The 72,089-nt window shown below is 43.5% G+C and overlaps 1 protein-coding gene across 1 annotated transcript; it reads left to right on the forward strand.

Moving 5' to 3' along the window:
• The first annotated feature begins 5,731 nt into the window (after window positions 1-5,731).
• Window positions 5,732-35,695, forward strand: uhmk1 (U2AF homology motif (UHM) kinase 1). Its single transcript, XM_085982278.1, has 8 exons — window positions 5,732-6,195; window positions 12,524-12,816; window positions 13,968-14,159; window positions 16,560-16,654; window positions 19,895-19,971; window positions 21,221-21,319; window positions 21,491-21,579; window positions 26,881-35,695. The coding sequence occupies exons 1-8, from the start codon at window positions 5,898-5,900 to the stop codon at window positions 27,034-27,036; spliced, it is 1,299 nt and encodes a 432-aa protein (XP_085838404.1). The 5' UTR covers window positions 5,732-5,897; the 3' UTR covers window positions 27,037-35,695.
• The last annotated feature ends 36,394 nt before the right edge of the window (window positions 35,696-72,089 follow it).

Raw genomic sequence — 72,089 nt, forward strand, 5'->3', positions numbered from 1 at the left:
CGAAGGCTGTGCTGCCTACCCGGTGCCAGGGTTAAGGACATCTCCTCTGGGCTGGAAAGAAACTTGCAGTGGGAGGGGGTGGATCCAGTTGTCATGGTCCATGTTGGTACAAACGACGTAGATAGGACTAGGAAGCCGGTTCTGTTAAAGGAGTATGAGCAGCTAGGGGTCAAATTAAAAAACAGAACCTCAAGGGTAATAATCTCTTACCTGAGCCACGAGCGAATTTGGCTAGGACAAATAAAATTAGAGAGTTAAATGCGTGGCTCAAAGACTGGTGTGGGAGAAATGGGTTTTGCTTCCTGGGACACTGGCACCAGTACTGGGGCAGGAGGGAGCTGTTCCGTTGGGACGGGCTTCACTTGGCCAGTGCTGGGACTAGAGTCCTGGCGGATCATATAACTAGGGCTGTAGAGAGGGCTTTAAACTAACTAGTGAGGGGGAGGTTCCTAGAGAGCAAATAATAAAAATGACAACAGAGAAGGTCACAGACTTAGGTAGCATTGGGGAAATTAAAAACCAGAGCGTGTCAGGAAGGGGCAGAAGGTATGGAGTAAAAGGTAAAGTAATAAAAAGGGCAAAAGCGGAACTAAGTGTCACAAAACATATTTGAAAGTTCTCTATCTGAATGCACGTAGCATTCGCAACAAAATAGACGAGTTAATGGCACAAATAACTACATATGGGTATGATCCTGTGGCCATTACAGAAACATGGCTGCAGGGTGACAATGCCTGGGAATTAAACATACCAGGTTATTTAACGATCAGGAAGGACAGGCAGGAAGGAAGGGGAGGTGGGGTGGCTATGTTAATAAAGGAAGGAATCACTGTAATGCAGAGAAATGATATTGGGTCAAAAGATCAGGATAATGAAACAGTTTGGGTGGAGGTAAGGAATAATAAGGGGAAAAAAACACTAGTGGGCGTAGTCTATAGGCCTCCGAACAGTTGCAACTCTGTTGGACGGAGTATCAATCAGGAAATAGTTGAGGCTTGTAATAAGGGAACATCTATAATTATGGGGGATTTTAACTATCATATTAATTGGACAAATCAAGTTGGGCAGGGCTGCCTTGAGGATGAGTTCATTGAGTGTATTAGGGATGGGTTTCTTGAGCAGTATGTAACTGAACCGACCAGGGGGCAAGCAACCTTAGATCTGGTCCTGTGTAACGAGACAGGATTAATTAAAAATGTCCTAGTAAAGGATCCCCTTGGAATGAGTGACCATAACATGGTTGAATTCCATATTCAATTAGAGGGTTAGAAGGTTGGATCTCAAACAAGCGTGCTAAGCTTGGATAAAGGAGACTATGAAGGTATGAGAGCGGAATTGAGTAGAGTGGATTGGGAAAATAGACTAAAGGGTAAGACGATACATGATCAGTGGTGTACATTTAAGGAGTTATTTTACAACTTCCCAAAAAAATATATTCCACTGAGAAGAAAAGGGTGTAAAGGAAAAGACAGCCATCCGTGGCTAAGTAAAGAAATTAAGGATAGTATTCGACTAAAAACAAGGGCATATAAGGTAGCCAAATCTAGTGGGAGGATAGAGGATTGGGAAAACTTTAAAAGACAGCAAAAAATAACAAAAAGATTGATTAAGAAAGGGAAGATAGATTATGAAAGTAAATTAGCAAAAAATATAAAAACAGATAGTAAGAGTTTTTATAGTTATATAAAAAGAAAAAGGGTGGCTAAAGTAAATGTTGGTCCCTTAGAGGATGAGACCGGGAAATTAATGGTGGGAAATATGGAGATGGCAAAAACACTGAATGAATATTTTGTATCAGTCTTTACAGTAGAGGACACTAAGAATATCCCAACACTGGACAAACAGGGGGCTATGGGGGGGAGGAGCTAAACACGATCAAAATCACTAAGGAAGTGGTACTCGGTAAAATAATGGGACTCAAGGCGGATAAATCACCTGGACCTGATGGCTTACATCCTAGGGTCTTGAGGGAAGTGGCGGTAGGGATTGTGGATGCATTGGTAATAATTTTCCAAAACTCCCTGGACTCAGCAAAGGTCCCGGCAGACTGGAAAACTGCTAATGTAACACCCTTATTTAAAAAGGGCAGTAGACAGAAGGCTAACCTAACCGGTTAGCCTAACATCTGTGGTAGGTAAAATTTTGGAGTCCATTATTAAGGAGACAGTAACAGGACATTTGGATAATCATAATTTAATAGGACAAAGTCAGCATGGTTTTATGAAGGGGAAGTCATGTTTGACAAATTTGCTGGAGTTCTTTGAAGAAGTAACATATAGGGTGGATAAAGGGGAACCAGTGGACGTAGTGTATTTAGACTTCCAAAAGGCATTTGACAAGGTGCCACACAAAAGATTATTGCTTAAGATAAAAAATCACGGGATTGGGGGTAATATTCTGGCATGGATAGAGGATTGGCTATCTAACAGAAGGCAGAGAGTTGGGATAAATGGTTCGTTCTCAGACTGGCAATCAATAACTAGTGGTGTTCCACAGCGGTCAGTGCTGGGTCCCCAACTCTTTACAATCTATATTAATGATTTGGAGGAGGGGACCGAGTGTAACATATCAAAGTTTGCAGATGATACTAAGATGGGAGGGAAAGTAGTGAGTGAGGAGGATATAAAAAACCTGCAAGGGGACATAGACAGGCTAAGTAAGTGGGCAGAGATTTGGCAGATGGAATACAATACTGGAAAGTGTGAGGTTATGCACTTTGGCAGGAAAAATCGTAGAGCAAGTTATTATCTTAATGGCAAGAAACTGGAAAGTACTGAAGTACAAAGGGATCTGGGGGTCCTGGTGCACGAAACTCAAAAGGTTAGTATGCAGGTGCAGCAAGTGATTAAGAAGGCCAATGGAATGTTGGCTTTCATTGCTAGGGGGATAGAATATAAAAATAGGGAGGTATTGCTTCAGTTGTACAAGGTATTGGTGAGACCGCACCTGGAATACTGCATACAGTTTTGGTGTCCATACTTAAAAGACATGCTTGCTCTCGAGTCAGTACAAAGAAGGTTCACTCGGTTAATCCCGGGGATGAGGGGATGGACATATGAGGAGAGGTTGAGTAGATTGGGACTCTACTCATTGGAGTTCAGAAGAATGAGAGGCGATCTTATTGAAACATATAAGATTGTGAAGGGGTTGGATCGGGTGGATGCGGGGAGGATGTTCCCGATGATGGGCGAAACTAGAACTAGGGGGCATAGTCTTAGAATAAGGGGCTGCTCTTTCAAAACTGAGATGAGGAGGAACTACTTCACTCAGAGGGTGGTAGGTCCATGGAATATGCTGCCCCAAAAAGCTGTAGAAGCTACATCATTACATAAATTTAAAACAGAAATAGACAGTTTCCTAGAAGTAAAGGGAATTAAGGGTTACGGGGAGCGGGCAGGAATTTGGACATGAGTCTAGGTTCGGATCGGACATGGCCCTGTGGGTTACGGAGTGGGCCCAGGGGCCGTGTAGCCTGATCCTGCTCCTATTTCGTGTGTCTAATTGTTAGATTCAGGAGATGGTTCTGTGATAGCAGATTGGCGGTTAGGATCAGATCAGCCATGATCTTATTGAATGGCGGAGCAGGCTCGAGGGGCCGATTGGCCTACTCCTGCTCCTATTTCTTATGTTCTTATGTTCTTAAGTACCCTAGGATGTAGATTATCAGGCCCTGGGGATTTATCGGCCTTCAATCCCGTCAATTTCCCCAACACCATTTCCCTACAAATACTGATTTCATTCAATTCCTCCCTCTCATTAGACCCTATGTTCCCCGACATCTCTGAGAGGTTATTTGTGTCCTCCTTTGTGAAGACAGAACCAAAGTATGTATTTAATTGGTCTGCCATTTCTTTGTTCCCCATTATAAATTCCCCTGATTCTGACTGCAAGGGACCTACACTTGACTTCACCAATCTTTTTCTCTTCACATATCTATAGAAGCTTTTACAACAGTTTTTATGTTACCTGTAAGCTTACTCTCATACTCTATTTTCCCCCTCTTAATTAATCCCTTTGTCCACTTCTACCGATCAGGCCTGCACTAATGTCAAGTTGTTGGCTACCATGACGAGCTTATCAATCAGCCTACTCTAAATCTATGAAGGATGGAGTACTAATCTCGCACCAGCCTTTCTGCCCCCAAAACAATCTCTTCAGTTTAAAGTTTATTCATTATGGAAGGTGTTGTCAACAGTGCTATCAAGCGGCACTTACTCACCAATAACCTGCTCACTGATGCTCAGTTTCAGTTCCGCCAAGACCACTCGGCTCCAGACCTCATTACAGCCTTGGTCCAAACATGGACAAAAGAGATGAATTCCAGAGGTGAGGGGAGAGTGACTGCCCTTGACATCATGGCAGCATTTGACCAAGTGTGTCATCAAGTCGCCCTAGTAAAATTGAAGTCAATGGGAATCAGGGGGAAAACTCACTGGCTGGAGTCACACCTAGCACAAAGGAAGATGGTTGTGGTTGTTGCAGGTCAATCATCTCAGCCTCAGGACATCACTGCAGGAGTTCCTCAGGGCAGTGTCCTAGGCCCAACCATCTTCAGCTGCTTCATCAATGACCTTCCCTCCACCAGAAGATCAGAAGTGGGGTTGTTCACTGAAGATTGCACAGTGTTCAGTTCCATTCACAACTTCTCAGATAATGAAGCAGTCCATGCCAGCATGCAGCAAGACCTGGATGACATTCAGGCTTGGGCTAATAAGTGGCAAGTAACATTTGTGCCACATAATTGCCAGGCAATGACTATCTCCATCAAGCGAGAGTCTAACTGCCCCTTGACATTCAACGGCATTACCATCGCCAAACCCCCCCCGCCAATCAACATCCTGAGGGTCACCATTGACCAGCCACATAAATACTGTAGCTACAAGAGCAGGTCAGAGGCTGGGTATTCTGCGGAAAGTGTCTCACCTCCTGACTCCCCAAAGCCTTTCCACCATCTACAAGGCACAAGTCAGGAATGTGAGGGAATAATCTCCACTTGCCTGGATGAGTGCAGCTCCAACAGCACTCAAGAAGCACGACACCATCCAGGACAAAGCAGCCCGCTTGATTGGCACCCCATCCACCACCTAGATCTCTCCACCACCAACGCACCGTGGCTGCAGTGTGTACCATCTGCAAGATGCACTGCGGCAACTCGCCAAAGCTTCTTCGGCAGCACCTCCCAAACCCGCTACCTCTTCCACCTAGAAGGACAAGGGCAGCAGACGCATGGGAACACCACCACCTCCAAGTTCCCCTCCAAGTCACACACCATCCTAACTTAGAAATATATCGCCGATCCTTCATTGTCGCTGAGTCAAAATCCTGGAACTCCCTCCCTAACAGCACTGTGGGAGGACCTTCACCACACAGACTGCAGCAGTTCAAGGCAGCTTACCCCCACCTTCTCAAGGGCAATAAATGTTGGCCTTGCCAGCGACGCCCACATCCCAGGAACAAATAACAAAAATATATGTGCAGCACTTTTCAGATGTTTGTGGGGGAGATGAGGTGCTGTATGAATGGGAATCTGTGGAAGGGCAGGCCGCTGCATTCACCCCAAGCAGTTGGCGCGCACACACGCGCTCTGCCCACTTTCTTCTCATTGTGACGCCAGATGTCTGGGCGGGGACCTCCTAGTTGACAGGCAGTGCATTACCCAATCAGAACCCTTGGATCGGGGTCGCGTCATGCGTTTGTTTCTCGGACGTCAAAAGGGGGCGTGATTGGATGGCGACGCGCATGCGTTTGTCCCGGTCCGTCCATTAAACGGCTGCAGCGGGCCCGTGCCCAGCTCAGGGCCTTGTTTACAGTCGGGCTGCCGCGCTGAGGCGGGAGTCGCTGATCACTGACTTACTCGCCTCCCGCCCGCCCGCCCGCCACCACGATTTGCTCCTGTCATGGCGACGTACGTCGGAGCGAGGCCGAGGCCCAGATACCGTGCGGGCGGTAGCGGTTGGTACTCGGAGCCGGAGCGGATCTGCAACAACTTTCCCCCCTCGGGCGTCTTCCAGGCCAACGGGCGGCTATGGCGGGCGCAGCGCTGCCTCGGCAAAGGCTCGTCGGCCGCTGTCTATCGGGTAACGTCGGGGGCGGCCCGGGCCGCCGTCAAACAGTTCATCCACGACACCAAGTCGGACTACGGCTTCCTGACCGAGAGCGGGGTCCTGGAGGACTTGCAGGGCCACAGGAATATCGGTAAATGCAGCGCGCTGTCGGGTGGGCGTGTGTACCCGGCCCCCGGTTACCTGCAGGGCGGGCGGGGGTAGGGAGAATAGCATTTGGCCCACTTACTCGGCCGGGTGTAGGGACATTTGCGCACCCCATTCCTCCTGCCCACCAGTCTGCATTACAGAAAGACATCACTTCCCGTGTGCTGCCAGATTTAGAAACCCCTCCACAGCTGCTTCAACTCCCCCTCCCCCCCCCCCCCCCCGGAAATGCATAGAATGTAAGAGAGTCAATACCAGTCTCCCCAAAGTTAACCTGTGTTTTTCCCTTTCAGATGCTGACTTGCTTTGCATTTCCATCGCCCCCCATTTATCATTGGCACCTAAGTGATGGCTGGCAGACCCTCGTGATTGAGCCATGAGACATTGAGTGGCATTGCACAGGCACCATACATTTAAGATAGGGGCGATGTGTAGGTTGTAGTGTGCTGCAAAGCAGTAACACGGAAGCCACACGACTGATGTAATGGTAAAACTGCTTTAAGCGTAGTCATCTCAAGGCCTTTATGATCTAAAATTGTGCTCCAATTAGCAACAGTTAGTGGTGTTCATGGTTCTGTTTAGGTCCATCTACTCTCATGAAAATCTATGCTGGGATTACTTTGTCTGATTTAAATCTCAGTGCCATTATCCGATAGAACGGCAGAACAGACTCAAGGGGCTGAATGGCCTATTCCTATATTGCACCATTTAATTTTCATATTGGATTTTATGGAATCTAATACCCTGTTGCTGGCAGTAATCTGAGAGGTTCAGATGGCATGTGGGCCTTGGAACAGAATTGCTCCCCCCACTGCTTAGCTTTATTCCATTTTTGCCCCTGTTACATTTGGCATGTATTTGAGGTAGAATATTGTCTATCCTTTATGTAAATTCTGTGATTGCAGTTTTCATTTCACTATTCTGCTGTTAGAACAAATTGGAAAGGAGGAAAGGGTTTGATAATTAGGCTGGAATTTCCTCGATCCAACGTTGCCAAAATTTACACTTTCTACAGTGATGTTGCCAACTGCAATTTATACCAAAATATCCTAAGTATGTAATAAGCATACACTCAAATGCAAAAACAAGCGGAAATCAGTGTAAACAATCATGTCCCTAGTAAAGCATGAAACATACACATGTACTTTCTTTAATTTTCACTATCAATAAGAGATTTAAAGTTAGAAACCGTCATGCCATCATTTATACACTGAGCACAGCATTTTTAAGAAAATGCAGTGTGCAAGTTTTTTTTAAAGAACAATACTGTACAGAACTTAATGAGAAATAAATATATAAAATACCAGAAATGGTGACATCAGGTCCGGTTGCACCTAACATTTTGGGCATAAATTTACGTCCATTCAAAACTGACGTAAATGGAAGAAACGTGTGTTTGCCTTTTGGAATCGGCATGGAGTTAAGTGGGGTTTTGGCAGACGTAACCCAGGATCATGGAAGTGATTGAGGAAATTCATGCGTAGCGGTGTTTCGGTGTAAATTGGTTACGTGTGAATTTCCCCAAGGGAAGGCACATCTCTGCATTTACACTGTTACTCCAAAACTTTACAGGAAATTCTGTGCCATTCTTTTAGGTAGGGTTTGTAGCCAGTTTCTTTAAGCAAAAGAACTTGCATTTATATAGCAACTTTCTCGTCCTCAAAATTCTTTACAGCCAATGAAGTACTTTTTCAAGCATAGTCACTGTTGTAGGTAACCAGTAACCAACTTGAACGCACAATAGTAATGAGAAATGAGCCAATATAAAAAAAATAAAAAAATTGTTGGTTGAGAGATAAATATTGACCAGGACACCCGGGAGAACTGCCTTGCTCTTCGAATAGTGCCGTGAGATCTTTTGCGTTCGCCCGAGGGGGCAGACGGGGCCTCAGTTTAACGCCTCATCCGAAAGATGGATGTAGGTCAAGAGAAGATTTCAACCTCTGATCATTCTTGTGCACTACCATTCTAATGTATATAGTTTCAATAAAAAAGAGGCAATTGTGATCAGTGCAACAGTGTTGCATGCTTCACTGGAGTGTATAACACAATGAAAATAAATTGTAATTCAATCAAATGGTCTGATGATTAACACTCACCCCAGTCTGTCCCAGCAATTATTTTGCCCAATAACATTCCTGGTTTCCAGTGTCACAATTTTTGTGCGATCATGATTTTTCCTCTTCCCAATAGTATACAAGCCAAAATGCAACTAGTTTATCCTTACCCGACTCCTAAAGCACTGTAAAAATATACATGCGATCTAGCATGAAAGACCCCATGTAACACTTAATTTATTTTACAGCTGTACCATCTATTCTAATCTTACATGCATCTTGTAACATTGTGCAGTGATGACACATAGTAGCTTGTCTATGTAAGGCCAGGAAAAAGCTTTTTTTTGGTAAATGTGCTTTGAATACCTAACTAGAATATCCTTTGCCTCAGTTGGAGAACCTACATTTGTACCTACACTGGTAGTTAAAGGCGGTGTCCAAAAAGGCTTGCTTCAAAGGAATTCTTACGAAGCTACATAAAACAACAGTTACTGAATTAAGTCAGCAGCTATTATGGTGCAAAGGGAGGATGAAAACTAGGTATTCCTGGTACCTAAATAATGGTAAGCATGATGGGACTCGTACCTGAATTTACCACAGGCACTTGACAGCATTTCTGTAAAAGCTCAACTATCCATACTTGTACAAGGACCAGATTGGATAAAATATGTACACTGGTCCTTGTAATTGCACTCACATCTTGGAAGCTTTTCTGTGTCACGTTTTTACAGAATCTGTGGGTATACTATACATGCAATTTTTTAGGATCTGCAGTCATTTTACTTGTTATAAAGGGCCAGCTACTCATCCTCCAGCCTTCATTACAAGACTGAGTTGTAAGTGTATTACACACGCCATGTTCCTTTACAGACTAATCTAAAGTTAATTACAGCAGAATTTGTCCAAGTATAGCAAGACAGAGTCTGAGAAATGCTGCCAATTGTACACGATAAACTGCTTGGTCATAATGATCATGGTGCAATAACTTTCACTGTAACTTAGCAAACTGCAATGTAGAACTACAAGATGGCAAACTGCAGGGATTGAGTGTTGAGCTTAGTAACAGACTATAGAACATTGCTCAAAACTAATGAGGATAAATGGGCATCCTTCATAATACACAAGGGATGGCTATGCTGGGCAAGTAAATATCCAAATGCAGTCGGGACAAATATGGATTAATGGAAATGAAAGGGATCAAGAAAAAGATCCACCAGATTCACAAAGCTTGAAGAGAAGATAGCCACTGAACCAAATTTAAAATTATACATGAGGTTTAAAAAAAGTGTAAAAAAAAGAGAACGGAGAAAGACTAGCAGCAGGTTAAAAAATGCTAGCAGGTTAAAAAATGCTAGCAATGTGGGAGGGGTTCAAAACCCCAAGGGCTCCATGTGGAGTTGACATTGAGAATGGTAGGAGATAGTAAACATGCTAAATGAACACTACAAGTTTTTAAAACAGGAGCACACTAAAAGTATAACATCCATCATCAAGCATGTTGTGTGCTCTGGGCCTTTGGCAGTGAAACAGGTTCTAGTTAAATTTAAAAAACAATAAATCCCCAGCAGGGATGAACTATACCTAAGAGAAGAGATTTCTGATGTCATTGAGAGTCAAAACACCAGAAAGAGTCTGACAGATGGCAAACTGGCAAATGTGGTTTATATTGAAAAAGGTTGACCTGCATCTACAGAGCTATTAGCCCGATCTCAAGAATTGAAAAATGAATGGCATCAACTATCAAAAAGTAAAGTGGAAGAGCCCCAGTATTATGAAAATAACTTAATGAACTGCTTCAGAAGGAGTAGATTTTAGCTGACTGATGGGATTTGTTTCTGAGAAATAATTTAAAAAACTTAACTAGTCAACCTTTTTTCAATATGGAAACCACGTTTGCCATCTGTCAGAATCTTTCTGGTGTTTTGACTTAAATAAAGTTCCAAATTAGACAATCCTTTGCAAACTAAAAGTAAGTGGATATTAAATACACAGACTGGTAACTCCCTAAAGGGAACGATGCTGGGGTTAGAAGTAAAAGAAGCTAGGTTGAAATGGTGGTGGTAAAGAGTTTGCTGGGATCCTATCTATTGCTGGAACATACATGTGATCTGGATTTGCGGGGTTTGTACAAGGTAGTTAAAATTGGAGGTGGCATCTGGATAGTACTGTGGACCCAAAGAAGGCACCCAAAATCTTATAAAGAGCTCAAAAGAGTTTAAACCCTGGTGGTAAATAAAATGGGTATATATACTCTATGGATAGGATAAAACTGGTCAAGGAAGAAGGTAAAAGAAGCTTAGTGGTGTTAGCTGACTTGGTGTCAAGTTCTAAACAGTATGAAGTGGCAATAAAGAGAGTGACTAGGATGCCAGGCTATAGTCAAATCAGTTAAGCTCAAATATTTGAGAAATTATTGCTGAAATTTGAAGTGCACAGGACCAGGTGCATTTAAAGGACTGCATTTAAAGGACTGCATATACTGTGACTAAGGCAGCTTTCCGCTCTTCCTTTTTTTGGTAAAGAATTTGCTTCAATAAAGTGAATATTTTTTAGTGTAACTTTTAAGGATACGGTATAGATGGATTGCTTATTTAACTTCTAGTATTGCGTAAAGCATTTACCCAGCGATCCTACCCATCAGTCCCACCAGCACAGTTCTCTAACTATTTCATATAAAAGGGCATTCTATTCTTGGAGACTCATCATTCTAACCATAGAAGGAAAATTTCAACAACATCTAATGCATGTATTCTTAAAAATATTTCTAAACAAAATGAAAATAGGAAATAAGTTGATAGGTCTTTGAATATATAAAATCTAGTTTGGGGACCGGATTTGTTCCCTTTTTCAAAGAGCACTTCTTAAAGAAAGAACGTGCATGCATTTATAGCATTACCATGTGTTCAGAATGCCCCAAGAAGGTTTCACATCTAAAATTACTTTTTGAAGTGTGGTCACTGAAGGCAAACGTGGCAGCCAGTCTGCACACAGCAAGATTCTGCAAACAGCAAAATTAAATAACTGACTGGTTAATTTGTTTGAAGGGGTGGGTGTTGGTTGAGGGAGGAATATCAGGAGAATTCCTCGCTTCCCTTCAGATAGTGCCACAGGATCTGTTACATCCACCTGAATAGGCTTCAGTTTAACATCACATCTGAAAGATGGCATTTCCAGCAATACAGCATTCCTTGGATACTGCAGAACTGCAAGTTTTAGCAACTGAGCCAATCTGATAGCTAAATGTAGGAAAATAAAAGTTCTGAAAAGGGAGCAGGCCTGTCGAAGGCATATGGGGATCTATTAGTTGAAAAATGATGAATATTCTTAAAGTTAAGTAATGACTTTTATTTAGATTCTTCATATAATTGATAAACTTCCCAAAAAGAATTGAGTGTCAGCTCAGTAGCAGTACTCTTCTCAGAGTCAGAAGGTTGCGAGTTCACGCCTCTAAACTACAGAAGTAGTTTTGCAGATAAATTCAACAGCTGTTTCGTAAAAATTTAAAGTGTCATCTCCAAATGTCAACTTAGCTATGGATTTGGAGCAACTACGGTGATGACTATTTCTCTGGTGGGGGAGTTGATCTTTGTTAGAGAGGTTCTAGCTGCCTTTCTCCATTGTTTGCATCACTTCAAATGGGGCCAAAGCTTTTGAGAGAGACAATTGGAATAACCAGGATTGCTGAAGTAACCTGAATCAATCATGGTCTTTTCTGATTAGTTTACTTTCCCCACGCAGTTAGCTCAGTATTTTCTTCAAGCGATTCCTCATTGGATACATAGGCCAGCATTCACTGTTACATTTTCAAAAACAAGTATTAAGGGCAACACTCACTCTAAGCAATACTACTATAGAAAGGTTTGCAACTTAACTGTTGTGTACCTTTTTAAAAACTCATTTTGGAAGATTACTGTGAAATATTTGTACTTGTAAGATTGACCATGACTTCCAAAACAAAATATTCACTAGGTAGCCAGTTTATACAAATGGCAGCAGATGTTCGCAAACATGGGCAAAGTAACAGTCCTTCCTCTAGGTACATCAGACACAAAAGGTTTGTACTTCAACTGGTCTCCAAATAGTGCGCAGAATAAGTAGCAGTAAGTCACTGGAGTTTGTTTCACATTTCCTGCACTCCAGGTTGTGTTACTATTGAGTAGGAAGTATGTAGCAAAAGTTGTAGAACAACAATAGCAGTAATTGTATATCCTATTGTTCCATGTGGTTTTATATATAATTTCCTCTTTATACTTCCAGTGACTTTATACGGGAGATTTTCTAACTTATCCTACACGAACCAACGTTGTAACTGCATTTTGCTGGAATTGTTGGATGCCAGTGTCTCTGAGCTGCTGCTACACTCCATTAATCGAGGCCATTCAATGTGGATGATCCAGCACTGTGCACGAGATGTTCTGAATGCGCTAGCTTTTATTCACCGCGAGGGTTACGTACATGCAGACCTCAAACCATGTAATATCCTCTGGAGTGCGGAGGATGAATGCTTTAAACTCATTGACTTTGGGCTTAGCTTCCAAGAAGGAAATCAGGTAAATTGTGAAGCGAGAGTTCATTAATGTAGGAGTGGAGCATAAATGTTTGAGCGTCAGCTAAAAACAGTGATAATAAAACCCTTGCTCAATGTTCTTAACACCAAACACATGTAACCAGACTGATTAAATACAATAGTGTTCATTTCAATCTAGGTCTTAATTTTTCTGTAATAAAGGGTAATTGCAGAGAAGTTCACCTGATCTGTCATTTCCTTTTCTGCAGCAAGGGAGAGGTACAGAAACTGACAATGACAAGATGCCAGGGAAGCTGTTACTCCAACTGCAGAAATATTGGTAGTTTGAAAGCGATTATAAGCAATGATGCATAATTCAAGATTTCCAGAATTGCACTTAAATACTCAACTTTATATTTTCTATAACGGCTTAAGCCATATAGAATTCAGCAATCACATTGCAGCTCAAAGTATTTAAAGCTATGATTTTAGCACTTTTTAGTGGGGTAAATGACAGGTTAGAAAACTTTTCATCATTGGAAAGGGGGGGTTGGGGCTGAAATTTCTAGAACTTGGCAACTCTCGTGGGGACAGGGTGTGTGCTGAATAAGGTGCAGCAACAAGATTCAGTGTTCATGTTAGTACATGAGGTTCAACGGTTTCAGTTGTTTGCCGCATTAGACATTTTAAGGAATCACTTCAGTTCTGAATCACTTGACATCACTATGAATGAAATGCTGAGTATGAACTTGTTGGATTCTGCTAACCAGATATTTTAAGTAATTACAAATCAACGATGCAGAAAATGCAACCTAATATATCCCCCAAGTAAAATTGTAACACATCTTATACAAATGCAGCTTAAACTTTAAGTGGTAGATAGTCAAAAAGTTAGCAAGTGTTGCATGATTCATTGTGTAAGCAGTTTGGCACATGGACAGTTGATTTCTTGGACAAAACCTCCAATTAAACCTCCCAGCAACAACTTCCATTTATTTAGCACCTTTAATGTAGTAAAATGTCCCAAGACGCTTCACAGGAGCGTTATCAAAACAAAATAACAGGTGCAGAAATACAGTAACTGTTGCTTAATAGGAGTACTGGAAATTGCCTACTTGACCCACTTGAGGGTTCAGTGACTGAATTTACTTAATCATAATTCTAAGATATTCTATCTTTGCATATTCTATACAGGATGTAAAATATATTCAGACAGATGGTTACAGAGCTCCCGAAGCAGAGTTACATAATATCCTAGCACAGATGGGGTTGGAAAGCAATACAGAATGCACAACCGCAGTTGATGTTTGGAGTCTTGGAATAATTTTGCTGGAAATGTTCTCAGGAATGAAACTGAAGGAGACCATCAAATCTCCACAATGGAAGGTAAGAATCAAAACATTTCTTGGGCAACTAATTAGGCCATGAGTTTTAAAATGAGCTGTACAACATGAATTGGCAAGCTAACGAAAATTTTAAATGGAAGTGTTTTTCATGCATTCAGAAATATAAATTGAAACTTAAAATAAATCGGCATAGACCATTTGGACTGAATGGCCTGTAAATTACAAGTAAAATAAACAGACCCCCTCCCACTACCATATGTTTCAGTTTACAAAGCAGGAGACAAATTGAGAATTTAGGGGTTGGGTGGGAGAAAGAAGAAAGTACTTCACTTTCCTTCAGGAGCTTCATATTATCACCAATTTTGTGAATCTGTCCACAAGTTAACATATGGGATGTAACTGGGCGAGCGGTGGTGGGCAGCAGCTCACAGTTTTAATCTGAGCCAGTAGGAGCACTCCCATTCCCTTTGGCTCCATATTCTGGCAAGTAAAAAAAAAATGTTTTACTTACCTTCTAGGTGGCACCCTCCAGCGGTCCCTTTAAAAATGGCTGCAGTCTTCCTGAGAAAACTGACCACAGCATGCGGAGCTCAGTCATGGTCCAATATTGAAAGGGGGCCTGAAATGGGCGTTATGTCCCCGATTTTCACAAGTAACCTGTGGGGCGTGAGGAGAGAAAATAGCCTTCCACGGTGGCATAGTGGTTAGCACTGTTGCCTCACAGCGCCAGGGACCCGGGTTCGAATCCGGCCTCGGGCGACTGTCTGTGTGGAGTTTGCACATTCTCCCCGTGTTTGCGTGGGTTTCCTCCGGGTGCTCCGGTTTCCTCCCACAGTCCAAAGATGTGCGGGTTAGGTTGATTGGCTATGATAAATTGACCCTTAGTGTTAGGGGGATTAAATACGTGGGGTTACGGGGATAGGGTGGGATATGTGTCGGTGCAGGCTCGATGGGCCGAAATGGCCTCTATCTGCACTGTGGGGTTCCTGTGATTTCCTGTGATTATGCAAGTGCTTTAAGCAATCCAGGTTCCCACCAACATTACTTGACGACCCAGGGCTCGCATCCATCTATTTAGCCTGGGAAGAGCAAGTTAGTTCACAAACATCAATACAACCTGGTGTGCCTGACTTTCTTCATTGGGTAACTGGTTGAATCCAGAAAAAAGTGTTTTATACACACGAGTGTCAATTTTAAAGATGCAAGATGTCTACCATGTTTCATTGCTGCCTTATTTACAAAGTGACTAAGTTCAGCAATACATCCAGAAAATTGTAGCAAGAAATACACATTTCAATCTCGATCAAAGTTGCAGAATTAATGAGATCCACCAGGCTGAGGTGGAATAGAATGTCCAAGAGTGTGCAGACACAGACCACTGACTGCAGTTACTTTGTGTTTGTTCAAATCATGACATTTTAATCCTCAAGGCTAGATGTATATAAAAATAAATACAAAAAAAGTGACAAATTAGTCCCTTCTTAAAATGAGATCTCTACAAAAATATAGCAGAGATGGAGATATGGGTCTCATTCTGCCATCTTTGCACCACAGGCCAATGCACCCACTTTTCCTTCTCTCTCTCTCTCAAGATATAGTACTTGTGTAACCTTAGCAAAAGTTTTGCTTTGTTAATGCTGAATAAACATTACAAACTTTGTATCATGCCTCATATACTGTTTGATAAAGTTGTAGGGCAAGGAGTTTGCATCCTGAATTTACCCCAGTTCTTGAGCTCAGCCTCACCATTGTGGAGAATTGAACTATTTCTACCAGAAGGACAGAAAGCACTGTTGCTGTGCACCTCCTGGCAGCTTGTTACGTTGACACAAGTGTCGGAGCAAGTAAACCACCTGCCCCTTCACGTTAGAAAATAGTACTGGACGTTAATTCTTTTTATACAAGAGTGTATTTTGCTCATCACTTTCTCAGAACTATCTGCAGATTCTTTCATAAGGCATATCCAGTTATCCCTCCTGTTGGATCGCCAAGGATTTGATTGTCCCTCATCAAAATTCTATGGATTTGAATGTGGGACTCATGGAGGGGAGAATTGGAATAGAGGAGAGAGAATCTATCCACAAGTTAGCAGATGGGATGTAGTTGGAGTAAGTTGAAGAACGCATGTCCAAGCATTAATGTGGCAATTTCTCACTTGCAGTTTTGGAATGTAAAGTTAAGGTTCACTGCTTTGGATTGACATTTCATGTCGTAAGGGGATTGCCCCAATTTTGTCGGCCATGGGGTTCTGCATTTCCTGCAAATGTGCCCACGTTTGCCTTTTTTTAACAGATATATTTGTAAATACAGAGCTTTCATAGCTCAAAATGTGGGTACATAATACCAGAAAAATGCTTCCTCAATTTTGAAAAATATTCATTATGATTACACGTGGGACTTTTGTTCTCGAATCTGAATGTTTCCATTTTGATCTGTCTAGGCAAACAGTCGTGCCATCATCGATTCCATTTTTGCAAGTAAAGATCTGGTATACTCGGCTATCCCAGTTTATCACCTCAGAGATGTTATCAAAAGGTAAATTATACTTATCAAGCATCTTGAAACACTACTAACAAGTGCCTTTTTCTGAAAACTGATTATATTTCTTATAAGGGTTTTTAACTCTCCACAAAGTCTAAATAAAAAAGTGTGTGCATGTGTGTATCTAAGTGGAGACAGGAATTAAATCTTTCTTATACATGACAGTGGAAAGAAAATGAGTAAGAGTGTTAAAACCTAATGGGATGACTACTACTGATGTTAGTTCAGCCAGAGTCTTAATGCTCACAAGCATTCACTGTTGGGCAAAAAGTGCCACAAAATAGGAAATATAAAAGTTAATTTTTTTTTAAAGTATCCGTTTCATGTCCTCAAAACATCCCAAAAATGCTTCACAACCAATAAAGTATTTTGAAGTGTAGTCATTGTTGATATGTAGGCAAAAGTGGCAGCCAATTTACATACAGCAAGGTCCTACAAACAGCAATGAGATAACTACTAGATAATCTTTTTATTGATGGCGTTGGTTAAGGGATAAATGTTGATTAGGACACCGGGAGAACTCCCCAGCTCCTCAAATAATCTTATTGGAGCTTTCAATAGTACAGCACTTTCTCTGTACTATACTCATATGTCAGCCTAGATTATATGCTCAAAACACTGGAGCGGGGCTTTAACCCACAACCTTCTAACTTCAAGGCGAGAGTGCCACTGCTGAGCCGAGCCTGACACCTTTGTTGCATCTCAAATTGTTTCACATACATAACTGTACTTCAAAGTAATTATTGTGATGTGAATTTTACTATAATTATGAAGATTTCAAATAGCAAGGACTTTTAAAAGTAACTCTTAACTTGTCTTTAATGTGTAACATGTCATTAAAATCTAAACATGGACTATGTTTCAAGAATATAGCAGACAGTTTATGTGTACTTACCGATGATGATCATCATTATGAGGAGTTCAACCTATGATCAAAATAGACTTTTTAAAAAGGTGTGTTACAAGTTGCAGGCCTGCTTTTAGATATTCTCTTGGGTGCAGCAGTACTGGTCACTCCTACAATAGGTCTGAGCTAGAATCGCCCAATATCGAATTATACAATAGTGTATCCCTGGGGTGTATTAATAGGTCCCCTTGTAATCTGAACTGGATATTCGCGTTTCCCACATGCCATCACATAGCTTCGCTAGTTCTCCTGAAGGCAGATTGAGAAACACTTGGTCAGACAAGGCCAGATAGGAATTGTTAAAACTGATTTCACAGACAGGACGTGAACACACAACAGTCAAGTCAAATCCCACTCAATCTCATTTATCTCTTTGGAAAATAGAAAATAATGAGCCACGTGCCTGGTCTTTTCTGTGGGTTGACATGCTAGTTTTTGGCATTACCTTTATCGTTAAATCTAATTGTAAAATGTGCATTTTAACTTCCATCTCCAGGCATCTGGCCTGTAACTCGCTGTCTCATTTTAAAAACCTACCCGACTGTCTCCTGAATATGGATTTTCCCTTGGTTAGTAGATTTTAAAATTCTCCTCTTGGTTTTCAAATCCCTCAATGGCCTCACCCCTCCCTATCTCTGTAACCTCCTCCAGCCCTACAACCCTCCGCGATATCTGTACTCCTCCAATTCTTGCCTCGAGCAGCCCCGATTTTAATCGCTCCACCATTGGCAGGCGTGCTTTCAGCTGCCAAGACCCAAAGCTCTAGAATTCCCTCCCTAAACCCCTCTGCCTCTCTACCTCTCTCTCCTCCTTTAAGATAAGAACACAAGAATTAAGAGCAGGAGTAGGCCATACGGCCCCTTGAGCCTGCGCCGCCATTCAATAAGATCATGGTTGATCTTCGACCTCAACTCCACTTTTCTGCCTGATCCCCATATCCCTCGATTCCCATAGAGTCCAAAAGTCTATCTAACTCAACCTTGAATATACTCAAAGACTCTGCATTCACAGCCCTCTGGGGCAGAGAATTCCAAAGATTCACAACCCTCTGAGTGAAGAAATTCCTCCTCATCGCAGTCTTAAATGGCCGACCCCTTATCCTGAGACTATGCCCCCTAGTTCTAGACTCTCCAGCCAGGGGAAACAACGTCTGAGCATCTACCCTGTCAATCCCCCTCAGAATCTTGTATGTTTCAATGAGATCACCTCTCATTCTTCTAAACACCAGAGAGTATAGGCCCATTCTACACAATCTCTCCTCATAGGACAATCCTCTCACCCCAGGGATCAGTCTAGTGAACCTTTGTTGCACCGCCTCTAAGGCAAGTATATCCTTCCTCATTAGGAGACCAAAACTGTGCACAGTACTCTGGGTGTGGTCTCACCAGAGCCCTGTACAATTGTAACAAGACTTCCTTACTCTTGTACTCCAACCCCCTTGCAATAAAGGCCAACATGCCATTTGCCTTCCTAATTGCTTGTGTACCCGCATGCTAACTCTGTTTCCTATACGAGGACATCTAAATCTCTGAATACCAACATTTAATAGTTTCTCACCATTTAAAAAATATTCTGTTTTTCTATTCTTCCTACCAAATGAATAACCTCACATTATACTCCATCTGCCACCTTATTGCGCCTTAAAACCTACCTCTTTAACCAAGCTTTTCGTCATCTACCCTAATATCTCCTTATGTACCCTGGTGTCAAATTTTGTTTGATAATGCTGCTGTGAAGTGCCTTGGGGCATTTTACTCATTAAAAAGGTGCTATAAAATGTGAATTGTTGTTAATTCTGACCCCAGGATGCGGAGGTGCAGTGTCTCTGACACCTTTCTCATGCAGAGATTTAAATGCAACTCAGTCCCAAAGTTGAAGCAAATAAATGATTAAAAAATCCCAAAATGTGAAAGTTTACATCAACGGTGATTATAAATGACCAGAAAAGGCCTTTCTGATCATAAGCAAGACTTTTTCCTTGTTAAAGTAGATTTTATTTCCATTTGGATAATGGAGGAGCAAGTCTACACTAGCTGTATGTATTTTCATACCTTTCTTAAAGCAGTGCTATGTTTCAATATGACAACACCCCTCTAGTAATTATGCTATATCACAGAAGATATTTTCAATTAAAAAATATCAGTCCTGACATTTGTTCAAAAAACTCGTACTGTGGTATTAGAAATTCATAAGAGTCCATCACTGGATACAAGAAAATCATTGTTCGCAGCCAACGGAAAAGATGCAGATAGTTGTTTATAAAGTTTATTTACTCGGTTTATAATAATATTGACAATTTTTTCCCCCTCCCAATATTTAAATTATAGTATGCTTCATGATGATCCAGCACAAAGAACTACAGCAGAACATGCTTTATACAACCCTTTCTTCAGCATTCCCTTTGGTGAGTTCAGTAATCTATATGTATTGCATGTTCTTACGAGCCCAAAGTTCAAAACTTTACAATTTTATATAGAGATATATAGCATTAGAGTTTACATTTTATTATATTGCAAATTGCATTGGAGCTAAGAGACTCGGAGGATCTGCAGTGTTCCTTCGGTTTTTACATAGCCATCCATAGATAGCACCGATGAGAATATTGAGCAATGGTGACAAAGTGAAGGAGAAAACCGGTTTCTATTAACAGATGTCTAAAATTGTCATTTGTTTTGTCTATCCTGCCAATTAGGCCAAAAAAACAAAATAAGTAGGGTTTGCAGGCCTGAGAGTACTGAACTGATTAGCATATTTAATTCATGCAAGTATACATCAGTATGTCACTGCAAAAAAAAAATACAAATCTCTGTTTCCAGTCATACAATAAAAGCCTACATTGACTTCCCTTGCAAGGCTTCACTAGTGATTCTGAGACAGCTTTCCATTCCATTCCTTCCCCTGGAGTACTGCGTACAGTTGTGGTCTCCATATTTAAGGAAGGATATACTTGCATTGGAGGCAGTACAGAGAAGGTTCACTAGGTTGATTCCTGGGATTAAGGGGTTGACGTATGACGAAAGGTTGAGCCTATACTCATTGGAGTTTAGAAGAATGAGAGGTGATCTTATTGAAACATATAAGATTCTGAGGGGGATTGACAGGGTGGATGATAAGAGGACGTTTCCCATAGTGGGGGCATCTAGAACGATGGGGCATAGTTTCAGAATAAGGGGTCGCCCATTTAAGACGGAGATGAGAAGGAATTTCTTCTCTCGGAGGGTCGTGAATCTTTGGAATTCTCTACCCCGGAGAGCTGTGGAGGCGGAGTCACTGAATATATTCAAGGCGGAGATTGACAGACATTTGAACGTCAAGGGGTATGGGGAGAGAGCAGGAAAGTGGTGTTGGGGCAAGATTGGATCAGCCATGATCTTATTGAATGGCGGAGCAGGCTCGAGGGGCCAATTGGCCTACTCCTGCTCCTGTTTCTTATGTTCTTTTCTTTTGGGAAGAACCCTTGGACTGACTTTCACAACACATGCTCAAAGTTCCTTGGCTCCAGTGCAATTTCCTTTACACACACACACACGTCAGAAAAACAGGATTAACCTTCTTACTTTTGCACTTTTAATTAAAACTGTGACACTTAATTAAAACTGTGACAATACCTACAGCTGAAATAAAGTCCTCACTGTGTTAATTTTCATTACTAGCACCTCATATTGAAGATTTGGTTATGCTTCCAACCCCAGTGCTGAGACTACTCAATGTTATTGATGATAGTCATCTTCAGAGTGAAGAAGAATATGAAGGTCAGTTGCTATCTCCCTTTTCACTTGTGGGTACATATTTTCTAAACAATTAAGTAGTGCTAAAATATTGGAAGCGAATGAGGTTTGGCTTGGACAGCTTGAATAGTTATTATTTTAAAGACATTACTGTATTTGAATTTAAGTTAAAATCCAGTTTGCTTCTCCAAACAGATGTTGTAGAAGATGTAAGAGAAGAATGTCAGAAGTTTGGACCAGTTATGTCTCTGCTTGTCCCAAAGGAGAATCCTGGTAAAGGCCAGGTAAACATTTCCCCTGATGTGTTATGTATTTCCTCTATTTTCAAAGTAAGAGAGGGTTGTTTCCTTGGCGAAAATGTAATCTTCTGAATGAGATAGCAGAACAGCTTGGACTAGAGTCTGGTGAAAGCAGTACAGGTATTCATTGAGGACTAAATGACAGAAGGTGTAAAATGAGCAAACTGTAGCAGTTTTCCCTTTCTGATAGTTTCCATCCTCTTTCAGCAAGTGACTTGTTAAACTCCAAAGGTGAGCTAGAATGACAACCTTTGGACCATTCAGATATTTGTTTTATAGCCTCGATCAAATTAACTTTAGCAACCATGAATCCTATTTCTCTCTCCTCATGCATTCTTGTGCTCATCAAGGTCAAGGATATCACTTCTATAGAATGGTATCTCCAAGTAAAAGTAGACCCTTCGCTCAAAAAGATGAGTCTTACTGCACAAGTGTGCATTTTCCCACTCTTCATTCTGGCATCCCTCACATACCACAGGAGTAAGCTCAGGTTGACAGCAGGAAACAATCCTGCGAATGTCATATTAGAATACAGATTGGCAATAGGGCTGGATGAGTGTATTTTGCATTACCACCTAGAAGATACAAAACTTCAGCAAGGTTAGGAGTCTTTCCATTCGTTCTATATTTGCATCATGGACTAACCTTTTTAGAAATAAAGTGAGCAACCTACATAAACCGCAGGAGGCCATTCGGCCCATTGTGCCGGTGCTTTGAAAGAGCTATCCAATTAGTCCAATTCCCTTTTGAAAGTTATTAAGTTATTATTGAATCTGCTTCCACCACCCTTTCAGACAGTACATTCCAGATCATAACTCGCTACATTAAAAAAAATTCTCACATTGCCTCTGGTCCTCGTGCCAATTATCTTAAATCTGACCTGTGGTTACTGACCCTTCTGCCACTGGAAACAGTTTCTCCTTACTTACTCAATCAAAATCCTTCATGATTTTGAACACCTCTATGAAATCTCTCCTTAACCTTCTCTGCTCCAAGGAGGCGAACAACCCCAGCTTCTCTAGTCTCTCCAAGTAACTGAAGACCCATATTCCTGGTACCATTCTAGTAAAGTCTCCTCTGTGCCCTCTCTAAGGCCTTGACATCCTTCCAAAAGTGTGGTGCCCAGAATTAGACACAATACTCCATCTGGGGTCCAACCAGGGATTTATAAAGGTTTAGCATAACTTCCTTGCTTTTGTACTCTATGCTTCTGTTTATAAAGCCAAGGATCCTGTGTGTTTTTTTAAAAAGTCTTCTGAACTTGTCCTGTCACCTTCAAAGATTTGGGTATGTCCACCCCAGATCTCTCTGTTCCTACAAACATGTTTTTAAAAATAAAAGAATTGTTCCTCAGATTAATCAGCAGCTCTATTCTTGATGGAAGGATTTTATGTAGACAAAAAAGACTGGATCTTACGGAGTCAGTCTCCTACAAGATGTTGAGGATGTTGGAAATGTAGGGGGGCATCTTTTCCGTGGTTTGCGGTAATTTACCTGGTCAGCAGCCTTTGCTGCTACACTGTAAACCAATTTCCAAACAGCGGTTTCGAATCGCTACCCCACCTTCCAGTTCTGACTGGAGGACTTATAATTAATGATATATTAAAACGGACAACTGGTCTGGGTGTGAGAAAGTCAACTTTTATTAACTAAAGAAACTATCATCAAATTTTAAACTATACCTCACGAACACAGTAATTACAGTAAAATTGCTTAAATGGGGGAAGGCAGACGACAAAAACAAGGGATAAATGTCTACAATGTTAATTTAAACAATCTTAGCAATTTCCCCTAAATTACCACCCCCTAACTCCTTACTAGATTGCCTTGCTGAGGAGTCAGAAACCTGCTCACCTGGGGTCCAAGGAAGTGAGAGAGAGATAACTTCTCAGGAGCTACCTTTATATCCTGCCAACTCCTGCTGTTTGGCGCTGAAAAGGTCTGTGTGCAAAATTCGCGCCCAAAAGTCCGAATACACAAGAGAAAGGCTGTGATTGGCTGATTCAAAGTGGTTGGAGTGGTTTGGATGTGTCTACCTTCTGGGGCCGAAGTGTACCCGCCCACATCCGGAGTTCACCTGGGCTAAAACAAAAGGGAATAATGGGTGATTCAAAAACCCATTCATTCTCAACTGTTCTTTCAAAGGCCCTTTTTCCGGAGTTTCGTTGTGTGTCAATGTGTGTAAGGGCTTTGAATGGGTTTGGATTTCTGTGTAAACAGAAACCGATTGTTCTGCGGTTACTGCTCAAGTGGATAATTCCTTATGTCAATAAACAGACATCGATTGCTTCTGAGAAGGGAAACTCCCTTTGATTGGCAGGTCTGACTGCCACTGTTTGATCCTCCCACTTTTTCACAGACATACTCCAAGCTGCTTTTGTCCTGGCCATGCTCTTTCCTGATGGCCATTTTAAAACCCCTTTTGATTCACCAAACTCCAGGGAACAATTTTATTAATAAAATGTACTGTCTTAAGGTGTGCGAATTTTTCCACGAAGTTCCTCGATTCCGGTGTTGTCCACGTGCTGCTCTGCCCGACGCAGCCTTTTGCGGTTCTGGGCACGTTTTAAAACATCACACAATTTTCCAACCCAGAGGCAATTCAAAATCACATAATTCTTCGTCCACAATGTGGACCAATATTTTCCGATCTTCAGGGATTTAGGGGATTTTGCGAACCCCTGCAGAAAGAAGGAAGCTAAATTATTTATTCTATTGGATCTTGAAATGGAAGGAGCCTCCACATGCCATGATTACACCCAACAAGTCCTATTTCGTCTGCCTTAGAATCGAAGCATAGGCGTGGAATTGGCGTAACCTGGGGAGGAAGAGGAATTTGGGGCGGAAGCCATTTCCTCCTGACCTCTGCCCCTATCTAGCCACTGAGAAATTCTGTCAGGGGTCAGGTGCTTCTGCAGTTATGTGGAGATAATTCCATTCAAGGAAGAAAGGTAGTCAGACTTCTGTCCCCTTAGCCTGGATTGGATTCAGACCCAGAGGCAAAAGATGCAAACCCATTGCCCCTCCAATACCTCATATTTTATGATAGTTAAAGTATTACTTCACCATATTGAACCCTGATTATAACAAACCCAATGGCAAGACCTGATTTTTTCAATAAAACTGACCCACTACAATGAACATTTAAGCAGGAACTACCTGAATACAATGATGGAATTCAAGCTGAGGCTAATATAACCCGTTTTCATCGACAATGCCCTTGTGCATCCGAAGTTAATGACCTGAAAGCAATTACCATGCACTTTTTCCCTTCAATGCAACAATGTTCCACTGCCAATGGAGTAGAGTGTTATTCAGTGCTTCAAATCCTGGTAAGTTACTACTAAGGGAGATGATAGAGTGCATGAGTAAAAAAAAAATCCACATGGATATTCTGTAAGTCATCAATCAGTGACCTTGTGTCGGGAAAGGATGAGGAAACTACTGGTGACAAGAATGTGGAAAGCACAGAACTAGTTATCCCTTCACTGGATGAGTTCAGAAAGGCAGTCGCAACTGTGCAAAACTTCATTATTATCTGGAACGGAGGACCTTTTTGTACTGATGAACAAAATAGAAACAGCGTGCATTGAGAAAAAACACTAATATGAAGCAATCCACACTGTGTAATAATTTTATTCTGTTTTTAAAAAAATGTTCAAGTTAAATTGGTTAGTTCTTCATTTACCTGAGGCAGCAAATCTCCAAACCCTACTATAATGAACATCCTGATATAACTATCTTCTCTACCAGTTCCAAGGGGGTTCGTTATAGTGAAGTTCGACTGCATGCTAATTTAAAAACCAGATATATGCATTTTATATTATATAAAACTAGCTGGAGAGCCCGGCGTTGCCAGGGCTGTTTTGGGGCAGGCGGTTTAAATCGAGTGCCAGGCTTTGGGGCCCTGTCTGTGTCCCTTTGTGAATCTGGTGCTGGGCAACATTTTAAATCGAGTGGCAGGCTTTAGGGCCCTGTCTGTGTCCCTGTCTGTCTACCTTTTAAAAGCTTGAAAAATGAAAGTGAAAGTACTTATAAAACGTTTTTGGTAAATCTTATGTTATTTTTTAAAAGAGATACTAACTTTCAAAGTCGTTTTAGCTGGAAGCTGAAGTCATTTGAGCTGGAAGCTGAACAGAGCTGGTAGTGAAACAATAGCTGCCACATCCCCGAGATGAAAACGAATAGTCCCGCCCACACACACACCGATTGGCCAACCATCAGGGGACCGTACTGTAGGATTGGTCAATCGTGACGGAACAGGATTGGTGGAACCTTGACGTCAGTCAATGAATGCTAGCAGATAATGAGTTTAATTTTGAAGGTTTTTTGCATAAGGCACGAACAATTTTCGTCTGACCGAAAAGTAAATACGCTTAAAACCGTCTCGGAAGCGTAAGCTTTCTTTGGAGGTAACGCGCGCGTAGGTACGCCCTGTAACTTTCGAGCGCATAGCCCGACAGACGCACAGGCAATGACAGACAGAATGACAGAAAGACAGAATGACAGAAGTACCGATTTATATATATAGATGTGATACAAGGTACTTCTTAAACCAGGGCTGTGCACAACTTTCAGATCTCGTGCATTAAACTGTTGCTCAATCCAACTTTTAATCAGTAAAAGTTGGATTGGGCAACAGTTTAATGCACATTACAGGAAAAATATATGGTTTTATATTGCATAGAATATACAGCACAGAAACAGGCCATTCGGCCCAACCAGTCCATGCCGGCGGTTATGCTCCACTCAAGCTTCCTCCCACCCTTCTTCATCTAACTCTATCAACATAACCCTCTATTTCCTTTTCCCTCATATGCTTATCTAGCCTCCCCTTAAATGCAACTATACTATTCGCTTCAACCACTCCCCGTGGTAGCGAGTTCCACTCTCTAAGTAAGGAAGTTTCTTCTGAATTCCCTATATTAGTTTAAAGAATGAGACTCAGGATTGGTGTCACTTTAGATAGATAACATTTCTGGGTTATATCTTCTCCATGGGATGAAAAAGAATGTATTAACATTTGTGATGTTTTACAGTTATCTTACTTAAATACAAATCGACAAGAGCAATCTAACTCCATCTTAAGTTTGTCAAGCAGTTACTAATAACAGAAAAGGTGAATCCTCAACAAGATTCAGTTTCAATTACTGTAAATACATTTCTTCAAGAGGAGATGGCAATATAGCTGCTGCCAAGATGATGCATGAAATGCAAAAGTAAATAATACGGTTTTTAAAAAAATGAAATGTTAGACCCTGATTCTCTTTCTTCTTTAAAAACTAGGTTTTTGTTGAATTCAGAAGTGCTGGTGACTGCAAAATAGCCCAGCAGATGCTGACTGGAAGAATGTTCGATGGCAAGTTCGTTGTGGCTACATTCTACCCACTGTGTGCCTACAAGAGGGGATACCTGTATCATACTGTAGTTACTGACACCTAAGTTACAACTGGGTTCGCCACCTTTTACAATCACCCAGGTCCCTTTTGAAATATTCCTCAATACAATAGCGTAAAGGTTAAATGTTTTGCTCAGTTTCCTTTTGTGTGTAAGCTAGCATCGATTTAAGCAGCTAGTTTAGAGAAAAGGTTTACAAAGTTAGGGATTAATGCACTTAAATCTGCTGGCAAGTTATTAACAAAATCTATTTTATTACTAGAAATTATAGCAACCTACATTTGGTTCATAAAATGCTAAAATAACATCTTCGCCGGCAGAGCTATCAAATGCATTCTTGTTAACAGGGAGCATGCTGGTGAAAATTGTTAAAAGATTACTATATCTGACCTAAAGAAATCACAAAACATTTTTTTTAAATGGTGGGAAATTTTTTTAAAAAGACTAAATTAGATTGAATCTATGTTGGTGAGGTCAAAAGGATCACATTGCAGGCATTTAGCCATAACTACTTCAGTACAGCAGATGCGGAAAATGTGTGATATCTTGAAGGATTTTAATGAGTGTATATAGGTATACGCACACACACACTAAACGACGGAAAAATCACTCTTTACTGTGGGCAGGAGAGACGCGAATTTGAGCACAACTCATCAAATTCCTCAGTAGTGCTTTATTTGGCCTTGGTACAGCAGCAGCTTGAACGGTACGTATGTGGTGTGGTGTGGTGCAGATTTATTTATATTCAGGGAGATGTAAGTTCCTTGTATTATTTCAGAGCTTGAGAGACTGCATTAAGTTGATTATTTTTGTTTGCCTTGCATGGAGACAGCTTTGCTACTGTTGAGTGGCCTGGAGATGCACAAACTGACCACAGCAGGACACGAACACTGCCTGAACAGCAACTGTTTCAACATATGAACACATTTGTTCAGATACATAAGCAAGCAGATAACCCATGCCAGCAACCACATGGTTACTAGTATAGTTAGGGAGGGAAACGGCAGTTACTTGGCTTCCTCAGACATCTTTTATATACTAATCAATTCAACAGCCTTATACAATAAAAAAATAGTACTTCTAAAATCGTGGCGGGTCGCAATCACAGTTATACCAAAAGATCAAATGTACTGGCAGTTATTGTCCTAATAAAATCACTCGAGCAGTCCAAATATTTAAAAAAAATTACAGCCACAATTAAACATCTACTCTGGTGGCAGAGGGGGAAAAGAGAGCATGCACTCGTACATACGCCAGATTTTACTGTAAAGTCAACATGTACCCAAAGCAAAAAAAAATCATACCTTCAACAAAAGCATCAATGTTGCTTCTTAATCATTAAAGAAGCCTAATATAATATAGTTGTTAATGTATCTATCATTTTACCACAGCAATATTAATGAAAATGCATGGCATTTTGTATGGACGGGTTAGGAATTGAGTGGGAAAACTTGTCCATACAGCATCCTACAGGGTCTTCCTTCAGTTGATCTAGAGAGACAGGTCATCTAAATCCTTCATTTGTTATTGGAGCCAACAGTAATCACAGCACTAATAGAATGACTCTAGATACAGCAATCAAAAAAATGTTGCTGCAGTCATGCTTTCCAATTCACTGTACATGTACCTAAAATTACTAGAATTAAAAAAGGTGCAGTAGATTTTATAGAGTTGATAAATATTTGTTTGATTAAGTTAGCTAATAACCAAAGACAATTTGCTCTAATGGAGAAACCTCAGAACCAGAGTTGTAGAACCAGTTTCTGAATATTTCATATGATCCATACATAACTCAAAAAAGGATTTCGATGGCATAGTTACAAAATGCTTAGGCACTCTTTAGACATTGATTCTGAGCTTATTTCTCAGGTATGTTTAAGGCAAAATTAATTACAAATCCTAAGTTTTAAAGCCTTTGGTGTATACCTGACCCCATTTTCTGTCACTTAGTTGTACTCTGTACAATTTCAAGCCAGTAAACAAGTGAACTCCAGCAATTTATCTGGGAATTGTGGACTTAAACTCAAGTCAAGAAATTTGGAATCAAACTGACTGAATTTAACCAAGTTACAAAAAGTAAATCCCAACGTGTATTCCAAAATGTATTATTATTTTAAAATCAGAGCAGCAGCTTTAAATACCAAAAACTACCAAAGAAAAAAAAAATAGGGAACATAGACAACCCAACATTTAGGAATATGTTCATGATTCCATGTTTCCTCCACCAAATTCTTACCCTGCCACCACCATCGATCGTGATTGCCTGGTGATTTTCTATACACTCCCATACTCTAAACCATTACTCAAAATTTGTGTACACTCACGATAGTGAGGCCTCTGCTGTCTTCCAACTCCTGTCGTTTTAATTAAATAACGACAGAATTCAAGAATGCTCCTATTTCGTGTGTCTAATTCTGTTAGATTCAGGAGATGGTTCTGTGATAGTAGATTGGCGGTTAGGATCAGATCAGCCATGATCTTATTGAATGGCAGAGCAGGCTCGAGGGGCCGATTGGCCTACTCCTGCTCCTATTTCTTATGTTCTTATGTTCTTGAGTTAACGTCATTGATATTTAGTGACAAGTCAATTCAAAACAGAACGTGTATTGTCTACTTACAAATACAAGCCATTAGTTTCGAAATTGTCTTGCCTCATCACTGACTGCAAAAATGCTTGCAACATTTCGAAGATCTCAGCTAAAAGTGGAGCTTTACTGTTCTCCTTAGTTAGAATTCAGAAACTCCTGGAATTGTTGAAGTTTTAAAATGTTTGCGTATTTAGTTGAGTTAATGAATTCCCTCCCCCTCCCACACCGAGTTTGCAGGAAGTATACTTTGCATGGCTCTACATATTTGAGATATTGTGCCTTTTGGGGTTGGGGGGCGGGGGGGAGAAAGGTTGTCCTTTGCCACGCCTTGAACAAAGTATTGCTGCTTAGTCACCTAGTTTCTCATACAGGTCTAGTTATTTTCCAGGGGTGGGAAGTCATTGTGTAGCAGGCCACACAGCTAGGCATTTCCCCAATCTCAGAGAGCTGTCAAGCACTTGATCCAGCATATTCAACTCCAAATCAGACAACCCAAAGGCCTCGATGAGGTTGGAATAAGACCCAGATCAGCAAACAAGAGGCACAACCATTCAATTTCCAGATACATACTACTCGCTCATGTGAATTTCACCCCCTCCAATAAATAGTGCACGGACTATGGCCAGGAGGGCCTACTCTCCACGCATTCTGGTCATGTCCCCTAATTTAATTATTCTGGTTTGTGGTCCAGAGGTTAGAAGGACGATGAACAGTCTTTTACATCCGTACAGATCGGAATTTAGACCCAACTAATCTGCCATCTTGGCTGCAATTTATGTATACCTAGGGAAAGAGAAAACAAACTAGAAAATGGATTCATGCCCTCACAAATTGTGTTATATGATGCGTTTTAATTTTGTAATTAGGTTGAGTTTGTTAAAGTCATGTTATAAGCAGTACTGACCAATGGCCATTGCGCTTGCCATGGAAAAACATCAAAACTTCCCTAATTCAGTTAAACCAGTAATTCACACTCCCATTTAATTTCTGCACTTTCTTTCAGTTCTTGGGTTACTTTCCTCTTTAGGTGGTTTATAACTTTAGGTGTTTGATTTGCAGATCTGGCCTGAATTCCCATGTGGTTGCTTTGAATCAATTCTGCCATACAGATCGTTTCAAAACCTGCAGCAGTTAAATCTGAAATGTAGCCCAAGTGCACTCTAGACCATCAGAATTTATCAGGTTTATAGCCAAACTTTTGTGTGGTATACATAATCACCTCATACTCGTGTGTTGGTTATATGTGCTAGATCAAATTTTTATAAGAAATCAACTGTAAGAGTTTGGGTAGCCACTAAATTATGCATAATGCTGCTACATACAGCTGACAATTCAAAATACATGCCACCTTTTCCTAAATCCCAGTGCACGGTCAATCATGTACCAGGTTTCAAAAGTTTTCAGTACTTTCTGAAACAATTTAAATGAAAAACAATTTACAGAATATTGACATTTTAACCACTAGTAATTTTACTGTTCTTATTAGCATTGGTGCAAAGGCAAAAAAAGTGAAATGACATCATATTCCAGTGTACCTCTCGTTGCTCCAGACTTAACGTCATGGGCACCAGTTATAGAGAAAAAGAATTCTACCACTACGCACAGAAAATTCTTATTGTACAAACTCGAGGGTTACAAAGATTTTTAAAAAACACACTTCTATAATTCAGGAGTGACATGACTTCTTTTGAACTGGGTATGCTTTGACCAAAACTAAGCTCCCAGGCCACAACCCAAGGCAGAGGTGACTTTATGTTGCTGCTGATTATTATTGAAGGAGCTGCAGTAGATGCAGGACTAGCTCAGTTTAGCTCTACCCATTTTACTCCTTGCACTTTAGAGCCTTGGCCATTTGTAGAATTGCCTGAGTGTAAACCTTGCTCCAGGGGAAATTTTTTAGGTGGATTAAAATAGTATCAACTGTATTTGATTTGAAAAATGTGCCCAAGGTTTCTTAGTATATTTACACCCAACAAGGATGGTGCTTGGCACTAACATCATGCGATGACAACATACAAATTTGACTATCTAGACGCATCAGCTTCTTTTCTTCCTACTGAGCTAAGGATCATTAAGAGTTCAGTTAACTCAGGTTACCTTCTTGTCTGGAGCACAATCTGCCCCCTTGCTTTTTCCCCTGTGGAAAGAGATGGCTGCTCAATAATCATCTTTCCCAACCATACATTTTCATAGGGGTGGATGGAATGTTAACTCATTCACAGCTTGCTAGTAACTGTTACTCTGCGTTTACTAAATAGTGAGGCAGCTTTCTTCCCTGTCCAGCAATAGACCCACCAGACAGTAAAGGCTGCCATTTAAGCATGCAGTAATCATGATTACTTTTGCACCAAAACTTTGGGAGATAACCATTTTGTACCCATAACTTGCTGCATTTTGTTTTTAGGAAACCCGCTAGCTAGGCAAGACAGAGATAGAGACACATTTGCAAAGCACCTGCTGCACAGATCAAAATAATTGATTATCTGCTATAGTGTGGTCACCATAGTATTACATCACAATTTGTTAAGCAAACTTAGAGAACTTAATTTAGAGAATATAGTTGGATTTGTATATGCAATTTTTATAGAAGGCAAGTTGATGCAAGTTAAATTGTGTGGATTATTTTTTTAAATGTAAGGCTTGAACCTCCAGGCTAAGGGATTTGCCTAGTAATGAGTGTATTTATTTACTGAAGGTAGTGAATGATGTGGTACTGTGCGCTGAGCATGCATGCTTTCCCCAATCTTGGTTTGTGTGCTGTCCTATGCAAAAGACTTGAGCCAAAAAGAGATAAATATGCCACCTTATAACATTTTCCACATTCCTCAAACAGTTGCATTGGGAGTAGGAATATATGTGTTTCCATGGATGACTGATGGTGTTAAAATGCAAGAGGAAGGGGGAGGGGAAGAAATGAGATATTTGCACCGTTTGAATGTGTGAACAAAGTGTGTCCAGGACCATTTCAAAAAGACATGGTCCTAGACACATGTTTGCCTATTGGTTTTGTTCACATGCCCTTTATTACATACCTGAACACTGACAAGGTTACCAGAACATTACACACCTGATTTTAGATACGTTTATCTGTTTGAGCTCATTGCCATCTCCAAAAAAAACTTTGTGATTGAAAAGGATTAAAAGCAGCTATGCATTGAGATTCTATAGTCAATCATTGCCCAACAGGAATAATTCTAATAGCTTTAAAAAAAAAATTGGATCATCCCCAAAAGCATTTCTCAGGGTCAGTCACCTGCAACATATCCATACATGACATGCGCACTCATAGGCAAAAATCTCGTGACTAAACAAAGATTATTCCTATTTAGTATTTATGGCATTCAAGCAAGTGAGGTGCTGTTGCTCAAGGTATAGCTAATGTGAACATTTCAAATTTGAAGTTTAAACTATCCTTACAATAAGTACACAAGGCTTACATTTCAGACTAAGGTATTCCGAATACTGTCAGTACGGCTTGTAAACCTCAACATTTTTGATGTATTGTTTTTGTGCAACTTCTAACTTTCCCTGGGTGAGAGATGCACTTATGACTGGTTTGATCCTTCCTCAAATCAGTTAATCTAAGACAAAGGTTATGGAACAGATTTTTATGGAACATATTTATTTGTAAAACAGAAAAATAGCTGGTAGTGTATGGAACCAGTTGCCCTCTTTTAAAAATAGAATGCAATAATACAATTGTAATATTTGTAAACTTTCATATACTAGTAAGTGGAATGTAAATCCTGGGTATAATTGCTTTTAATTGGGAGGTCATTTGTTTTAGCAGCTTGGATTTAATTCTCACAAATTGTCGTCTTACTACTACAAAGAAGTATGATATGCTCTGCTGTTGTATTTCTGGATTTATGTTATCCTGTAACCCTAAAGAGCATAAATGGAAATTAACTGTCCCATAACCTTTGGATTAGAAGTCACGTGGTCAAACTAATTCCATGGCAGCTTCTGTAAAAGCCACAGCAGATTTGACTTGTTTGAAGCCTCTGATTGGATCTGTGAGATCCAGAAAGTTTGGCACTTGCATGAATAATTGATTTATCATTCCAAAACAAACAAAATGTACCAGCCATAATCTGGCCTTGTACCTTGGAAGTTTGGATGTCTTTCAATGCACTTCAGCCCTGTAAATCACTACTTCACCCACTTTATTTCTGCTGCTGTTAGATTTTTAAAAATCGAGCTAAACTTTTAGCCTATAGATCAGTAATTTTTGTTCTCAGGAAACTATTGCACATGTAGGCAAATTCTGCATTATTCTTCCCCGATCCTAGATGATATATTGGAGTGGTTATTAAACAGACTGAAACTTTCTAAAGCAAATTATTGATTGTATTGCTTTTTTTTTTTAAATAGCCAGGCATCCTCACTGCATGTCTGTTACCATTATGAAATTTGTGTTATCAAAGCAGAATACTCAACTGTAATTGAAAATCCATTTATTGTTGCCAGATGTTTAATAAATTGATGTTTTCTTATAAAATTTAAAATAGCACAGCTATATGGTATTACAATAATTGTATGGAAATTTCCTTTTTAAAAAGTGTTTATAAGTGTAATTGTGCCCTGTGGCTGGATCAGACTAAACTGATGAAAATAGAGGCATATGTGTATGCTGTGTTCATTATAAAATACTGCTGATTATGACAAGTCTTTCTCTAATACTTTGAATAGCTACTGTGAACATTTGTAAGTCATCTGTGCAAGATAATGTAGCGGTTGAGCTGCAGTACAAATTTATTGGCACACCATCAGAACGTTGCAGTTTACAGTATCCGTCTTAAGCATTTCACAGGGATTGAGAGTTAAAAGTTACTGCACTGAAAAGCTAAGTACCATATAGATGAATGTTTCCAGCACTTGTGCCAAGTAATGAGGCCAAAACCTATTGCAGGGTCTTTCCTACTTTTGAGAGATGTAGAAGAACGTCAGAGCAGAGTGCAAAATACCACAGATGTAAAACAAAGGAGAAAAGAGGAGTGATGTGCATTGCTGAGGAGTTGCAAGCTGAAATCGGTTGGGAAAGTTGAAGTTTTTTTCCATGCAGTTTACATTTGGGTACTTGTTGGGAATTCTAGTTTTGCATGTTTATTTCTACAAGTAATTGTCTTCCACAGACACAATAATAGTTCCTGATGGGATTTAAAAAGAGCATAACTGCTTTCCAACCTAATTCCTATCTTGCACAAAATCAAGATTTAACTAGATTCATTGCGTTTCCAGGACTGAAGTCACTAAACGGCGGCGCACTTCTCAGCAATGTAAAAGCGACACTATAACTGGACTTCAGAGGGGTGTGAGACCCTCTTACAGCAGGCTTACAATTTTCGTGCAACTCCAGTGTAGTATCAATTCAAGATTATGAAGTGCTGTGAGGGGGATACCGTCTCAAAAACTCTCATAATTTAAACAGCTGAGAGCTGTTGCGTATTTATGTAGAGTTCTGTTGATCCTGAGTGTGTGAATTGTAGCCGGGAAATATAAACAAGGTACCCGTTGGCTTTGGATTGATACTGTAGCTACAAAAATGTAACACCTTAAAACTTACTCGAAAGATTTCAAGTCATTCAGAGGGAAGAGTTATCTCCAAAACCATTAGTGCTTAACAATGGGTTCAATTTCCTCTCCGTGCTACTTTTAGCATAACTATTAACGTGCATAGATTTCTGCTGTGCTATTTTGGCTGAGTAAACTGCACACAGAAATTTGCACAAACACATTACAGGTGTCGCAGAAACAGAGGAAATTAAACCCCCGTCTGTTTTTCAGGACAGCTTTTATTGCACAGTAAAAATGTTACAGTATTGGAAGATGCAATATTGCTGGATGGTTTCAGATATGCAGACAGTAAATGAGTTCCCGTCCTATTCCAGGTATGCTGTAAAGCAGTTTTAATGTACTGGAGGCTAAACAGTGCTGCATCCTCCCACCTTATGCAAGGGTTTAGGTATGTGAACTACTATCGTCACCTTGGTCATTCTGCTGCTTTGTGTACCAGACTATCTTGAAAGGCATGCTACCGTGTCTTGTAGCATATATCTCCTTTTAGTAAAATACTGCCTTATGCTTTAGTGACAATAAAGAACTACCTAAACAAAGGAACTTGTGTTTTTTGTAAGTCTGTTAAGAAAATTAATTTACCATTAAAATATTGCACCTTAAAACATTTAATGCACAATATACAATGAAGACTTGAAGCAATGTTTTGGCATTAATGCAAACATCCAAATTGTCATGGATTCCTCTACCTTCGTTGACTCCTTGCTGAAGTTTGGTTGCACAGGTAATCATCTTCTAGCACATTGCCCAAGTGGCATTGTTGAATTGTGGGGGGGTCAGCAAAGCTGAGGCTGATCCTGTCCCTACCCAACACTCACACAGCCAGTGAAAGGAGTCAGGGCAAGGAACCCTAGTTCATTTCCCCCTCCCCAACCTACAAGTACCACGGCCAATTGTAGCATTCAAACAGCTGCCCTGGCTAAGCTCAACTAACAGAGCAATCAGCTGGTCCTGCACTGAGTTTATTTTTTAAATCATTTTAAGCATGTAGTTCACAATCTTTACTCCAATGAGAATTTGTCAATATGTACGCAATTTGTTGCCAGGCTCCCAAATAAGTTCTTGTCGGGAAGGATTTCTAAACTTATAATGCACTGGTTAGGCCTCAGCTGGAGTACGGTGTCCAATTCTGGGCACCACATTTTAGGAAGGATGTCAAGAGTGCGGAGGAGATTTACTAGCAGGATAACTGGGATGAGGGACTTCAATTGTGTGGAGAGACTAGAGAAGCTGGGATTGTTCTCCTTAGAGCAGAGAAGGTCTATGGGGAGATTTAATTATGAAGGGTTTTGATAGAGTGAATAAGGAGAAACTTTCCACTCGTAGGAAGGTCAGTAACCAGAGGACACAGATTTAAGGTAATTGGAAAAAGAACCAGAGGGGAGATGAGAATTTTTTTTTGACACTGAATTATGATCTGGAATACACTGCCTGAAAGTGGTGGAAACATTAAATAGTAACTTTCAAAAGGGAATTGGATATATACTTGAAATGGCAAAATCTGCAGGGCTAAGGGGAAATAGCAGATGAGTGGGACTAAATGGTAGATCAGAATACCATGGCAAGTTTTTAAAATAAAGAATGGTTGAATTCCTGTTAATAAATAGGATTCAAGACTATTCGTTCAAGAATTAAAGTTAGGAATCTGCGGAGAAGTTTGGAAAAGTAGATTAAAAGGACCAATGGTCTTCTGCTAAATCTGTTCATATTTAATCACATCACCAGATCACGTTGTTTGGGGTTACACACAAAACAAATGCAAGATGGAGTTTGACCAGATAATGCCAACAAATTGCACATTGACCAGAACTTCGGGTCCCCACGGGTGAGTGTGCGCTGGGTACTCGCGTAGGCCCAACGAAAGTGCCAGTTTCATGCATGCACTGCGCATATGCGGGAAACCGGAACTTCCATTCCCTTAAAGGAAGGGGTTCACATGTTGAACGCGTGTGCCGAAGAGGCAGCTCGTACGCCTGGAACTTCCAGTTTTTTTTACAGGTTTCTCCAGGAGGGTAAGTCTAGCAGCTACGCTTGTAAAAAGCAGTGGTGAATTAAGTTAAATTAAAACATTTTTTCCACAGGTTTATTATTTTTAAATACTTTAAAGAAAGGTAAGTTTATTTTTAGCCCCGTTAGAAACTAATTAATTTTTCAAAAATTTAAATTATTATTTAAAATAGTTATTTTATGTAATTTATAGTTATTTTAAAAATGTGATTTAAAAAAAAAAAATTATTTGAAGTTTTAGTGATTTTTGGGGCTGAATTGCATTCATAGGTCTTCCTGTCAAATCTATGACTACAGATTCCCTGCTACCATTGGCTCTCCATGGCCCATGTGATCCCAGGGGACGCTTCGAACTAACTGCGCCCCTGGGATACGCAAGCACTGCGCGCCGGCAGTTGGAGCAGGTCCAGGATCGGAATCCCACGTGGGCCCACAGCCCAACAGCCGGCGCACTAGGTAAGTGCAGGTCGGAGGCTTGCACCCACGGGAAGCCTCCGACCCGAATTTCTGGGCCAATATATAGGGGTAGAGTTTCCCCTTTGGGCGCAATCGGCAATCTGGGCGCAAATTGCGCTGGTTTTCCAAAGTGAAGTTATGGTTCACATTTCCACTCAAATCACAAACGTAATATCTTCCATGAACCAGAGCAATTGAGCAGCATAATAGAACATAACTTTTTTTTTCTCACTGAAATTTGCACAGGAAGATGTATATTAAAGATTAAACTAAAGTCTGATCTATTAATGAGCCTTGGCTATGTAACAAAACAATTCTAAATTCAAGGACACAAATGTTAAAAATCTGCTTCCCCATATTACGTGCAAGGATTTATTGAAATTTGTAATATTGTGTTTATCATATAATGTGAATTACAGCAGTTTTCAAAAACATGAGAATATTCATATGCAATGTTTCACATATAAATGACCATTACAAACTATGTATGATGAATAGATATTTGCTACAACATATTGTACAGCTTTAAAACCATTCAACCCTTCTCTAATATGTCCCAATAGAAATATATGAGAATACAAGATTAACAGCAGAGGATCAGCAGGGAAAACATGCAACAAAAGAAAATATTGGTTGATGGAGGATTCTTACATACATCACTTGATAAACTATTATGGTCTCAGCGGGTAGAGGTGAATCATATTGCAATGTAGCATGCTGCAAAAAAAAGCAATTTTGTTTCATTACAAAGCCATAAGCAGTGCAGAATTTCAATAAGATAAACAAATACATTTTTTCACCATCAAAAGCCAAGAACACCCACCACAGCAATTTTTAAGATTTATTACCAGCTTTCTTAATGACCTTTAGGGATGGTTTGCAGAGGCTAGACATGATTTAATTTTATCCTGGGGCATCATGGAATAATTTAGAAGAAGGAAACCACATTCATCTATAGCAGAAATTCACAAATTAATACCAGTTCACACAGTGCAACATTCGCCCAATTAATCCAGCCTAATTGAAAATGCTATGGTAAAGATAGTCTAGATAGACCTCCTGAGTATGCATGACAAATACTATATTTGACTGAAGATAGTTTGATGGACTAACAAGGTAAATAAAAGCCTCTTGCATCATATGTAATCACTCACTGTGATACACTATTCCAAAACACTCTGTTAAATTGACATATCTGGTGGGCATTTGGTATTATGCATGATTTTCTGCTCAAGAATTGGAATAAATAAATCCATCTCCAGTGTCAAACTCCCAGCCTCTTTATAATCTTCAAATTCTCACCCTAACCGTAATGCACACTCACTATTTGTTGATCCAAGGCCTATTTTATACAGGTGACTAGCATTGCACAGACAAACACAAGCACAAACCTGGGCCGTGATGCAAAGCAGGCACAATCATTGAGTTTGGATTGCTGAAGTGATTACTATAATGTTTCAGGCCAAAATCTGGCCAGCAGTTGTGGATTCCAAATCAGTGGAGGCCAGACACTTGCTTTCTATATTAGCAAACATAACTATGCCACTCTAGGCACAATCTGTTAACACATTTGTCATTATTATTTAGAACAACATAAACCTATATCATAAACAATTCCAGGGGAATGAATGGTTAGCAATTGGTGTCATGGCAGTAGCTTTTCAACACATCTTTAACACAATCTCAATGAGGTGCAGCTAAGTAGCTTAATGAAAAGTAGAGCTGAGTTTTAGTACACTAAAGCATAGAGTAATTAGTCATTGGTAACCGTGGTTTCCTGACAAAGATGTAATATGGATGTCAAAGCAAATTTGATGGCCATTCATGTCATTTTATTATGTAGCTAGCATGGATAGATGCAGTTCTGCCGATTATCTAAATAAGTGGTGTTTCAGGAAAAATAGAAAGAATGGCCGGGGAGTCCGGAACCGGGGGGTCACAGTCTGCGGATGGGAGGTAGGCCATTTGGGACGGGGATGAGGAGGAATTTCTTCGCCCGGAGAGTGGTGAGCCTGTGGAATTCTCTACCACAGAGAGCAGTGGAGGCCAATTCATTGGGTATGTTCAAGGGGGAGTTGGATATATTTATTGGGGCTAAAGGGATCAAGGGATATGGGGAGAAGGCAGGGACATGGTACTGAGTTTGGATGATCAGCCATGATCTCATTGAATGGCGGAGCAGGCTTGAGGGGCCGAATGGCCTACTCCTGCTCCTATCTTCTATGACAAAAAAAAAATAGGCTTTTATTTCAATTTACATCTTCTGTTGCTGTGTATCTCGGGTTTGTGTCTGGTTTCATGGGCCCCACAAGAAATGTGCTCAAAGGTCAGGAGCATAATACTATGCTTTGCTTCTAATACCAGCAAGCTTCTTCCTCATAGGCTGAAAAGCGCTTTGCGATGTCCAGTGGTCGTGAAAGGCACTATATAAATGCAAGTCTTTTTTTTCTTTACAACCAGATACGGGGAATCAGAGGTTGTACCCTCTATGCAGTTGGCACCTGCACTTTTACTGGAGGGTGGCATTCAGCCCCAAATAGAACCACCCTCCTTTAGTGCAGCTCAGGCAGCAGGACCTCCAACTTTTCAGCATCAAAGTGGCAATGTTGCCCACTGTTGCCAATGTGAACAATTAGTCACACCAGGTCTCGTTCGCCCATCTCCCCTGTGCTCGCTGACCTACATTGGCTCCCAGTTAAACAACACCCTGATTTTAAAATTCTCATCTTTGTTTTCAAATCCCACCATGGCCTCACCCCTCCTTATCTCTGTAATCTCCTCCAGCCTCACAATCCTATGAGATATCTGTGCTCCTCTAATTCTGACCTCTTGAGCATCCTCAGTTTTAATTGCTCCACCATTGGTGGCCGTGCCTTCAGCTGCCAAGGCTCTTAGCTCTGGAATTCCCTCCCTAAACCTCTTTGCCTCTCTACCTCTCTTCCCTCCTTTAACTTACTCCTTAAAACATATCTCTGTGACCATCTGTCCTAATATCTCATGTGGCTCGGTGTGAAATTTTGTTTTAGAACGCTCCTGTGAAGCGCCTTGAGACTACGTTAAAGGTGCTATATAAATGCAAGTTGTTGTTGTAGTCCACTTTCCTGCTTCCACCACAACTTTTATTGCAAGCTGCAGCCCTGCCATATTTTGCACATGACCAGCCAAGCGTGCCACAAGCCAAGCTCTCCAGGCAAGCCTTTCCTGTGCCAATAGCCTATTCAAATTTGGAGGAGAGGCTCCTATTATAAAATTCAGCATTGAGCACCCCTGTGCTACAGCTGCGGGTGTGTCCTTTCCACAAGCACGTGCAAGCCCAATTCTGCTGGGATCGCAAAGTTGGGGTTAATATCTATGCTTGAGAAAATACAAAATGGAGACTAAAATTAGGATAGAAATTTATTTCAGACTTAATGCTACACTCAAATACGTTACTGCTTTTGTGTTTCATTAGAAGACAAATAAGCATGAACCCGTTTCAAGTCACTGACATAAGCTGGAAGCAAGGCGTGACGCGATGGATGTGAGGGCCACTTGAGTGAACATCTCATTGCTGCCTGACCGTTTTCAAGTGACAATGAATTAATAGTCCACTATCTGCTAAAGTCCGCAGTCATGAATGTTTATACGAGAACTGCATATTCTGTGTAATGAGCTGTCTCAGTCAGTTCAATTCTCGCAGGCAGACCTGTGCTGTAGTTTACAGACAAACATAGTAAAACAAAACAGGAATATTCTTTTGAATAAATAAAACCTCACACCAATATCTTCAGGCTCTGTTGATATTAATTCCAACTCCTTAAAAGTAAAATATATTATTGTCTGGCCATTGTGCTCTCAGTCATGTTTCCTGTTAGTTAGCTCCTCTCTGCAGGATTACTTTCCTTTGCTTTGGACAGAAAGACCTGGTGATGCACAAACATAGAATTATATGGTCATTATACTCGTGAAATACAAGGTGAAACCAATCGCCAAGGTAGGGCATTCTAAAGGACTTGAATTATCTAAATGACACTGTGCTGATAGGACCCCGCCTTTCATTGGAACCATAGATAAAAGCAGCAATAAAGAAGAAAGAAAGAACTTGCATTTATATAGTGCCTTTCATGACCTCAGGAGTCAGAGTGTGAGGGAATACTCTCCACTTGCCTGGATGAGTGCAGCTCCAACAACACTCGAGAGGCTCCGACACCATCCAGGACAAAGCAGCCCACTTGTTTGGCACCCCAACCACCACCTTAAACATTCACTCCCTCCACCACCGGCCCACCATGTCTGCATTGTATACCATCTATTCACTGCAGCAACTCGCCAAGGCTTCTTCGGCAACACCTCCACCACTTAGAAGGACAAGGGCAGCAGGCGCATGGGAACACCACCACCTCCAAGTTACCCTCCAAGTCATACACCATCCTGACTTGAAAATATATCGCCATTCCTTCATCGTCGCTGGGTCAAAATCCTGGAACTCCCTCCCTAACAGCACTGTGGCAGTATCTTCACCACACGGACTGCAGCGGTTCAAGAAGGTTGCTCACCACCACCTTCTCAAGGTCAATTAGGGATGGGCAAAAAATTCTGGCCTTGCCAGCGATGCCCAGATCCCATGAATGAATACATTTTTAAAAAGGACCTCACAGAGCACTTTACAGCCAATGAGGTACTTTTTTGAAGTGTAGTCACTATTGTAATGTAGGAAACACGACAGATGATTAATCAGAACCATGCCGTGTTACTTGATTCAGCATTTAGTTCTTTTCCCCACATCCGTTCCCATCATCAAGATCACCATTTTTCACCTTCAAAACATCCCCTCCTCCACCTATTCCTGCCCCTCCCTCCTGCTGCCAATTCTCCAATTCAAACTTGACATCTCGAGGCTCAGCTTCTGTACTGATCTTCTGCCCAGCCTTCTCACCATCATAATTTACAAGCCATTCAGAGTATCACTACCCATAACCCTTAAATCAATCACTCCACTTCTTGCCTGGCTCCACATGCCCCTCCATATCATTTTCAAAATCCTGGCCCGTACCTTCAAATGCCTCCAAAGTCTTACCCCAACTTATTTCAACAGCCCCCTTCAGCTATATGTGCTTGCTTGCACCCTTCACGTCTCTGAAACTTGCCTATTTTCCACCCTCCATCATTGGTCTTTTATCCACCATGTCCCTGCTCTCCAGGACTTCCTCTCTCAATCTGTTCATTTTACCCTCTCTCTTTGTTTTCAAAAACCTTCAGGAGTCCCATCCTGCAATTCCACCTTCCTCTTCTTGACTCCCCCTTGGACGACCTCCAAACTCACCGTGAATAATGCCACAGGACATCCATTAATTGATAATAAAAAATACGTTATAGGGCTAATTTTGTAACCCTTGCTACTTACTATCAAGACATTTAATTAAGAAGGGAAGGGACTAGGATAATTGTGGTTTGTATTAGGGAAGAGCAACAATTCATGTGCAAGTTAAAAAGGAGGGTTGATAGTGAAAGAGAAATTAAGATTGCAGCAGAGACTAATGGATACTGTATTTGCTAAAATAGTGGAGAGATGAGCCTTTGGCAAAATGCCAAGGCCTACAAGATTATTTAATGGTACTCTGCACTTAATTACCAGAAGGTGGCAGAGTCATTTTCATTTGTAAAACGATTTCTTCCTTGTACTTGTTAGATTTGATGGTGTTCTGAGATTCCAAAGGCTGGAGAGTCCTACCTCAAGCCACTGTCAGTGCCTGAGGTAGGCTTTGCATTTCACATCCCCAGTGTTAACCCGCAAAATGAAGCTCTTTACTTAACCTGTAATACTAGAATCATTTTTAAAACTCGTACTGACAGCCTGCGGGCGAAGAATTCTCGTCTAATTCTGCGTCTATTAATGAAGTGCTCTTGCAGAGAGCTGGCACGGGCTCGCTGGGCCGAATGGCCTCCTGTGCTGTAACCAATCTATGATTCTATGATAGGCAGCAGATCTGGTGCTCACAAATTCAATGTGCACCATGAATTATATTTATTCTGAAGATGTTACCTTATTTTTGTATGGTGAGTTCCATAGCTTGAGTGGACAATACAAAGGATGGTGGCTGAGATTCACCACTGCTATTTATAGCAGAACAGGCCATTTAGAGGAAAGGAACAACACAAACTTGACAAATCAGGAGTTCATCCCACTTCAATTTCAACCCATTGACAACAGAAACTTGCATTTACATAGCACCTTTAACATAGAAAAACGTCCCAAGGCCCTTCACAGGAGCGTTAGCAAACAGGATGTGACATCGAGCCACATAAGGAGATATTGGGATACAGAGGTAGGTTTTAAGGAGTGTCTTAAATGAGGAATGAAAGGTAGAGAAGCGGAGAGGTTTAGGGAGGGATTTCCAGAGTTTAGGGCCTCGGCAGCTGAAGGCTCGACCACCAATGGTGGAGCAATTAAATCGGAGATGCGCACGAGGTTAGAATTGAAGGAACGCAGAAATCCCTGAGGGTTGTAGGGCTGGAGGAGGTTACAGAGATGGGAAGGGGCGAAGCAATGGAGGGATTTGAAAACAACGATGCCGGACTGGGGGCCACTGTAGGTTAGCGAGCACAGGAGTGATGGGTGAACGGGACTTAGTGTGATTTAGGGTACAGCCAGCAGAGTTTATGAAGGGTGGAAGATGGGAGGCCAGCCGGCAGTGCATTGGAATAATCAAGTCGAGAGGTAACAAAGGCATGGATGAGGGTTTCAGCAGCAGATAAGCAGAGGTAGGGCAGAGACAGGCGATGTTACAGAGGTAGGTCTTGATGATGGCGCAGATATGTGGTCGGAAGCACATCTCAGGGTCAAGTAGGACACCAAGGTTGCACACAGCCTGGTTAAGCCTCAGACGATGACCAGGGAGAGGGAGGGAGTCAATGGCTAGGGAACGGAGTTTGCAGTAGGGACTGAAGACAATGGTTTTGGTCTCCCCAATACTTAGTTGGAGGAAATTTCTGCTCATCCAGGACTGGATGTCAGACATGCAGCATGACAAATCAGAGACTTAGGATGAGAATTAGGATATTAATTGGTGATCCATTTACCTGCCAGTTTGTTCTTTAAGTTATGCATTAATAAATTAGAAATTTACTATAAACAAAAGAACAGAGAATGTCTCCAAAAATGTCAGGTGGGGACTTTATATCAGCAGCCTTGATTTGTATAGACAGCCTCGGTGCATACGGACAGCCTCGACAGGGAAAATTGCTGGTGTGTATAGACATGGAATTTTTTGAGGATGTAACTGGTAGAATAGATAAGGGAGAACCAGTGTATGTGGTGTATTTGGACTTTCAGAAGGCTTTCGATAAGGTCCCGCATAAAAGATTAGCGTGCAAAGTTAAAGCACACGGGATTGGGGGTAAGGTACTGCCTTGGATAGAGAACCGGTTGGCAGACAGGAAGCAAAGAGTTGGAATAAACGGGTCTTTTTCTGAGTGACAGGCAGTGACTAGTGGGGTACCGCAGGGATTGGTGCTAGGACCCCAGCTATTCACAATGTATATAAATGATCTAGATGAGGGAACTAGATGTAATATCTCCAAGTTTGCAGACAACACAAAGCTGGGTGGGCGTGTGTGCTTTGAGGAGGATGCCGAGAAATTCCAGTATGATTTGGACAGGTTGGGTGGTTGGGCAGATGCATGGCAGACACAGTATAATGTGGATAAATGCAAGGTTATCCACTTTGGTGGCAAAAACAGGAAGACAGATTATTACCTGAACGGCAATAGATTGGGAAAAGGGGAACTGCAATGAGACCTGGGTGTCCTTGTGCACCAGTCGCTGAAGGTAAGCATGCAGGTGCAGCAGGCGGTTAAGAAGGCAAATGGTATATTGGCCTTCATAGCGAGAGGATTCGAGTACAGGAGCAAGGATGTCTTGCTGCAGTTGTACAGTGCCTTGGTGAGACCACACCTTGAGTATTGTGTGCAGTTTTGGTCACCTTATCTGAGAAAGGATGTTCTTGCCATGGAGGGTGTGCAGCAAAGATTCACCAGACTGATACCTGGGATGGCAGGAATGACGTATGAGGAGAGATTGGGACGATTAGGCTTATATTCGCTAGAGTTTAGAAGAATGAGAGGGGATTGTAATGATATCAGCAAATAGTGATGGTATTTGCCTGTTTGATTATGATGCCTTACCAGCATATTTGCCTGTTTGATTATTTATGCCTTACCAGCAGAGGGCATGTGACAGAGGCAGAGTTTAGTTTTAGTTTTGTTTTAGATGGCTCTCTAACATGGTGTCTCCTGTAATGCTGTTAACTGAGTTGAACATACTTTAGATAAAAAGACAAGCTCTTTCATGAATGTGTCGTCATTGAACCCACATAGAAATCAATACATGGTGTCAGAAGTGATTGAAAGAGATGAAGAGGAAAAATCTGAAGTTAGCAACTCGACGAGATAGTGGCAAGTGAGCTACCCAGCGAAATCAGCTCTCCACATATTAGCAAGCCAAAAGAGAACATCGTTACTTACCATTGGAGAATAGCTAATGAAGTGAAAAAATGGTAGGTTTACACCCACCGGTGAAGCTTCAGTTGACAGGTAATGTGGCTGAAAATTGGAGGAGGTTCAAACAACGTTTGGAGTTGTATTTATCAGCAATCGGAGCTGACGAGAAAAGTGATAAAATGAAAGCGTCAGTGTTCTTACATGTCGTGGGTGATGAAGCGCTGGAGGTGTATAATAACTTCACATTCACTGCTGATGGAGACAAAATGAAGCTGGATAAAATAATGGAACAGTTTGAGGCCTACTGCATACCTAAACGTAACGTGACATTTGAGAGGCACAGATTTTTCACATGTGTACAGAAAACGGGAGAGACTATTGATCAGTATGTGACTGAACTGAGAAACCAAAGCAAAACATGTGAATTTGGGGGACTGACAGACTCGCTGATAAAAGACAGACTGGTGTGTGGTATTCCAGATAATGGTCTAAGGGAAAGACTGCTAAGAGAGCAAAATCTAGACCTGGGAAAAGCCATAGCACTGTGTAGGGCTACAGAGACTGTGAAGTCGCAAGCAAAGGAGCTGTTCAGTGACAGTAGCTGCAACATGGATGCAGTGAGTAAGAACGGACACAAACCGTTTAACAAAAAGAGCGCCAATGTGAAAAAAGAGGCGTGGCCAGCGAACAAAAATGAAAGAGGCAATCGAAAGTCATGTAGTCGATGCGGTACACAGCATCCACCAAAAAAGTGTCCAGCATATGGTAAAACATGCAATAGTTGCAACAAAAACAACTATTATGCCCGTTGCTGTAAGAACCAAGCGCAACAAAGCAAGGTCCATGCAGTAGATGAAAGCGGGATAGAGGAGTTCTATGTGGATGTTGTGTCTGAAAACAAAAAAGAAGAAAAAAGAGACTGGATGTTGACACTAAAAGTGAATGACATACACATTCCATTTAAATTGGATACTGGAGCACAAGTTAATGTGATATCAGAGACTGATTTTAAGAAAATTAGACCCAGACCAAAGATACATGGAATAAAAGTGAAAGTGACAGGATACTCAGGTACTGATATACCAGTGAAAGGAAAATGCATTGTCAAAGTGACACACAAGACAGAGAGCACACGCTAACATTAATCGTGGTGCCAAAGGATGTGCAAGCCATACTAGGTTTAATAGCCTGTGAGAGACTGAACCTGGTAAAGAGAGTCCTCATTGTGGAAAGCGAAGGAGAGACAGTCTATGATGAACTCATGAAAGAGTACAATGACCTATTTCAGGGTCTAGGCTGCCTTCCAGGAGAACACACGATCAGAGTAGATATAAGTATGCCAACGGTCATACATCCATGCAGAAAAGTTCCGTTTGCTCTTCAAAAGCAACTGAAGGCAGACTTGGACAGGATGGAAAGCCTGAACGTGATTCAGAAGATAGATGAGCCAACTGAGTGGGTGAGTTCCCTCGTCATTGTGGACAAAAAGAATGGAAAGCTCAGAATTTGCCTGGACCCAAGAGATCTAAACAGAGCAATAAAGAGAGAGCACTTCAAGCTTCCTACACGTGAGGAAATCATGTCACAGTTTGCAAATGCAAAGTATTTCAGCAAGTTAGATGCATCATCAGGTTTTTGGCAGATGAAACTGGACGAGGCAAGTTCAAGACTGCACGTTCAACAATCCATTTGGCAGATACAGATTCCTAAGGTTACCATTTGGCATTGCCTCAGCTCCTGAAGTGTATCACAAAACTATCCATATGATCTATGAGCACCTGGAGGGAGTTGATACATCACTGGATGACATCATAGTATGGGGAACCACGAGAACTGAGCATGACGAGAGACTGAAAAAATTGCTGGAAGCAACAAGGAAAACAAACCTGAAGCTGAATAGAGAGAAATGCCAGCTCGGGGTGACAGAACTGACATTCGTGGGACATATCCTTAGCAGTGAGGGCATCAGACCAGATCCCAGAAAGGTGTCCGCCATTGAGAATATGCCAAAGCCACAATGCAAAAAGGACGTGCAGAGGTTTAATGGAATGATCAACTACATGGGTAAATTCATATCCAACCTCTCAGAAAAGATGGCGCCACTGAGAAGACTAACTGAAAAGAACATAGAATGGGAATGGAATCATGAGCATGAGAAGTCATGGAGCGATCTAAAGAAACTGCTCACAGAGGAACCAGTTCTGAGGTTTTATGACCCAGCGAGACCCATCAAGATATCATCAGATGCATCACAGAGTGGGCTCGGTGCCGTTCTTCTGCAAAAATATGACTACTGGCAACCTATTGCATATGCATCATGCTCAATGACAGACGCGGAGACGCGATATGCTCAAATAGAAAAGGAGCTGCTCAGCATCACATACGCCTGTGAAAGATTTCACCAGTTTGTGGCAGGACAAGCAATCAGTGTAGAGACTGACCATAAGCCCTTAATTGCATTGTTCCAAAAGCCACTAAATAGCTGTCCGCTTAGAATACAAAGAATGATGATCAGGCTGCAACGCTATACACTGAATGTTGCGTACACACCGGGTAAGCTGATGTATACAGCAGACACGTTGTCCAGAGCTGTTGACCCAAGTGAGCCCGCAAACACCAAAATGGATGAAAAAGTGAACGCCTACGTGGACATGATCACAAGTGCACTGCCCATAGCAGATGCAAAAATGGAGCTCATAAAGACTGAGACAAACAAAGATGAAACAATGAGATGACTGAGGAAAAGCATCTTGGATGGATGGCCCAACATGAAGCAAGACTGCTCACCTGACATGGCAGAGTACTGGAACTGCAGGGCGGAACTATCAGTGGTCGAAGACATCATCTACAAAGGAATTAAAATAGTTATCCGAAAGAGTCTGAGAAAAGAGATGCTAAAAAGGATCCATGGAGGACATCTGGGAATCGAAAAGTGTAAGAAAAGAGCACGAGAGGTGATGTACTGGCCACGAATCAACCAAGATGTGACAAATGAGGTGTCAAACTGCACAATATGCCTGAAATATCGAGCAAGCAATCCAGTAGAACTACTAAAGCCACACCCAGCGCCAGACAGACCTTACCAGAAGGTAGGCGCTAACCTATTCGTATGTCAAGGGAAGGACTATCTTGTAGTCACAGACTATTACTCCCTGTATCCAGAGGTTTGTAGACTGTACACCACCACTGCAGATGCTGTGATAACATGTATGAAAGCCATATTCTCCAGACATGGCGTGGCAAGCGAGGTCTTCACAGACAACGGACCCCAGTTTTACAATGCAAGTTTCCGACACTTTGCCAAAGAGTGGGACTTTGTCCACACAACGTCAAGTCCTCACTTTCCACAGTCCAATGGACTAGTGGAAAAATCGGTCCAGAGAGTGAAAAGACTGATGTACAAGGCAAAAGACAGTGGAACTGACTTCTACCAAAGCATGCTTGTATACCGCACAACGCCGCTCGAGTGTGGTATGCCACCAGCCCAACTCCTTATGGGACGTCTGTTAAGGTCAAACCTACCCATCCCAGAGAACCTCCTGAAAACAAAAGAGGGGGAGAAAGTGAGGAAGTTCAAAGAACAACAGAAAGAAAAGCAAAAGTACTACTATGACAGAGGAACACAAAACCCACCTGAACTCCACACTGGTGACCAAGTAAGGTTCAAAGACAAAACAAACATATGGACTCAGAAGGGAACTGTCCTGAGTGAAGTTCAACCAAGATCATACACCATTCAGACAGATGAGGGTGCTGTTCTGTGAAGAAATCGTCGGGATCTTCTCATGGGACCAGCCACAGCAAGTCAAAAGACTGATACTGTTGAACAACCTGATCACACAGCAGGTCAAAAGACTGATACTGTTGAACAACCTGATCATATAGCTGAGAAACCATCATCTGAGGCAACAACTCAGATTCAAGGACAATCAATCAGAAAATCCTCAAGACAAGTGAAGCCTCCTGAGAGACTCATTGAGCAAGTTTAAGGACTCTTGTTATAGAAGGAAGTAATGTTATCTTATTCTTTCTTCAAGTTCTAGGTATTTACATATTTCATGTGAACACACAAAACAAGGTTAAAAAACTTTGATAATGATAATGATAATGTAAGTTCATTAAGTGTTACAGTTAAAATGCAGAGTAATACAAAGAAAACATGTTGTTAGATAAAAGTAAAATACTTTTGTTTTAAGAAAGGGAGATGTAATGATATCAGCAAATAGTGATGGTATTTGCCTGTTTGATTATGATGCCTTACCAGCATATTTGCCTGTTTGATTATTTATGCCTTACCAGCAGAGGGCATGTGACAGAGGCAGAGTTTAGTTTTAGTTTCGTTTTAGATGGATCTCTAACATGGTGTCTCCTGTAATGCTGTTAACTGAGTTGAACATACTTTAGATAAAAAGACAAGCTCTTTCATGAATGTGTCATCATTGAACCCACATAGAAATCAATACAGGGATCTCATTGAAACTTATAAAATTCTAACAGGACTAGACAGACTAGATGCAGGAAGGATGTTCCCGATGGCGGGGGAGTCCAGAACCAGGGGTCACAGTCTAAGGATAAGGGTTAAGCCATTTAGGACTGAGATGAGGAGGAATTTGTTCACCCAGAGAGGTGAACCTGTGGAATTCTCTACCACAGAAGGCAGTTGAGGCCAATTCATTAAATATATTCAAGAAGGAGTTAAATATATTTCTTAAGGCTAAAGGGATCAAGGGATATGGGGAGAAGGCAGGGACAGGGTACTGAGTTTGGATGATCTCATTAAATGGCGGAACAGGCTTGAGGGGCCGAATGGCCTACTCCTGTTCCTATCTTCTATGTTTCTATGACAGCCTCGATGCATACGGACAGCCTCGGCAGGGAACATTGCCAGTGTGTAAAGACAGCCTCGGTGCGGTTTCCTGCATCAGATGGAGAAAACTAAAGCAAGGCCCCGTTCCCCCATTGTTTAAGTGGCCCTAGTTTTAGGCCAGTGAAGCAGCAAGGACATGCTGGGTTGTTCCAGTCTCTCATCTAATGATGATAAGTAGAAGAAAGCAATGGAAAAAATAAACTGCTACATTATATTACTACGAGTGACATTCCTTGCAAATCCAAGCCAACTCCTGTGTTCATTTACCAATGGACTGCTGTGCCTGAACTTATTCTTCTTGATTGGATCAGTTTTATTTAAGCTTGTGCAAACAGAATTTTTATTAAATATCGGAGAAATTCGGTTGGCAGCGCCTCCAATTAGCGCCTAAAGAGGCCGAGAAGTGGGGTGTTAGCCAATTTTCGGCCGGGAGCAGTGAACCCAGCGCCTCCTCCCATATTGAGTGGGCATTTTGCGCCAGCACTAAACCTTAGCGCCCGCTCGCTTACCTGGAATGTTCCCCAGTCGCTCTCGGGCTAGGGGGCGCTCTTTAAAGGGGACTGCACTGGTATAAAAGCGGCAGCCATTTTGGGAGCACAACTTCCTCGAGACTTTCACAGAGTTGCTGAGCTGCACTCTGAGAGCCATTGCACCAGTGAGCCAGCGCTGGCCAGAGGAACTTCAGCCTTTTGACCATCACCTTGCAGCTGGTGAGCATTTACAATGTTTACAATTTGTTGTGCGCTATTATTATGGGGGCTGCATTGGAGGGGAACGTCCTGCTGCTGAACCATCTGGAAAGGGCACAGAGACGCAGGGAGAGAGGGGCAGGAATGGCCAGACGGAGGAGGGCCAACAGACGTCGCCACATCAGACCTTACGCTGCCAGGGTTTTCAGACAGCAGTTCTGTTACTTGAACATGTCAGAGGAGCAGTGTCTTAGAAGGCTGCGCTTCAGAAAGGAGGTGGTGACTGAGCTGTGCCACCTGCTTCAGCCAGATCTGCAGCCTCAGATAAGGTGCAGGATCTCTCTGTCGGTGGCTGTCAAGATGACTGTTGCCCTGAATTTCTATGCGAGCAGCTCCTTCCAGGCCGCAACTGGGGACATCGCTAACATATCGCAGTTTGCGGTGCATTGCTGCATCCGTCAAGTAACAGATGCCCTATTTAAAAGGAGACAGTACATCTCCTTCCCTGTGACACTGGAGAAGCAGCGGGAGCGCGCAGAGGGCTTCGCAGCAATAGCGGACTTCCCCATGGTGCAGGGCGCCATTGACTGCACGCACGTGGCTTTGTGGGCGCCTGTTTTGAATCCGGAGGAGTTCCGCAACCACAAGGGGTTCCATTCCTTGAATGTTCAGCTGGTCTGTGACCACCGACAGCTGATCCTCGCAGTCAATGCGCAGTTCCCTGGCAGCAGCCACGACGCCTTCATCCTGCGCCAGACTTCAGTTGCAGACCTATTCGAGGCCCCGGCTCACCCAGGAGGCTGGCTTCTTGGTGACAAGGGCTATCCTCTGTGCCCATGGCTGATGACGCCGCTCCATTCGCCCAGCACTCCTGCTGAAGAGCGCTTCAATGCGAGCCATCAGGCGATGAGGAACATTGTGGAGCACACAATCGGTGTGCTGAAGCAGCGGTTCCGCTGTCTGGACCATTCCGGAGGCGCCTTGCAGTACTCACCAGAGCGAGTCTCCCACTTCGTCATAGTCTGTTGCATGCTGCATAACCTCGCCATCCTACGCACCCGCCAATGCCACCAGCCATTGAAGCACCAGCGGAGGAGGAGGAGGACCAAGACGGGAGGGAGGTACAAACTGGAAGGGCTGTCCATCAGAGGCTGATAACAAGCCGCTTCTAGGCCCCTCTGACGGAATGCTTGGTGCCATTCGATGAGGAGGAATGGAACAGTTCGGATAACCCAAAGCCTATGAAGGGCAGTGAATGTAAATATCAGACATGGCCAATGTAAATAAAAAAAGTTGTTTATTTTGCTAAATGTGCTTCCTTCCAACATGACAAAGCAATGGCAACAGAAAGCAAAACTAACACACTAACATATAAGTGGCTCGCACACCCGGGAGACTATCCAAAACATTACTAACATTCAGACCAGCATCCACGGCCTTGATTTCTACAAATAAGACGTCTCAGCTGCACCTTCTACTCTTTCCCCCTTGATGGTGATCTACTTCTCTTGTGAGATCGGCCCCTTCCCTCCCTGCAGCTCCTCCGTAATGGGACCCCAGTGGCTGCATCAAGGCTGGGGGAGGCCTGCTGGCTGTCCGAAAGCGCAGATTCCCCTGAGGGACTGATGTGCCAAATAACTGCCCGAATCCGAAGTTAAAGCTTAAGACTGAAGCCTTTTATTAAATAAGAATCATGGCAGAGTTAACAGAGTCCATCATCGACCGAGCCCTTGGTAGAACAAACCAGAAGAGGGGCGGGGCCAGGGATGAGCATTAGTGGTTCCCCCTAGTGGAACATTCCAGACATTACAAGTGCAAGTACAAATATCAGAACACAGTTATTTCATCACATTCACCCCCTGCTATAGATTCAGTCTGTCAGGTGGTCTGATAATCCTCTGGGAACGACGTAACTCTTGCTGAGGCTCCTCCCGGAGTACTAACTCCGGTTCATTCGAATTCCCAGAATCATCAGTATTTTCCACACTGAGGGTTTGTGTCTCTGAAGGTCCAATACCACGATTGAAAACTCTACTCTCAGAGTCGAACTCTTTTCGAGCTCCAGCAGGTGCAAGATCTTTAATAGAGACCGTATCCTCTTGCCCATCCGAATATTGAATATACGCATACTGGGGATTAGCATGGAGGAGTTGTACTTCCTCCACCAGTGGATCAGTCTTGTGGCCTCTCACATGTCTGTGCAACAACACAGGGCCCGTGGTCATCAACCATGTGGGTAACGATACTCCATTAGTAGCTTTCCTTGGAAAACTAAACATCCTTTCATGAGGGGTGGTATTCGTCGCTGTACACAAAAGAGACCTTATGGAATGCAGCACGCCTGGCAGGACATCCTGCCAGCGAGAGGTCGGCAGGCCTCGTGACTTCAGAGACAGTACGATAGCCTTCCACACTGTCGCATTTTCTTTCTCGACCTGCCCATTACCACGAGGGTTATAGCTGGTAGTTCTACTCGTTGCAATCCCCTTCGATAGCAAAAACTGTCGTAATTCTTCGCTCATAAAGGAAGAACCCCTATCGCTATGTATATAGTTAGGCATGCCGAACAAGGAAAACAGTTGGCAGAGGCATTTAATTACAACAGCACTAGTCACATCCGGACAGGGGATAACAAAAGGGAACTGAGAGTACTCGTCTATAATATTAAGAAAATAGACATTACGGTCGCTCGATGGAAGGGGACCTTTCAAATCGAGACTCAAACGCTCAAATGGTCGAGTTGCTTTAATAAGATGAGCTGGCTCAGACGGCTTATAGAAGCGGGGTTTGCATTCAGCACAAACATGACAGGTTCTGGTCATTGTCCGGACCTCCTCAATAGAGTAGGGTAGATTGTGGGACTTAATGAAGTGGTTCATTCTGGTAACCCCAGGGTGGCAGAGTGCATCGTGGAGACTTTGAAGCTTATCTGTACCTAGACTAGCACATACTCCTCATGACAAAGCATCCGATGGCTCATTAAATACTCCAGGCCTGTACTGAATATCATAGTCATATGTTGACAGTTCTATTCGCCATCTTAAAATTTTATCATTTTTGATCTTGCCTCTCTGCTTAGTGTTGAACATAAAGGCCACAGATCGCTGGTCAGTAATGAGCGTAAAACGTTGGCCAGCGAGATAATGTCTCCAAAGGTCAGACTTTATCTGAGTAGCTAGCCACCCACTGGGCATAGTACGAGAAGAATCCCAGACACCTTCTTAAAGCTTTTACAGTGTGAGGTAAAGGTAATTCCTTAAGTGGGCGTAATCTTTCAGGGTCTGGCCCGATTACCCCATTCTCCACAACGCAACCAAGAATACACAAACGTGTAGTATTGAAGGTACACTTGTTTTCGTTATTTATTCTTTTATTCTTTTGTCCGATCGCAGCCCTGCCTTCGATCTAGTTTCTTTTCTTTCCAGTTTTGAAGAAGGGTTCAACCCGAAACATCAACTCAAATTTCTCTCCACGGATGTTGCCTGACCTGCTGAGTTTTTCCAGCATTTTCTGTTGTTATTTCGGATTTCCAACATCTGCAGTATTTTGCTATCGTACTAATGTCTCCAATACCTGACTGCTTCAATAATTGCCTGTGCCTCCTTTTCCACTGAAGAATGTCGAACTTCTGGTCCTTGCAATGTACGAGAGAAGAAGGCTACTGGTCTACCAGCTTGGTTAAGAGTTGCTGCCAACGCAAAATCAGATGCATCACTTTCCACTTGAAATGGGATCTTCTCATCCACGGCACATACCACTGCCTTCTCAATGTCCCGTTTGATATTAAGGAAAGCCTCCTGAGCTTCCGCCGATAGTGGAAAAGATGTCGACTTAATAAGAGGTCGGACTTTATCTGAGTAGCTAGCCACCCACTGGGCATAGTACGAGAAGAATCCCAGACACCCTCTTAAGGCTTTTACACAGTGTGAGGTAAAGGTAATTCCTTAAGTGGGCGTAATCTTTCAGGGTCTGGCCCGATTACCCCATTCTCCACAACGCAACCAAGAATACACAAACGTGTAGTATTGAAGGTACACTTGTTTTCGTTGTAGGTCAGGTTTAACCTCTTTGCAGTCTCTAGGAACTTCGCGAGATTTTGATCATGCTCCCGTTGGTCACGCCCACAGATGGTAACATTGTCCAGGTACGGGAATGTTGCTTCCAACGCGTATTCATCCACCATATGATCCATCTCCCGTTGGAAGACGGATACCCCATTTGTCACTCCAAAGGGCACCCGAAGGAATTGGAACAGGCACCCATTAGCTTCGAAGGCCGTATAAGGTCGGTCTTCTATTTTGATGGGGAGTTGATGGTAGGCAGATTTTAAATCAATGGTGGAGAACACGCGGTACTGAGCTATCTGGTTCACCATCTCAGAAATACGAGGCAAAGGATAGGCGTCTAATTGGGTATACAAGTTTATAGTCTGGCTATAATCGACCACAAGTCTTTTCTTCTCATTAGTTTTAACCACCACCACCTGGGCACACCACGGGCTACCACTGTGTTCGATGATTCCCTCCCGTTGAAGCCTTTCCACTTCCTCTTTTATAAATGTTTTATCTTCTGAACTATACCGTCGACTCTTAGTCGCTATAGGTCTACAATTAGGAGCAAGGTTCGCAAACAAAGAAGGCGGGCTTACGTTTAAAGTAGAAAGGCCGCAGACTGTGAGCGGAGGCTGGGATCCACCATACTTAAGGGTAACGCTCTCATGCTGACACTGGAAGTCCAAGCCTATTATTAAGTTCACACACAACTGAGGTAATATGAGGAGTTTAAAATCCTTATACTCCGTATCCTTAACGGTCAATGTGACTTTACAATATCCAGTTACCTCCGAAGTAAGGGATTTGGACGCCATCACAATTTCACTTCAAGTAGGATACACCTTCAATGAACAGGAGTTAACAAGGTTGGGGTGTATAAAACTTTCAGTACTGCCACAGTCTATCAAACACCCAGTAGGACGACCATTAATCTTAATGTCCATCATAGATTTCGACAAGGAACACGGTATGGTCTGGTCAACCGTAGCCGAGGCTAGAGTAAAACGATAGGTGGCAGCAGAGAAGACATCGGGTACAGGATTACCCTTACACACTTTACTAAAATGTCCCCGTTTCTTACATTTAAAACAGGTAGCCTCTCTGGCTGGGCAACTTTGCCTGGGGTGTTTAGATTGGCCACAAAAATAACACTTAGACCCATGGGGCACAGCCGCAACAGTAGGATTAAGTGGGGGCTCCATTGGTGTTATGGATGCCTCCATACTCGGAACACACGAGGCTGAGAGATGCATGGGCTGATGCATACACTTCTGAATTCTTCTGGGCTACATCTAACGATCGAGCAGCAGCGACAACCGTTTTTAAAACTAACGAGTCGTTCTCGAGGAGTCTCTGTCTAATATAATTAGATCGGAGGCCAGATATGAAAGAATCGCGGATGGCTTCTTCCTGATACACTATGGCAGAGACAGCCTTGTAGTTGCAACCCTTAGCCAAAGCCTTAAGGTCCTGCAGGAAATCGTCCAGAGATTCCTCGGGTAATTGCCTGCAAGTAGACAGGAGATACTTGGCGTATACTTCGTTAACCGACTTAAGGTACTGGGCTTTAAGAGCTGTGAGGACCTCTTCATATGTGGTAATATCTTCAATTATAGAGTAAGTTTGATGACTTACCAAGTTGGTTAGAAGACCCAACTTGTTAACCGTCGGATCGGTCGATGATGCGATGAAGTGTTCAAAACATCGGAGCCAATGCGTAAATTTCTTCGACGCATCTGCCGAATGGGGATCGATATTCAGACGCTCTGGTTTCAAAAATCGATCCATCTTCCAAAAGTTGTTATTTAATAAAATTGATGTGCCAAATAACTGCCCGAATCCGAAGTTAAAGCTTAAGACTGAAGCCTTTTATTAAATAAGAATCATGGCAGAGTTAACAGAGTCCATCATCGACCGAGCCCTTGGTAGAACAAACCAGAAGAGGGGCGGGGCCAGGGAGGAGCATTAGTGGTTCCCCCTAGTGGAACATTCCAGACATTACAAGTGCAAGTACAAATATCAGAACACAGTTATTTCATCACAGGGACGTCCTGGACAACCTCTGGCCTTGGAGGGCCCGGATGCTGACTGCTCCAACTGTGCATGGGTGGAAGCAGTCTGTCCTGCAGGTGGTGGCAGCTGCAGTGGAGACGTGCCAGCGGTGGCATCAGGAATGCTGATATCCTGAGAGCGGACAGGCGCTCCCTGGTCAAATGACACACTGGCACTCTGACGGGGCAGCACCGCAGCATGCGCACCAATCGGCTGGTCCACAGATTGAGGCCCTGCTGTGGTGCTGCAAGGGCCCCGGGAAATCCCGCCTGATCCAGCGAGGGTGGCAGCAGTCATTGGTCGCGTGGCCTCAATATGCGTCTGCATGAGACCAGCAAGTGACTGCGTGGCAGCACTCAGCACTTGCGTGGCAGGTGCCAGTGCTTCGGTGAAGCCTTGGACAGTCCTTTCCAGTGCTTCGCTGAAGGCCGGGACAGTCCTTTCCACTGCTTCGGTGAAGCACTGGACAGTCCTTTCCAGTGCTTCGCTGAAGGCCGGGACAGTCCTTTCCACTGCTTCGGTCAAGCCCTGGACAGTCCTTTCCAGTGCTGCCCCGAAGCCGTGGACAGTCCTTTCCAGTGCTGCCCCAAAGTCCTGCGCACTCCTTGCCTGTGCTGCCCCAAAATCCTGCGCACTCCTTGCCTGTGCTGCCCCGAAGTCTTGGACACTCCTTGCCAGTGTCTCGATGGATTCAGGCATCCTTGCCACTGCAGCCATGAGCTCAGTGTGCCTGAGCCGAGCCTGGGCGCTCATTTCTGCGAGGGAGCGCACCTCTTCTGCGCTCTGTGCAGCAGTACTCGTGGCCTGACTCGCCCTCCGGGGAGACGGCCCCCGAGCTTCCCTACCCCCCTTGCGTTGCTGCAGCCCGCTGGTTCCTGGAACTGCTTCCTCCTCAGAGCATTCCCCCCCGCTCCCCTCCAGGGAAGTAGTCTCCCCAGTCTGCAGAGGGGCTGGCTCGCCTGAGGGTGGCAGGGATGGTCCAGCTTCCTCCTGCTCGTCGCCTCCGGAGTTAGTGGCAGTGGCAACTTGAGGGCCCGGCTCCCGAGCTGGTGATGCAGCATCTGAAAGCAGGGACGTTGAAGAGTGGCTTTAGCGAAAGGACAGGGTGGCAGCAAGGGACGCATGAGTGCTGCAATGCTCTGACATGGGTCCAGAGTGAAAAAGCATGCTGGTGGGGGGAAGAAGTGGAAGGAGAGAGTTCAAAAAGGTGATGACCTTACCATCGCTGTGCACAATGGGGTCGGCAGCTCCAGTGGTGACAGGACCAGTCATCCGGCCTCCAACAATCTGCTGGACTCGTTCCTCCAGGTCCGTCAGTGTCTGCAGCTGAGGAGGGCCTCCTCCGGTGCGAAGTTGCTCCCTCCGGTTCCTGGCAAGCTTGGCCTGCAGGAGAAAGGACGGGAAGTGATGAAACATGCTGGCCTGAGCTGACATCACATGCCCCCATGGTAGATTAGCCCTTCCATTATGCATTGAGCTGACATCACATGCCCCCCATGGTAGAATAGCCCTTCCATTATGCATTGAGCTGACATCACATGCCCCCCATAGTGGAATAGCCCTTCCATTATGCATTGAGCTGACATCACATGCCCCCCATGGTAGAATGGCCCTTCCATTATGCATTGAGCTGACATCACATGCCCCCCATGGTAGAATAGCCCTTCCATTATGCATTGAGCTGACATCACATGCCCCCCATGGTAGAATAGCCCTTCCACTATGCATTGAGCTGACATCACATGCCCCCCATGGTAGAATAGCCCTTCCATTATGCATTGAGCTGAATGTGCGTGTGTGTTTCCAGAAAGGGCCATGGGTGCTGGCTGACAGATGGCCATTGGGGCTTTGCGCACCCTCTGGCCATAATGTCAGGTGCAGATGGAGGGATGAAGAAGATGGCGAAAAAGGCACTCACCCTAATGACCCGAGTGAGTCGTTGAACTTCTTCCTGCATTGCACAGGAGTCCTGGGCACTACGCTGGTTGAGGTGACTCTTTGACAAACTTCCCTCCAAGCCCTGCGGTACTCGCTCTGATGAGGCCTCCTGCCATTGTCGGGGTACAGCACAGCTCGCTGGCGCTCCACTTCGCCAACCAAAGCATCCAATGCCCCATCGGTAAAGCGCTCCGCTCTCTGCCTCACCCTCTCCATATGTTCAAAGTTTGGAACGCCACAGAAAGCACAGCGCCGATTTTGAGGCCTACAAGGCGCAGAGTGTGGCTGCTGCTCCTAATTGACCTGCCCCTTTAAGAGCTGGCCGGCGCCAGCATGTCTCGGGGTAATCGATTATTGACAGCACCTGCGCTGCGCCCAGCCGCCGACATATTGAGTAGCGCCGCTGGGTTAGCGCCTTAAGACTCCCGTGCAGCGCCTGAATCAACGCCGCAATCACCTTTAGGGACGCAGCAACCCAATATCGCTCGAGGTGGCGATAAGTTGTGCCTGGCGAAAAAATTGGCGCAGCGCCAATTCTAATGCCCCAAACGGGGCTATACCCAATTTCTCCCCCCTAGAGTCTTAAATGAAGTCGTAGAGCAAGCCCAAGGTTGAAAAGAGTAGGAGAGAAGAAGCAAAGCTCAAGAAGATGCCAGGCTTGGGTTTCAAAAGCCTGTCAGTTGTTAAGGAAGGGAAGCCTAAGATAGGTAATGGGGTTCCAAAATTTTGAGGCTGTGGGGGAGAATGAGTTATAATTGGAGACTGTACACGGAGTCTTGGGCCCCGATTTTGTCCCCTTACCTGGTGGAAACTGGGTGAGGGGGCAGTTAAAATGAGGCCACTGACTTACCCCACTCTGATCTCGCTGTGTCCCGCTCTTAACCTGCAGCATAAGAGTGTGCAGGCAGAAAGGGAATGGGTGACCATCAGAAAGACAAGGAGGACCAGGCAGTTAGTGCAGGAGTCCCCTGAGTGCATCTCGCTCTCCAACCAGTATAATACTGGTGAGGGCAATGGTTCCTATGGGGAGTACAGCCAGAGCCAAGTACACGGCACCACGGGTGGCTCAGCTGTACAGGGGGGGAGGAGGAAGATCGGGAAGGCAATAGTGGTAGGGGATTTGCTAGTTCGGGAACAGACAAGCGTTTCTGCGGCTGCAGACGTGATTCCAGGATGGTATGTTGCCTTCCTGGTGCCAGGGTCAAAGATGTCACTGAGCAGCTGCAGAACATCCTGAGGGGGGAGGGTGAACAGCCAGAGGTCGTGGTCCATATCGTTACATAGGTAGAAAAAGGGATGAGGTCCTGCATGCAGATTTTAGGGAGCTAGGAAAGAGATTAAAAAGCAGGACCTCAAAGGTAGTAATCTCTGGATTACTCCCGGTGCCACGAGCTAGTGAGTACAGAAATAGGAGGATAGAGCAGATGAATGCGTGGCTGGAGAGATGGTGCAGGAGGGAGGGCTTTAGATTCCTGGGACATTGGTTCTGGTTCTGGGGGAGGTGGGACCTGTACAGGCCAGACAGGTTGCATCAAGCTGGGTCTGTTTTCCTTGGAACAGAGGAGGCTGAGGGGAGACCTTATTGAGGTGTATAAAATTATGAGGGGTGTAGATAAAGTGGATGGAAAGGACCTATTTCCCTTAGCAGAGGGGTCAAAAACCAGGGGGTACAGATTTAAAGTAATTGGTGGAAGGTTTAGAGGGGATTTGAGGGGAAATGTCTTCACCCAGAGGGTTGTGGGGGTCTGCAACTCACTGCCTGAAAGGGTGGTAGAGGCAGGAACCCTAACCACATTTAAAAAGTACTTGGATGTGCACTTGGGATGCTGTAACCTGCAGGGCTACGGACCAAGAGCTGGGAAGTGGGATTAGGCTGGATAGCTCTTTGTTGGCCAGCGTGAACACGATGGACCGAAATGGCCTCCTTCCGTGCTGTAACTTTCTATGATTCTATGATTCTATGATCTCAACAGAGCCGGAACCAATGTCCTCATGGTTGGGGGGGGGGGGGTGCTGCTAGTGCTGTTGGGGAGGGTTTAATCTAATTTGGCAGGGGGATGGGCACCAGGGTGTAGCATTAGAAAGGAGAAACAATGTGCACAAAGGATTGGGAGAGACAGACAGCAGTAGAGTAAGAAATAGATATTAGGTGGGGTCAGACCAAGAGAGAATACAAGAAGGTCTAAGATAGGTTTACAGTACATGTGTGTAAATGCACGAAGTGTGGTAAATAAGGTTGGTGAGTTGCAGGTGCAAATAGACACATGGAAATATGGGCCCCGATTTTTTGCCAGCCATCGGGCGGGTTTTCAGGCGGGCGTGGGCCGAAAATCACCGAAATAGGGGGCCGCGACCCCCCCCGCCGCCTGATTCCCCGCCCCGTCCGACTTTCAGACCGCCGTTTCTCCGCGAGCCGATTCAGTCCCGCCCGTCACTGGCGGGACTGGCCGTCGGGACCCTAATCACCAATTATTGGCATGTTTAATGCCATTTTAAGTGGCCCTTGCTATTTTCAAGGGTTCCCCACGTTAAACACGCCTCCGGGGAACCCCGCTGATGAAACCTGGCGTGAAGCTTGCCGGCTTGCTTGCTCTCAGCTGCAGGTCATTCGGGAAAGCTGCGATTTAATCGGAGAGCATTTGTATGTTGAAGGACCTTGCTGTTGAAGGCTTGGGGCTATTTCTTCAAGGCTTAGGCACAGCTGTGGAAGGTTGGAGCCTCACACACTTCTCCAATGTAATCTCCTGGGAAGCCCCTCTCACCACCCTCACTCAGCACTTCCTCAGCGGAGGCATCTACCAGAAGCACGGGACACCTTTTTTTCTTTCCCTTCTTGCCATTAAAGGATCTCCAGCAGCAGAGGCGGCAGCAGGATCAGCAACAGGAGCACCAGGCTGCTGCTCACTCACCTGAAGCTGCACAGGCCAGAAGGGGCCAGCGCTTGGAAGTGGCTTGAGAGCACCTTGCTGCGCTTTAGGGGGCCATGGGGACCCGTATCTGCACTGGCAGTCCTACTCAGAAGGACTTCCATGAAGGTCTGGTTTCTCTGTTCAATAGATGGCCATCGCTCCTCAGGAGATGCCATTCTCTTATGAGCACTCACTATGTTTTCCCTACCCTGGCGACTTATCTCCTCCATGGAGGTTGCCAACCTTTCCATGGTGATGCATTCATGCACCAAGATTCCACAAAGGCTCTGCTCATGGTCGCTTTGGACTCCTCCATTCGCTCCACACTCACAGCGACCCTGGAGACAAAACCTGCCAGAGACTCCTGCATCTGTGCATGGAGATCCATCACCTCTTCTCTTGCGGATGGACCCAGAGGCAGAGGGTCGACATGCAGCGCAGCTGAGCTGAGCTGGCAGAGTCCTGCGCCCGCCAACGAGGACTCTCCACTGCTGTCCCTGTCTCCAGAATCTGCTGAGGCTCACTTGTGAGCTGTGAAACACCAGGTGACAACACTACTCTATGTCCTGAAGGTCCCCCCGAGGTGTGAGTGTCTGCGCTGGTGCTGGGTGCACTTACTTCTGCTGACGCTGCGCCCTCAGAGGTTGGAGCTTCCTCTGAGGAGTCTGGTGGCGCAGCCTCTTCCTCCTCCACAGTGGGGACAGGGGCTCTGGATGGTCCCGTGGGGGAGTTGAGGAAGGAGTTAGAGATGTGATGCCAAGGTTACATGCACATCCGAGTTGACATCTGCTGACACCTGCATCCATGCAGCCCTGGTCTCAGTGGGAGGCCTCTTCCTGCCTGACCTAGGGAAGAAGACCTCCCTGTGGGCCCTAACCCCATCCAATAATGCCTGCAGTGAAGCTTCGTCAAATTTGGAGGCAGCTCGGGGTCTGGCACTGGCCACAGCTGCTGCAGGCTCCTCTGCCATCCTGTATGGATCGTTTGGAAGCCAACAGAGGAAGCAATGCTTGCTGTGGACTTTGAAAGCACCACGAATGATGACACCATACTGTGGGGCTTCCTGACTAGAAAGGGACAATTAGCAAGGCTGCCCACACGCTGGAAATTAATTGGCCACTTGAGGGAAAATTGCGTGCAGCTGGCTGACCCATTTTTTTGGGGGTCAGAACCCCACATTCGGGGAATCCGACCATTTCCCACACAATCCACAAAATCGGGCCCATTATGTGGCGATAGCGGAGATCTGGCTCAAAAAAGGGCAGGAATGGGTTTTAAGTATTCCTGGATATAAAGTGTTCAGGAAAGATAGGGAAGGAAAGAAAAGAGGTGCTGTATTATTCTATAGGCTACCAACTAGTGGGAAAGATAAGGAGGAGCAAATGTGCAGGGAAATTACAGAGAAGTGCAAGAACTATGGAGTAGTAATAATGGGGGACTTCAATCATCCTAATATAGATTGGGATAGTAAGAGTGTAAAGGGCAGAGATGGGGAAGAATTTCTGAAGTGTGGTCAGGAGACCTTTCTTGATCCATACGTTTCCGACCCAATGAGGAAGGAGGCATTGCTGGATCTGGTTCTGGGGAATGAGGTGGGTCAAGTGGAGGAAGTGTCAGTAGGGGAACATTTAGGGAACAGTGATCATAGTATCATAAGGTTTAGACTAGCTATGGAAAAGAACAGGGAGCAATCTAGAGTAAAAATACTTAATTGGAGGAAGGCAAATTTCAGTGGGTTGAGAACGGATCTGGCCTGGGTAAATTGGAATCAAAGATTGGCAGGCAAAACTGTAATCAAACAATGGGCTGCCTTTAAAGAGGAGATGGTTCGGGTACAGTCGAGGTACATTCCCACAAGGGGGAAAGGTAGGGCAACTAAAGCCAGAGCTCCCTGGACGATGAAAGAGATAGAGAGTAAGATGAAGCAGAAAAAGGGCGCGTATGACAGATGTCAGGTTGAGAATATAAGTGAGAATCAGGCTGAATATAAAACGTTCACAAGGGAAGTGAAAAAGAAAATAAGAGGGGCAAAGAGAGGGTGTGAGAATAGATTGGCAGCTAACATAAAAGGGAATTCAAAAGTCTTCTATAGTCAAATAATAAATAGACAGTAAGAGGAGGTGTGGGGGGGATTAGGAAACAAAAAGGAGACATACACATGGAGGCAGAGGGTATGGCTGAGGTACTAAATGAGTACTTTGCATCTGTCTTCAACAAGGAAGAGGATGCTGCCAAAGTCAGAGTGAAAGAGGAGGTAGTGGAGATACTGGATGAGATAAGAATTGATAAAGAGGAGGTATTAGAAAGGCTGTCTCAACTTAAAGTTGATAAGTCACCAGGACCAGTTGGGATAGAAACATAGACATAGAAATATAGAAGATAGGAGCAGGAGTAGGCCATTCGGCCCCTCGAGCCTGCTCCGCCATTCAATGAGATCATGGCTGATCATCCAAATTCAGTACCCTGTCCCTGCCTTCTCCCCATATCCCTTGATCCCTTTAGCCTTAAGAAATATATCCAACTCCTTCTTGAATATATTTAATGAATTGGCCTCAACTGCCTTCTGTGGTAGAAAATTCCACAGGTTCACCACTCTCACCAAGGCCCTGTACAACTGCAGCAAGACATCCTTGTTCTTGTTCTCGAACCCTCTCGCTACGAAGGCCAACATACCATTTGTCTTCTTAACCGCCTGCTGCACCTGCATGCTTACCTTCAGCAACTGGTGCACAAGGACACCCAGGTCTCATTGCACTTCCCCTTCTCCCAATCTATTGCCATTCAGATAGTAATCTGCCTTCCTGTTTTTGCCACCAAAGTGGATAACCTCGCATTTATCCACATTATACTGCATCTGCCATGCTTCTGCCCAATCATCCAACCTGTCCAAATCATACTGGAGTTTCTCGGCATCCTCCTCACAACACACACGCCCACCTAGCTTTGTGTCGTCTGCAAACTTGGAGATATTACATCTAGTTCCCTCGTCTAGATCATTTATATATATTGTGAATAGCTGGGGTCCTAGGACCGATCCCTGCGGTACCCCACTAGTCACTGCCTGCCACTCGGAAAAAGAGCCGTTTATTCCAACTCTTTGCTTCCTGTCTGCCAACCGGTTCTTTACCCAAGTCAGTACCTTGCCCCCAATCCCATGTGCCTTAACTTTACATGCTAATCTCTTATGCGGGACCTTATCGAAAGCCTTCTGAAAGTCCAAATACACCATATCCATTGGTTCTCCCTTATCTATTCTACCAGTTACATCCTCAAAAAATTCCAGTAGATTAGTCAAGCATGATTTACCTTTTGTTAATCCATGTTGACTTTGTCCGATCCTGTCATTGTTTTCCAAGTGCTCTGCTATTACATCTTTTATAATCGACTCTAGCATTTTCCCCACTACCGATGTCAAGCTTACCGATCTATAATTCCCCGTTTTCTCTCTACCACCTTTTTTGAATAGTGGGGTTACATTAGCTACCCTCCAATCCATGGGAACGGTTCCAGAGTCTATAGAATTTTGGAAGATGACCAGCAATGCATCTACTATTTCTAGAGCCACTTCCTTAAGTACCCTAGGATGTAGATTATCAGGCCCTGGGGATTTATCGGCCTTCAATCCCGTCAATTCACCCTAACACCATTTCCCTAAAAATACTGATTTCTTTCCGTTCCTCCCTCTCATTAGACCCTATGTTCCCCGACATCTCTGGGAGGCTATTTGTGTCCTCCTTTGTGAAGACAGAACCAAAGTATGTATTTAATTGGTCTGCCATTTTTTTGTTCCCCATTATAAATTCCCCTGATTCTGACTGCAAGGGACCTACACTTGACTTCACCAATCTTTTTCTCTTCACATATCTATAAAAGCTTTTACAGTCTGATTTTATGTTCCCTGAAAGCTTACTCTCATATTCTATTTTCCCCCTCTTAATTAATCCCTTTGTCCTCCTTTGCTGAATCCTAAACTGCTCCCAATCCTCCGGTGTACTGCTTTTTCTGGCCAATTTATATATCTTCTCCTTGGATCTTATGCTATCCTAATTTCCCTTGTTAGCCATGGTTGAGTCACCTTTTTTGATTTATTTTTATGCCAAACAGGGATGAACAAATTCTGCAGTTCATCCATGCAATCTTTGAATGTTTGCCATTGCCTATCCACCGTCAACCCTTTGAGTAACATTCCCCAATCATTCCTACCCAACTTGCACCTCATACCATTGTAGTTTCCTTTATTTAAATTCAGGACCCTAGTCTCTGAGTCAACTACTTCACTCTCCATCTTAAATGAAGAATTCTATCATATTATGATCGCTCCGACCCAAGGGGCCTCGCACAACAAGATTGCTAATTAATCCTTTCTCATTACATAATACCCAGTCTAAGATGGCCTGATCTCTAGTTGGTTCCTCGACATATTGGTCCAGGAAACTATCTCATATACACTCCAGGAATTCCTCCTCCACAGTATTGTTACTAATTTGGTTAGCCCAATCTATATGTAGATTAAAGTCACCCATGATAACTGCTGTGCCCTTATTGCATGCATCTCTAATTTCCCATTTAATGCCATCCCCAACCTCCGCATTACTGTTTGGAGGTCTGTATACCACTCCCACTAACATTTCCTGCCCCATGGTATTTCTCAGTTCTACCCATACAGATTCCACATCATCAGAGCTAATATCCTTCCTTTCAATTGTGTTAATCCCCTCTTTAACCAGCAATGCTACCCCACCTCCTTTTCCTTTTTGCCTATCCTTCCTGAATATTGAATACCCCTGGATGTTGAGTTCCCAGCCTTGGTCACCCTGGAGCCATGTTTCCGTAATCCCAATCATATCATATCCGTTTACCTCTATTTGCGCATACTAGGATGCTGAGGGAGGTTAAGGAGGAAATTGCGGAGGTACTGGCCATAATCTTCCAATCCTCTTTAGACATGGGGTTGGTGCCAGAGGGCTGGAGAATTGCAAATGTTACACCATTGTTCAAAAAAAGGTGTGAGGATAAATCCAGCAACTACAGGCTAATCAGTTTAACCTTGGTAGTAGGGAAGCTTTTGGAAACGATAATCAGGGACAAAGTTAACAGTCACTTGGTGTGGATTAATTAAGGAAAGCCAGCATGGATTTTTTAAAGGCAAATCGTGTTTAACTATCTTGATTTACTTTTTTGATGAGGTAACAGAGTGGGTTGATGAGGGTAATGCAGTTGACGTGGTGTATATAGACTTCCAAAAGGCGTTTGATAAAGTGCCACATAATAGGCTTACCAGCAAAGTTGAAGCCCATGGAATAAAAGGGACAGCGGCAGCATGGATACGAAATTGGCTAAGTGACAGGAAACAGAGTAGTAGTGGTGAATGGTAGTTTTTCGGACTGTAGGAAGATATACAGTGGTCAGTACTGGGATCACTGCTTTTCTTGATATATATTACTGACTTGGACTTGGGAGCACATGGCACAATTTCAAAATTTGCAGATGACACAAAAGTATTGTGAACAGTGAGGAGGATAGTGATAAACTTGAAGAAGACAGACAGGCTGGTGAAATGGGCGGACACATGACAGATGAAATTTAACGCAGAAAAGTGCAAAGTGATACATTTTGGTAGGAAGAATGAGGAGAGGCAATATAAACTAAAGGGTACAATCTTAAAGGGGGTGCATTAACAGAGAGACCTAGGGGTATATGTGCACAAATCGTTGAATGTGGCAGGACAGGTTGAGACAGTGGTTAAAAAAGCATACGGGATCCTGGGCTTTATAAATAGAGGCACAGAGTACAAAAGCAAGGAAGTTATGCTGAACCTGTATAAAACACTGGTTTGGCCTCAAGTGGAGTACTGTGTCCAATTCTGGGCACCGCACTTTAGGAAGGATGTGAAGGCCTTACTGAGAGTGCAGAAAAGATTTACGAGAATAAATCCAGGGATGAGGGACTTCAGTTACATGGATAGACTGGAGAAGCTGGGGTTGTTCTCCTTAGAGCAGAGAAGGTTGAGAGGAGATTAGATAGATGTGTTCAAAATCATGAGGGATCTAGACAGAGCAGATAGAGAGAAACTGTTCCCATTGGCGGACGGGTCAAGAACCAGAGGACACAGATTCAAGATGATTGGCAGAAGAACCAAAGGCGACATGAGAAAAATCTTTTTTACGCAGCAAGTGGTGAGGATCTGGAATGCACTGCATGAAAGGGTGGTGGAGGCAGACTCGATTGTGGAGGAGCAGGAGTGGGCCTCCGGGCCTGAAAGGAAGCTTTGGGCCTCCCTTGCCCCAGGCTCCCCCCAATCATGACCAAAAGCACCCAATCACGGCTACAAGCCACCCCTTAATTACGGAAACAAACCCACCCCTCCCCATGGCCTCCAGAGCGCCCCACAACTGACCATTCCCACCAGTCCCCGGCTGCGGCCTCCAGCTGCCGAACTTCCACTCCTGCCTGTTGACCGAGCAATGGATCTGGCTGGTGTCGGGCCTGACTCTGGGAGAATTTATGTAAATGTGGTCCAACCATTAAGATCAGCTGGGCCTCCACGTCTCCGGACTGCCCGGGTTCCTCCCTCCACTTCAGGGCTCACACGCTCTGTACCCATCCTCACTTTAAAATCGGGACCTTGGTTTCAGCACAGTGAGGATGCAAAAAACATTAAGAAGATACATTGTAGTGTCTTTGAAACTTAGGAGGATTAAAAGAGGGAAGTTCAGAGAACCAAAGATTCCAGGAATAGAACAAATCTGAGTTTTATTGACAATGGCCAACACACTGTTATATACATTTATCTGATACAGGTAGAGCGTCCCGAATCCAGCAACCCCGGGGCCGAGGCCAAGCCGATTATCGGAGTTTTCCGAACTTCGGAACGTTTTTCTGATGTCCAAAATCCGGAAACGCCCAAGCCCAGGTTGCGATATTTCCGGACTTCGGACACCAGAAGCATGTGCTGAGTCCGGAAATGCCTGGGCCCAGGTACCACCAAACGCATCTACCCCTCCCCTCCCCTTTCACCATTCTGTAGGGACTGCTCCCTCTGAGACACCCTAGCCCACTCCTCTATCACCCCCAGCACCCCTTCCCCTTCGCCCGGCACCTTCCCGTGCAAGCACAGGAGATGCAACACCTGCCCTTATACCTCCCCACTTCCCACTGTCCAGGGCCCCAAACACCCCTTCCAGGTGAAACAGCGATTTACTTGTACTTCTTGCAATCTAGTATACTGTATTTGCTGCTCACGATGTGTTCTCCTCTACACTGGGGAGACCAAACGCAGATTGGGTGACCGCTTTGCAGAACACCTCCGTTCAGTCCATAAGGATAACCCCGAGCTTCCGGTCACCTATCATTTTAATTCACCACCCCATTCACACTCAGACCTCACTGTACTCGGGCTCTTGCATTGTTCCACGGAAGCTCAGTGTAAGCTCGAGGAACAGCACCTCATCTTCCGATTAGGCACTTTACAGCCTTCCCGACTCAATATCGAGATCAATAATTTCAGATCATAACCTCGGCCCCCATTACATTTTTACTTATTTTTTATCCACACCTTTGTTTTGGCCCTTTCCCCCCCCGCCACCTTTTTTTCTCTCCCACATGGCAGCTGTCTCCCATTCTGCCAGCGCATTTCACACCTAATCTAGAGCCGTCTTTTGTCTCCACTAGTCCTATCACCATCTCGTCTCGTTTTGAATACCTCTTAATGTCTCTTCACTTCTCTTTTGTTCTCTCCCAGCCTGGCCTCTTAATCTATTTCATTTCCTGTGCTTCTTTAGTCTTGACAAAGGGTTTGACCCGAAGCGTTGACTCTATTTTCTCTCCACGGATGTTGCCTGGCCTGCTGAGTATTTCCAGCATTTTCTGTTGTTATTTGTGCTTTTAGTAAGCCTTCCTCAGGGTGTCCGGATTCCGGAACATTTTACAGATTCCGGACCCTGCCACCAATCGTCCCGGATTCTGCATTTGGGACGCTCAACCTGTACACTTGTATCCTGTAATGTTGAATTGTAGAAAACTCAATATAAACAAATCAGATAAAGCACCCTCCATAGCAAACACTGAAGAAAATTGAATCTTCTGATTTTCTAATAGACCTAGACATGGCACAGAAATAATAATGTGGTTCTCAGAATCCAACTCACTAATGTAATTGAAGTTGAGCAGTAGCATAATAAATGTATTCATTGATTCTCAAACTCTTATTTCATTCTGCACTTTACTGTTTGATACTAAAGCATGCAGGCAGAATAAAAATATCTATTAAAAGGTATTGTTAGCTGTATGGTAGGCAATAAAAAGGGGAGAGGGAACACCAGCTAGAAAATCTGAGCAGGTCCAAGGTAACATAGAAGATAGAAACATAGAAGATAGGAGCAGGAGTAGGCCATTCGGGCCCTCGAGCCTGCTCTGCCATTCAATGAGATCATGGCTGATCATTCAAATTCAGTACCCTGTCACTGCCTTCTCCCCATATCCCTTGATCCCTTTAGCCTTAACAAATATATCTAACTCCTTCTTGAATATATTTAATGAATTGGCATCCACTGCCTTCTGTGGTAGAGAATTCCACAGGTTCACCACTCTCTGGGTGAAGAAATTCCTCCTCATCTCTGTCCTAAATGGCTTACCCCTTATCCTTAGACTGTGACCCCTGGTTCTGCACTCTCCCGGCCATCGGGAACATCCTTCCTGCATCTAGTCCGTCTAGTCCTGTTAGAATGTTATAAGTTTCAATGAGATCCCCTCTCATTCTTCTAAACTCTAGCGAGTATAAGCTCAATCGACCCAATCTCTCCTCATACGTCATTCCTGCCATCCCAGGTGTAATGTATGTACCTTTAAGGGAGAGAACTACTTTTTACAGCTCCTGTATACTGTAGTACCGGCAGTGACCAGACCTGTATATAAACCCTGAGTAGGGATCTGTATAGTTAGTTCTAGAGTAACCCTCATTCAGTAAACACCTGTTGATCGTTCCCTGCAGTCTCTTGTCTAATTATTGAAGGACACAACATCAAGATACACGGATCTAACATTGGCGACGAGCAGATTCAAACCTACCTGCAACTCTGCATCACCTCCCAGGGATTCGCTCCTGGAGAACAGTGGAAGAAGGCAGAGTCCAGAAGCACGGGCGTCGAACACGGGAAACCCCCCCAGTCATCCAGCGGAGATTTGAGCATCGCAGGGGAGGCTGTCAAGAGCCAGGCTTGGCTTTCCAGTCACGGTGGTCCAGCGAAATGGGCTGGCAACAGGTACTGCGCAGACCCTTCCCGGACAGTGGCGGCTAGAGCCGACCGACGGCACAGAAAAAGGCTGAGCAGCGTCGATGGGGGGGAGAGCGAGGGTAGAGCGCACAGGGCGCAGCCGGTGTTCAGGACTGAGCGGCGTCAACGAGAGAGAGCAGAGCGCAGCCGGTGTTCAAGGGCCGAGCAGCGTCAACGGGGGAGAGAGGCGTGCAGGAAAGCGCGCAGAGCGCA

The sequence above is a fragment of the Somniosus microcephalus genome, chromosome 3 (genome assembly GCF_052327205.1).
Source record: "Somniosus microcephalus isolate GS21.2 chromosome 3, FLI_Smic_1.0, whole genome shotgun sequence".
Classification (NCBI taxonomy): domain Eukaryota; kingdom Metazoa; phylum Chordata; class Chondrichthyes; order Squaliformes; family Somniosidae; genus Somniosus; species Somniosus microcephalus.

Excerpts from the sequence above, each read along its gene's own strand:
- uhmk1 (XM_085982278.1), top strand. The coding sequence starts at position 5,898 with ATGGCGACGTACGTCGGAGCGAGGCCGAGGCCCAGATACCGTGCGGGC. Across the intron at positions 14,160-16,559 it reads TCAAATCTCCACAATGGAAG|GCAAACAGTCGTGCCATCAT; the intron begins GTAAGAATCAAA and ends TGATCTGTCTAG. Across the intron at positions 21,580-26,880 it reads AGAATCCTGGTAAAGGCCAG|GTTTTTGTTGAATTCAGAAG; the intron begins GTAAACATTTCC and ends TTTAAAAACTAG.